At 38.3% G+C, this 72,089-nt stretch overlaps 1 protein-coding gene across 6 annotated transcripts; it reads left to right on the top strand.

Annotated features, from left to right (window-relative positions):
- The first annotated feature begins 27,536 nt into the window (after window positions 1-27,536).
- On the top strand, window positions 27,537-66,998 carry BTLA (B and T lymphocyte associated). Of its 6 annotated transcripts, XM_040484500.1 has the most exons (8): window positions 27,538-28,075; window positions 44,609-44,932; window positions 51,682-51,717; window positions 52,875-53,033; window positions 54,507-54,553; window positions 58,457-58,538; window positions 66,076-66,194; window positions 66,555-66,994. In XM_040484500.1, the coding sequence occupies exons 1-8, from the start codon at window positions 27,988-27,990 to the stop codon at window positions 66,579-66,581; spliced, it is 882 nt and encodes a 293-aa protein (XP_040340434.1). In that variant the 5' UTR covers window positions 27,538-27,987; the 3' UTR covers window positions 66,582-66,994. The 6 variants fall into 6 exon arrangements, with proteins under 6 accessions (XP_040340430.1, XP_040340434.1, XP_040340432.1 ...); XM_040484496.1 differs by having other exon boundaries at window positions 27,537-28,075; window positions 66,076-66,998; XM_040484498.1 differs by lacking the exons at window positions 66,076-66,194; window positions 66,555-66,994 and having other exon boundaries at window positions 27,541-28,075; window positions 54,510-54,553; window positions 58,457-59,557.
- The last annotated feature ends 5,091 nt before the right edge of the window (window positions 66,999-72,089 follow it).

The raw sequence follows: 72,089 nt of genomic DNA, 5'->3' as shown, positions 1-72,089 counted from the left end.
AGACACAGAATCTGAAGCAGGCTCCAGGCTCTGAGCTGTCAGCACAGAGCCTGACGGGCTCAAACTCACAGACCATGAGATCATGACCTGAGCCAAAGTCGGATGTCCAACCGATTGAGCCACCCAGGCACCCCTGGGGAAGTTTTAAATACAAATTCAGTTACTTTGTTTATGATATAACTATTCTTGAGTTTGGTAATTTGTATTTTTTGGAGGGATTTTGTTCTATAGTGGAGATAGAGGGTACAATCTTGGTGGAGTTTCGCCGCCCCCCCCCCCCCCGTGCATAGCTGCTGTTCCCCCACCCTGGGTCAGCACCACAGCAGATACTTCTTAAGGCTCCTTCTGATCTCTTCTGTGAGTGCCACATGGAGTCCATGGAAGAAGAGGGTGTGGACTCCCCCCAGTATGTTTGGCCCCAAAGGTTTCACAGTATTCTGCATTCTGGAGTCTGCCTTCACTGCTTCCCAGCCATACCAGTTTACTCTCTCTGGTGGGCTTGTGCCACCCTTCTTTCTTACTGGAGGGAAGCTTTTGGACCAGGTGTTTTCTCTGCAACCTCAGGTCTCCTTTGGGTTTACATAAATTCTTAAATTTGAAGCTAGTTTTCTTTTTTTGCCGCAAGGACGGAAGAAATACTTTTTTCAGCTCTCTACATCTTGAGGCAGAGGTCTTTATGTTTTTTACAACATCAATTTCTGGGGTGCCTGGGTGGTTCTTTTGGTTAAGCATCTGACTCTTGATTTCAGTTCAGGTCATGATCTAACAGCTCCATGAGATTGAACCCCACATGGGGCTCTGTGCTGAGCATGGCGCCTGCTTGGGATTCCCTCTCTCCCTCTCTCTCTGCCCTTCCTTCACTCATGTGTGCCCTCTATCTCTCTTCTCTGTCAAATAAACTTTAAAACACTAGCTTCAAAATATACTCCTCAGCTAAGCCAAATAGAAGAATGTTTATTCTGACCTCTGCACATGAATGATTTATTCTGGAAATACATGATGATGTGATAATGACTTGAGAGCTCCTAAAGCACTCTGTGAAGCTCACTTACCTAAATAATGCTTGATTTATTTTTTAGGATATAGACTTCTATTTGAAGTAAGGACAGACAACCAAGCAACTCAAGCCTAGATTTTCCTAAAATATTAGGTAAGAATAACAGCTTGTTAGAAGGAACTCTTAAAAGCACGTGAGCTTTATAGGTAAACCTTATTACTTGTTAAGCTACAGAATGGAAAATGCTTTGAATTTATAACTTACACTCTTTCTACTTGCAAAGATTTGAAGGGGCATATTCTTGCAGCAAAAAATTACATATGCCTGAATTGAGGTAAACCTTCCCTGAAGAGAGGATGAAGTAGGCCAGAACAGCCATCACAGGTAAAATTAAAAACTTCCTAGAAGAAAATATAGGAAATACCTTGTGACCTAGTATGTAGAAGTCTCCTTGAAAACCAGTCCTTCCCCCTACCCAGCATGAACCGTAATTCAGCAAATAAATGAATTTTACTATATCAAAATTATGAATTTGTTTTAAAAAGATAATACAGACAAATTTTCTATTAAGCGGTAGTCTGGAAAAGGATATTTATAAAGTCTAAAACTGACAGGAGACTCATCTTTTTAGACTATCCAAGGAAATCCTACAAATCAACAACAGAGAAAAATCAGGGTGTCAGTCCATTGCATAACAAATTGCCCCAAAATGTTAGTGGCTTAAAACAGTAATAATCACTTATTATCTCACAGTCTCTGTAGATCAGGAATTTGGGAGTGGCTTAGCTGTGTTTCTGGGCAAGGTCTTAGTGATGTTGCCGGTCAGCATGTTGGCCATGGTTGCAGGTGCTTGAAGGTTTGATTGGACCTGGAGGATCCACTTCTAAGATGACTGTCTTGGCAGATGACCAGCAGGTTGGTGCTGACTAGTGATTATTTCTCACCATGTGGACCTCTCCATCAGGTTTCTTGAGTATCCTCGCGACATGACAGGGCTTTTCCAAGAACAAGTCATCGAGAGAGTACGGCAGAAACCACAGTATATTTTGTGACCTAGTCTGAGAATTCACACAGCGTGGTTTCCTTAGTATCCAACCCTATCTAGTGTGGTTTCACAGGTCAGCCCCATCCGGTGTGGTTACACAGGTCAGCCCTATCCGGTGTGGTTGCACAGGTCAGCCCTATCCAGTGTGGAAGGCAACTATACAAAGATGTGAATGCTGTGAGGCAAGGATCGTTGTGGGCCACTTTGTAGACTCAAAGTCCACAGCCAGGAATTCTAAATTTTTTTAAAAAGATGAAATATGAATAGGCAGTTTATAGAAGAAAAACTCAAAAAGCTAAGATGTGTAGATACTCAAACTTGGAGTATCTGGGCGATTCCATTGGTTAAGTGTTTAACTCTTGATTGCTGCTCAGGTCTTGATCTCACAGCTTGTGAGTTCGAGCCCCATGTCAGGCTCTGCACTGATGGAGCGGAGCCTGCTTGAGATTCTCCCCACCCCCATCTTTTTCAAAAATAAACAATAAAAAATAGAAAAAAAGATAGTCAAACTTACCAGAAAGATGTTAAAACAAGATGCTTCTTTGTACCTATTCAGTTGGCAAACATTTTGTTGGATAATGGCAGGCATTCAAAGACATGTGAAGATATTGGAACCAACCCTTGTGCACTGCTGGAGTGTAGACTGACACAGCCATTTCAGGGATGAATCTGGTAATACCTGGTCAAATTAAGAATGTCTCACTCTTGAGTGTATAATACAAAGGAATAGATGCAGAAGATCTTATAGGGATATATTTTCACCTGTGTTTCTCCTTTACTACTTGTGTAGAACATTTTACTTCTAGTCACCAAATGTGTGGAGGTTTTTCCCTACGTCAAGCAATTTTCTGTGACACCAGTTAGGCGTCCTGTAATTCAACTCAGTTCTCACTACCTGGAGATGGTATCGGTCCCAAAGTTTAAGAGCTCAGTCCCGTAAGACTTATCCACCCTACTTCAGATCCCAGTTCCAAGTAATAGGTCCCCAGGTTACTCACAACTTAGTCCAATTTGGCTACAAATTATAGGTTCCCACAATGCCCTCCTCGGTCTCAATTTTCTAGAGTGGCTCACAGAACTCAGAGAAGCACTTAATGTTTTACCGGTTTATTAAAAGATATGATAAAGGATACAGATGAAGAGTTCTATATAGCATGAGGTCCGGGAGGGTCCTGAGTGCGGGAGCTTTTGTCCCTGTGGAATTGGGATGCTTCACCCTCCCGGTGTGGCTGTGTTTGGCCAACTGAAAGTAACCCTGTACTATGGAGATTTTATGAAGACTTGCTCACATAGGCATAATCAATCATTAACTATTTCTAGCCCCTCTCTCTCTGGAGGATGATGGGTGGGATTGAAAATTCCAAGCTTCTAATCATGGCTTGGTCTTCCTGGTTACCAGCAGCCAACCAAGAACCTACCCAGAATCACCTCAGTAGAACAAAAGATGCTCTTAGTGTTCGTATCACTTAGGAATTTCTAAGAGGTTTAGGAGCCTTGTGTTAAGAGCTGAGGGCAAGGATCAATATATATTTATTATTATTTTACAGGGAACAGATAGGAGGATGCCATTGCTGTATTGTTTGTGGTAACAGAAGTTGAAAGCAATCTGGCTATTTTCATTGGTAGGGTTACAAGGTACTACATGGCTATTAGAAACAGAATAGATAAACATAACACAACATGGATCGATCTTACACAGTTTTGAATTTAAAAAAGTACGTCTCAGTTATTTCCTTTGTAGTTTCCTCTGTTTTCCATTTTTATTTGGCTGTCTGTTAGACATTACAGACTTAACATGTCAAAATCAAAGCTCCCAGTTTTGTATCCACTGCCAAACACCCACCTATCACAAGTGAACTGCTAAAAACCCATTCTCTTCTTCCAATTTTCCCCATCTCAATTAATGTCATTACTACCAATCCTGTTGCTGAGCCAAAAATCCTAGGAATCATCTTTGATTTTTCTTTCTGTCCATCCCTACACTAGTAACACATGATGCCATAGTAACGTTCTGTCCTCTCTACCTCCAATAGTACATCTGGATGCCTGGGATTCTGTGTACTGAACAAGTAATTCACATGATTCAGACACAGGAGATTCATGGATCACACGTGAGAACCCCTAAGAAACACTCTCCTGCTCTTGATTGAGGAGTAAACTTTTCCTTTTTGAATAATTTGGGGGCTTCCTAAGAGGGAAAACTTAGAAGATATACATTTGGGCTTTTAGAATAAAGGTCATATTCTCAATTCCATTGTTAGTGAATAAACAGGTCTCAAATGAAAATACCTTTCCAGGTTTATTTCCAATACAGTTGATAGTATGAAAGTTTTGTATTTAATGAACAAGAGGTAGCTGAGAGCTGGGTTCTAGAGCCAGTATTTAATTCCCAGTTCCCTTTCTTTAGTTATGTAAACTTAATTTGCTTGCCTTTGAACCTCCAGGTTCCTCACCTACAAAATGAGAATAGCATTTTCTAGCTATAGAGTTATTAAGAGGATTGAATTCAATAGTGCATGTAAAGCACTTAGCACAGTGCTTGACCTTTAATGCTGCTGCTAATATGATAATGGGCACTATAGCCACCACTCTAGACCTAGTTTTGAGTATCACGTCCAGCAGAGGGCAGTAGAATAGCACAAGAATTAAGTATTTAAGCATACTGGAGATGTCAGTTACCAAAAATCACTACCTCTCTCTCCTGGTATTTCTTGTGGTGATGGAGGAAGGAAATTGATGATGTTGGTGAACATCCTTTGCGTTTGAGATTCTCATCTGTCCATTTATTGAATAACAGTGATGCATCCAGTTTATTTTGGTTATTAACCCTTTATCAAATACGTGATTTGCAAATATTTGTGGTTCTGTTTTTGTAATTATTTGCAGTTTCAATCTCATAACACCTTTGCTACCCTTCATATTTATCCTTCTAAAATTAGGGAAATGGACTCAAATTATTTTTGTCTTATCAAAGTATAATTGTGTTTACTGTGTACAAAGTGATTATTTGATATATAAATAAACCGTAAAAGGATTCTTAGACTTAACACATCCATCACACCCATCACCACATATTTCCCTTTTTTTGGGTGAGGGTAGGTGGGTGAGAACACTTAAAATCCATTCAAGTATTGGCAACTGTAGTCACCATACAATTCATTAGATCTTGATACCTTATTCATCTCATAACTAAAAGTTAATGTACCTTTTTACCAACCCCTCCATGTTTCCTCCAGCCCCTGATAACCACCATTCTACTCTCTAGTTCTATGAGTTTGGCTTTTTTTTTTTTTTTAAGACTCTACATATAAGTGATAATGTGTGGTATTTGTTTTCTATCTAGCTGATTTCACTTGGTGAAATGCCCTCCAGAGTCATCCACGTTATTGCAAATGACAAGATTTTCTTCTTTTTAAAGGCTGAATAATATTCTATTGTGTATATGATGTGTGTGTGTGTCACATTTTCTTTATCCATTATCTTTCCAAGGACAATTAGGTTGTTCAATATCTTGTCTATCATATATAATGCTGCAATGACCATGGGAGTGTAGATATCTCCTTGAGATAATGATTTCATTTCCTTGAGATACACATCCAGAATGAGGTATCGGGATCATATGGTAGTTCCGGTTTTAATTTCTTGAGGAAACATCCTTGTTGTTTTTCATACCATCTATACCAGTCTCATACCAGTTTCATACCAGTTTACATTCCCACTGACAGTGTATCAAGTCCTTTTTCTTCACATCCTCACCAGCACTTGTTATCTCTTTTTGACAATAGCCATCCCAACAGATGTGAGGTGATATTTTATTACTGTATTGATTTGCATCTCCCTCATGATTAGTGAGTGATGTTGAACATCTTTTGATGTATCTGTTAGCCATTTGTATGTCTTATTTGGAAAAAAATGTCTATTCAAGTCCTTTGCCCATTTTTTAATGGGGTCATGTGGGGTTTTTTGCTATTGAAGTGTAGGAGTTCCTGTATAATTTGGATATTAACCCTTTTTTGAATATGTGGTTGTAAATATTTTCTCCTACTCCATAGGTTGCCCTTTATTTTGTTGATCGTTTCCTTTGCTGTACAGAAGTTTTTTAGTTTGATGTAGTCCCATTTGTTTATTTTTGCTTTTGTTGCCTTAGATTTTGTTGGCAAATCCAAAAAAAAAAAGTCATTGCCTAACCAATGCCAATGGTCTGCTATGTTCTCCTCTAGGAGCTTAATGGTTTTAGGTCTTATCGGCAAGTCTTTAATACACTTTAGTTGATTTTTGTGTGTGGTATAAGGTAGGGGTCCCAAATTTCATTCCTCTGCATGTGTATATCCAGTTTCCCCAACATTATTTATTGAAGAAACTCTCCTTTCCGCACTGTTTATTCTTGACACCTTTGTTGAAAATTAATTGACCATGTATGTGTGGGTTTCTTTCTGGGCTCTTGATTCTGTTCCATTTGTCTGTATGTTTGATTTTATGTCAATACCATACTGTTTGTATTACTACAGTTTTATAATACAGTTTGAAAGCAGGTAGTGTGATGTCTCTAGTTTGTTCTTCCCCAAGATTGCTTTGGCTGTTCATGGTGTTTTGTGCTTCCATATGAATTTTAGGATTGATTTTTCTATTTCTGTGAAAAATACCATTGGAATTCTGATAGGGATTGCATTGAATCTATGGATTGCTTTGAGTAGTATGGACATTTTCACAATATTCTTTCAATCCATAAACACGGAATATCTTTCCATTTATTTGTATCATCTTCAGTTTCTCTCATCAATATTTTATAGTTTTTCACCCCCTTGGTTAAATTTATTACTGAATATTTTATTGGTTTTGAATCTATTGTAAATAGGGTTGTTTTATTAATTTCTTTTTTGAATAGTGCACTATTAGTATATAGAAGAACAACTAGTTTTTGTGTATTGATTTTGTATCCTGAAATTTTACTAAATTTATTAGCCTAATAGTTTTTTGACAGACACTAGGCTGTTCTATATATAATATTATCTACAGACAAAGAAGATTTAACTTCTTCCTTTACTATTTCCATGCCCCCCCCTTTTTTTTTTGTCTGATTTCTTGGGCTAGGACTTCCACTACAATGTTGAATAGAAGTGATGACAGTGGGGATTCTTGACTTGTTTCTGCTCTTAGGGGAAAACTTTTTAGCTTTTCACCATTGAGTATGATGTTAGCTGTGGGCTTATCATAGATAGCCTTTATTATGTTGAGATGCAGTCCATCTGTACCTAACTTGTTGAGAGTTTTTATCATGAAAGAATGTTGAATTTTGTCCAAAATTTTTTCTTCATACATTGGGATGCTCATATTCTTTTTATCCTTAATTGTATTAATGTGCTGTAACATATTTGTTGACTTGCATATTTTGAAACATTCAGGAATAAATCTCTCTTGATCATGTGTATGATTCCTTTTAAAAATTTTTTTTAATATTTATTTTTTTTAATTTTTTAATGTTTATTTTTGAGAGAGAGAGAGAGAGCATGAGTGGGGGAAGGGCAGAGAGAGAGGAGACAGAGAATCTGAAGCAGGCTCCAAGCTCCGAGCTGTCAGCACAGAGCCCAACGTGGGGCTTGAACTCACGAATTGCAAGATCATGACCTGAGCTGAAGTCAGATGCTTAACTGACTGAACCACCCAGGCACCCCTTAACATTAATTTTTTGAGAGAGAGCATTTGCAGGGGAGGGGCAGAGAGAGAGGGAGACACAGAATCTGAAGTAGGTTCTAGGCTCCAAGCTGTCAGCACAGAGCCCGACAAGAGGCTCGAACTCACAAACTGTGAGATCATGACCTGAGCCAAAGTTGGATACCCAATCGACTGAGACACCCAGGTTCCCCAGATTCCTTTAATGTACTACTAAATTTGGTTTGTTGAGGATTTTTTGCATTTATGTTCATCAGAGATATTGACCTGTAATTTTCTTGTAGGGCCCTTGTCTGTCTTTAATACTAGGATATTGTTGGTCTTGTAAAATGAATTTAGAAGTGTTTCCTCCTTTTTTTTAAATTTTTTGGAAGAATTTGAAAAGGATTGGTATTAATTCTTCTTTAAATGTTTGGTAGAATTCACCAGTGAAACCAGATAGTCCTCGAGTTTTCTTTGTTGAGAGAGATGTTTTGGTTACTGATGCAATTTCATTATTTGTTATCAGTCTGTTCACATTTTCTATTTCTTCCTGCTTCAATCTTGATAAATTATATGCCTCCAGTAATTTATCCATTTCTTCTAGTTTATCTAATTTGTTGGCACATAATTGTTCATAGTAGTTTCCTATGATCCTTAGTATTTCTATGTTATCAACTATAATGTCTCCTTTTATTTGTGATTTTGAGTCTTCCCTGTTTTTTTTCTTAGTGATTTTTCTATTTTGTTTATCCTCTTAGTTTCATTGATCTTTATAATTGTCTTTCTAGTCTCTTTCATTTTTTTTTTTTTCTGCTCTGATACTTGTTTTGCCTTTCTTCTGCCAATGTTGAGCCTAGTTTATTCTTTTTCCAGTTCTTTGAGGTGTAGAGTTACTATTTGTGATCTTCCTTCTTTTTTAATATAGCTATTTATCATCATAAACATCCATATTGCTACTTTTCCTGCATCCCATAGGTTTGGGTATGTTTTGTTTTCATTTGTGTTTGTCTTGAGATGTTTTTTAATTTTCTTCTGATTTCCTTTTTGACTCAATAGTTGTTCAAGAGTTAATTTTCATGTATTTGTGAATAGTCCTGTTTTCTTGCTTTTATGGAACTAGTTTCATTCGATCATCTGATGCATGCATGAGAGAAATCAGGAAAGGGTATTGTATTAGTCTGCTTGGCCCGCCATAACAAAATACCACAGACTGGGTGGCTTAAGCAATGTCTCACAGTTCATGATCAAGATACTGGCAAATTCTGTTTCTGGCAGGGACTTTTTTCTTGGTTTACAGATGGCTGTCTTCTCACTCTCTCTTCATATGGCTTTTCCTCTACAATGTGCAGGGAGAGTGAGAGAGATTTCTTCTTCATATAAGGATGCGAGCCCTAACATATCAAGGCCTCATTGTTATTATTTCTCCTAACCTTTATTACCCTCTTACAGATCCTATCTCCAAATACAGTCACATTGAGAGGTAGGGCTTTAACATATGAATTTGGAGAAAGGGGAGGAACACAGTTCAGTCCAGACAGGCATTTTTCAGAGATGTGAATCACAATTCCTACAGCAAATGACAGGAAACAGGTAATTTCTTCACGGAATAAGTGCTAGGGAAACACTGAATAAAGAGAAACTTAATGTCACCCTGGGTGTGGAAGGCTTTTGTAGGACATGAGGCATTCACCTTCATTCATTTATTTGGGAAAGAGTTGTTGGGCATTTACTGTATGCCCGTTAGCAAGAAGATCAACAGGGTATGATAAATGCCACTGACCATCTCAAATCGACTGGGGCATGTGGAAATGTGTACACCCTCAGCCCGGTGCAGGGTGCTGGTAGACTGGAATCCTGAGTAGGTGAATCATGGATCCTGTTATGTAAACTGGCTCTGTGATTCAGATTAAGGTTTTTGGTTTAGATTTCCTGTGGTTTTGATGTACCATGATTAGAGACAACTAGAGATTAGTTCAGAATAGTTTTGCAGAAAATCTGGCTCCCTGAGGCTCCTAGCCTCAAAATACAACAATACACTTTAAAATATTAGGAGGGGGGACATACTCCAGAAGATGAAAACAGTTCTTTCCCATTTAGGCACGGAAGTGAGAATGGGCAGAATGATAATTTAATCAGGCCATTGTGGTTTCAACTAACATTTAAACACTATACAATCTAGACTTTATAGGACAGATTTAATCCTCTTACTTTACAAACAAGGGACTGTAAGCTCAAAGAAGTTAAAAGGGTTGTCAGTAGTCACAGTGGTAATAACAGAACTAGAAACAGCATCCTGTCTTGGTGTCAGTTCCTCTTACGCTACTTGGATATGTCGGTGTTTATATTTACCATGGTGTAAGTACAGAAATTGAAAGTAAGCTTTCATAAACTTTCACAGCAGTTTATATTGCCAAAACATCGAAGCACTTGACCATTTTCTTTTTTAGTGATTAACTTATATTGATTTTATACAAGTATTGATTCTAACAAATCGAAAAGGAAAAATGGGTCTTTCGTCACAGGTTGTGAAGTGCTACTCTACAGTGTGCCTTCTGTTGGGTAGTGAGTGTCTAGTGGAACGGGTGGGTTGATGTAATCAACCCAGGGTAGGCAGCGCAAGCCCTGGGAGACTATGCCGGAGAATTTGCACTGGGTCTACCCTACTCTCCATTGATTCCTTCTGCCCTCACCAAATACCAGTCTCTCCCAAGAGCCTGTCACTGATTCCCTTCTTTTCTTCCTCTGCACTTCCTTGAGTGCTCATTTACTCTCCCAGAGTTGCATTTTGGGCCTGTCTCATAAAACTGTTTCCTGCCCCAGCTCTTCTCTGATTCCTGCTTCTCCCACTCAACATACTGCAAGTTGAGAAGACACAAAATTCTCTCCTCTCCAATCGTAGCTCTTTCTGATCATATAGTTTCAGTTAACCTCATCTGCTTCAAGTTTCTCAACTCCGTATCTAGTCATTCATCAAAAATCTATTTTGAGATTTCATTCAAAATATTTCTGGCACCCCTTTCTTCCTTTCCATCCCCACTGCCACCATGGCAGCCCGGTTCTTTAATGACTGCCATGGCCTCCTCACTGGTCCCTCTGTTTCTGCATGCTCTTTCTTTGAGCCTATCCTTCATGTACTCTAAAATGCTTTTTAGTTGGTAGGACTTTTATTTCATTTGAAAACTTTCAGTGACTCTCTATTATGGGATAAATTCCAAGCCTTTACACTGATGATGCAGGCCTGTGAAGCTGCCTGTTCCCAAATCATCTTTCCAGCCTTGTCTCTCACTTCTTCATCACATACCTTCTCTCCAGACAGTTGGAATTTCCTATTGCAATTCAAGACAGTCCCTGTACTTTCCTATCCTGCATTTCTGTTCAATCTATTTCCTTAGACTAGCATGATTTCCCTGTCATCTCTGCCTACTAGATGCCACTCATCCTTGAAAGACCAGCTGTGATCCTACTTTTCTCTCTCACCATTGTCAGAAGTGATATTTCTGCCTACTGAACTATAGAATTTTGATTGTGCCTCTATTGTGGCACAAATTTCATACTATTTTGCATTACTGTTATTTGTATGCATGTAAAATCTTTCTAGATTGTCTGCTCCATGGGGACGGAGTTATATTTTATACATGTAACTGATATGTTGAATAAACAAGTCACATGGATTATAATGAAAACATCACTTTTTTTTTTTTTTTTTTTTTTTTTTTATCCTTAACCATTCTTTGAAAATTTTTTCAGTAGGAATAATCCTTCCCTGACTCTGGGTAAAGGCTCCAGCAGGTCCATGGCTGTTCTGATTTTTCTTGAGTAATAGATTGTCCTAGAATCATGTCTGCAAACACAGTCATGATTCAGTATCACTGTGCTCAATCCACCTAGAAGACAAACCCCTCAAACTGACATGAGGTTTTCTGTCTTGATCTTGCTGGGATAAGCACCCTGCTTTATGTTTTCTTCCTGCTCACTTATTTCCTCACACTTGATAGATTTTAATAAATTGCAGTTATCTATTTAAATGCTCTATTGTTCCACCTTTGGCCATTAGGATCCTCTTCAAGTTTTCTTCAAACCCTTTTGATATAACCTAGTAATCTTTCATAACTTCCTTGCTATCTTTCTGACAAGATGTTCTAGGTTTATTTTGTACGTTTCCTGCCCTATGCGCTGAATTAACTTTCTCCAACAGGCCCCGGTGTTTGGTTGTTGTCTTTGTTTGCTTTGTTTTGTTTTCAAGTGGAAAATGTTAAGACCACACAGTTCAGTACTAGAGATGCTTATTGCTACTGGGTTGGTCAGTTTTTAGGCCTCTTGGGTGGATAGATCTTAAAAGATCTCCCTCCTTCTCCTTCTGTCTTCTCTCCCTCCTTCCTTCCCTCCTTTCTTTCCTTTTTTTTTTTCTATCCAACTATCTCCTAGTTCCGTGTTTAAAAATATATTTATACATACTTTAGGGTAACATATTTAATACCACCATCCAAAATTTGAGGATGCTACAGTCTTTGACCTCTATGTTACATCTTTATCTCCTTTCTTTCATTGGGACTCATGGTTCTTAGAGACACAGGAATTGGTAGAATTATACTATTTTATAAATACATACTTACTTTATCCCACATTACACACATAATAGTCTGGATGCCAATATTTTGTTTGTTTTCAGGAAAACTGTTTAATTATATTTTTAAGTATTTTTATTCTCTTGCTTTTTTTCTTCACCAAGGATTTATATTAATCCCATATTGCATCTTCTGTTTTGGTTTGTTTTTTGTTTTTTAATTTTAATTTAATTTAGTTTAATTTAATTCCACTTTAGTTAACATACAGTGATATATTAGTTTCAGATGTAGTGATTCAGCAATTCTATACATTACTCAGTGCTCATCAAGATAAGTATACTCTTACTCTTAATCCCCCTCACCTGTTTCACCCATCCCTCTACCCACCTCCCCTCTGGTAACCATCTGTTTATTCTCTGTAGTTAAGAATTTGTTTTTTGGTTTGCCTCCTTTTTCCTTTTGGTTATTTGTTTTGTTTCTTAAATTCCATATATGAGTGAAACCATATGGTATTTGTCTTTCTCTGACTGAATTATTTCACTCAACATTATACTCTCTAAATGCATCCAGGTTGTTGCAAATGGCAAGATTTCATTCATAGCTGAAATAATATTCCATTGTATATATATTCCACGTCTTCTTTAACCATTCACCTATTGATGGACATTTGGACTGCTTCCATAACTTGGCTATTGTAAATAATACCACAATAAACCTAGAGGTGCATATATTCTTTCTTTTTTAAAAAAAATTTTTTTAATGTTTATTCTTTTTTGAGAGACAGGTAGAGACAGAGTATGAGTGGGGGAGGGGCAGAGAGAGAGGGAGACACAGAATCTGAAGCAGGCTCCAGGCTCCAAGCTGTCAGCACAGAGCCCTACACGGGGCTCAAACTCACAAACCGTGAGATCATGACCTGAGCCGAAGTCAGACGCTTAACTGACTGAGCCCCCCAGGGACCCCACAGAGGTGTATATATTCTTCCAAATTAGTATTCTCATATTCTTTGAGTAAATACCTAGTAGTGCAATTACTAGATCAAATGGTAGTTCTAATTTTATTTTTTAAATTAAATTAAATTTTTAATACTGTCTTCCACAGTGGCCACACCAGTTTGCATTCCCAGCAACAGTGCATGAGGGTTCCTTTTTCTCCACATCCTTACCAACACTTACTGTTTATTATGGTTTTGACTTAGCCATTTTGACAGGTGTGAGGTGATATCTCATTGTGGCTTTGATTTTAATTTCCCTGATAATAAGTGATGTTGAGCATCTTTTCATGTGTCTGTTTGCCATCTGTATGTCATCTTTGCAGAAATGTCTATTCCTGTCTTCTGCCCATTTTTTAATTGGATTATTTGGGGGCTTTTGGTGTTGAGTTGTATAAGTTCTTTATATGTTTTATATACTAATCCTTTATCAAATATGTTATTCTTCCTTTCAGTAGGTTGTCTTTTAGTTTTGCTGATTGTTTCCTTTGATGTGCAGATTTTTATTTTGATATAGTCTCTATAGTTTATTTTTGTTTTTGTTTGCATTGCTTCTGGAGACCTATCTAGAAAAAAGTTGTTATATGGCTGGCTGATGTAAGAGAAATTACTGCCTGTGTTTTCTTCTAGGATTTTTTTCAGTTCAGGTCTCATATTTAGGTTCTTTTCTTAAAATTTTTTTAAATGTTTATTTTTGAGAGAGAGAGAGAGAGATGGAGCGTGAGCAGGGGAGGGGCAGAGAGAGAGGGAGACACAGAACTCAAAACAGGCTCTAGGCTCTGAGCCGTCAGCACAGAGCCCAGTGAGGGGCTCGGACTCACGAACTGCGAAATCATGACCAGAGCTGAAGTTGGATGCTTAACCGACTGAGCCACCCAGGTGCCCCACATATTTAGGTTCTTAATCCATTTTGATTTTATTTCTGTGTCTTATATAAGAACGTGGTCCAGTTTCATTCTTTCACGTATTTCTGACCAGTTTTCCCAAAGCCATTTGTTGAGGACACTGTCTTTTTCCCATTGCATATTCTTGTCTCATTTGTCAAAGATTAATTGACCATAGGGGCACCTGGGTGGCTCAATCGGTTGAGCGTCCAACTTCAGCTCAGGTCATGATCTCACGGTTTGTGAGTTCTAGCCCCGTGTCAGGCTCTGTGCTGACGGCTCAGAGCCTGGAGCCTGCTTTGGATTCTGTGTCTCCCTCTCTCTCTGCCCCTCCCCCACTCATATTCTGTCTCTCTCTCTCAAAAATAAATAAACATTTGAAAAAGTTTAAAAAAAAAGATTAATTGACCATATACTTACAGGTTTATTTCTGGGCTTTCTGGTCTGTTCTGTTGATCTGTGTGTCTATTTTTGTGCTGTTACCATACTGTTTTGATGACTACAGCTTTATAATATAATGTGAAATCTGGAATCATGATACCTACAGCTTTGTTTTTCTTTTTCAAAATTGCTTTTGCTATTCAGGGTCTTTTGTAATTCCATGAAAAATTTAGGATTGTTTCTTCTAATTCTGTGAAAAATGCTATTTGTATTTTGATAGGGATTACATTAAATCTGTAGATTGCTTTGGATAGTATGGACATTTAAAAATATTTGTTCATCCAATCCATGAGCATGGAACATCTTCAGTTTCTTTCCTAAATGTTTTATAGTTTTCAGAATCCAGGTCTTTCACCTCCTTGGTTAAGTTTATTCTTAGGTATGTTATTATTTTTGGTGCAATTAGAAATGAGATTGCTTTCTTAATTTCTTTCTGCTGCTTCATTATTAGTGTATAGAAATGCAAGGATTTCTGTACATTGATTTTGTATCCTGTGACCTTACTAAATTTGTTTATCAGTTCTAGTAGTTTTTTGGTGGAGTCTTTAGGGTTTTCTGTTTACAGTGTCATGTCAAAAAGTGAAAGTTTTATTTTTTCCTTACCGATATGGATGAGTTTTATTTCTTTTTCTCATCTGATTGCTGTGGGTAGGACTTCCAGTACTATGTTGAATAAAACTGATGAGAATGGACATCCTTGTCTTATTCCTGACTTGAGGGGAAAAGCTCTGTTTTTCACTACTGAGTATGATGTTAGCTGTGAGTTTTTCATATATGGCCTTTATTTAGTTGAGGTATGTTCCCTCTAAACCTACTTTGTTGAGGGTTTTTATCATGAATGGATGTTGTACTTTGTGAAATGCTTTTTTCTGTATCTATTGAAATGATCATATAGTTCTTATTATTTCTCTTTTTGATGTAATGTGTCACACTGATTGATTTGCAAATATTGAACTACCCTCACTTCCTGGGAATAAATCCCATTTGATCCTGGTGAGTGATTTTTTTAGATGTATTGTTGGATTCAGTTTGCTAATATTTTGTTGAGGATTTTTGCACCTTTGTTCGTCAGAAGTATTGGCCTCTAGTTCTCTTTTTTGTAGTGTCTTTTCTGGTTTTGGTATCAGAGTAATGCTGGTCTCATAGAATAAATTTGGAAGCTTTCTGTCCTCTTTGAGTTTTTGGAATAGTTTGAGAAGAATAGGTATTAACTCTTCTTTAAATGGTTGGTTGAATTCACCTGTGAAGCTGTCTGGTCCTGGAGTTTTGTTTGTTAGTATTGCTGATTCAATTCAATTACTGCTAGTAATTGGTCTGTTCAAATTTCCTATTTATTTCTGATTGAGTTTTTGGAAGTTATATGTTTCTAGGAATTTATCCATTTCTTCTAGTTGTCCAATCTTTGTGGCATATAATTTTTCACAATATTCTGTTACAATCCTATGTATTTCTGTGGTGTCAGTTGTTATTTCTCCTTTTTCATTCCTGATTTGGTTTATTTGAGTCTTCTCGATGTTTTTGTTTTTGTTTTTTTTTTACAAGTCTGGCCTAAGGTTTATCAATTCTGTTGATCTTTTCAAAGAATCAGCTCCTAGTTTCATTAATCTATTCTATTCTTTTTTTAGTATCTATTTTGTTTATTTCTGCTCTAATCTTTATTATTTTCTTCCTTCTACTGGTTTGGGGTTTTGTTTGTTCTTTTTTTAGCTCCTCAAATGTAAGGTTAAGTCGTTTGAGATTTTTCTTGTTTCTTGGGATAGGATGCATTGCTATAAACTTTCCTCTTAGAAACACTTTTGCTGTATCCCAAAGATTTTGGACCATTGTGTTTTCATTTTCATTTTTCTACATATATTATTTTTTCCTCTTTGATTTATTGGTTAACCCATTCATTGTTTGGCAGTGTATTATTTAACCTCCATATGTATCTGTTCTTTCTAGATTTTTTCTTGTGGTTGATTTCTAGGTTCATAATATGTGGTCAGAAAAGATGCATATTTCAATCTTTTTGAGTTTGTTGAGACATGTTTTGTGGCCTAATATGTGATCTATCCTGGAGAAATTTCCATGTACACTTAAAAGAATATACATTCTATTTTAGGATGAAATATTCTGAATATATCTGTTAAGGCCCATCTGGTCCAATGTGTCATTCAAAGCAACCGTTTCCTTGTTGATTTTCTGCCTGGATTATCTGTCCATTGATGTAAATGGTGTATTATAGCCATCTATTATTATTGTATTACTGTTGATTACTTCCTTTATGTTTGTCTTTGTATTTGGGTTCTTCCATGTTGGGTGCATAAATATTTATTCTTATGTCTTCTTGTTGGATTGTTCCCTTTATGATTATATAATGTCCTTATTTGTCTCTTGTTACAGTCTTTGTTTTAAAGTCTATCTTGTCTGATGTAAGTATTGCCACTTCTGGCTTTCTTTTTACATTTATTTGCATGCTAAATGTTTCTTTATCCCTTCACTTTCAGTCTGCATGTGTCTTTAGGTCTGAATTGAGTCTCTTGTAGGCAACATATAGATGAGTCTTGTGTTTTTATCCATTGCATCATCCTATGTCCTTTGATTGAAGCATTTACTCCATTACATTCAAAGTAATTATTTATAGGTATGTACTTATTGCCATTTTGTTACTTGTTTTGTGGTTGTATTTGTAGTTCTTCTGTGTTGCATATTGGATCTTCTTTGCCTACTTTCAATTCTTGTTTACAAATCCTTTTTACTTACTCATTTCTTTAGAATTTAAAAAAATTGTTTCATGTTCACTTTGTATTTCATTAAGGCATTCTGTTGTGCTAATCCACTCCTGTGTTCCTTCTAATTTAGTCTTTGTTTTGAAATAAGTTTTGTTATTTTATTTCTAATTCTTTTTTGAATTATCACTTCATTTTGAATTTCTCTGATCTAAATTATATTGTTCTTTCATGTGTTGTGTTAATTAATTTCTTTTAGATCTTTTTTGAATCTCTTCTGCAAACATGTCTTTCTTTTATGCAATGCTTTCATTGTTTGTAGAGAAGCTATTCTGTTTTTATTCTCTTTCCTTTAATAATTTTGTATGGGACTTGACATCAATACTTTCCTGTTTTTTAGTTTTTCCAGATTTTTAAAAGTAAGAATGATTCACTATAGCTTTTATAACTTCAGAAAGCTCTATTTTCTTTCTTTCTTTTTTTTTTATATACAGTTCAAAAATATTGTGGCTCACTTTTTGAACTCTGTTTCCCTTCCCCACCTTTATATGAACCTTTTTTTTTTCTCTTCATCTTTATCATCTCTATTCTATTTTGCTCTGATGTCACTCCTAATAGTTACTACTCAGAATAGGGCCCTGTTCTGGGAGGGACCATGAGGCTCCATTTTGAAGGTTCATGGGGACTAGGCTTTTCCAGCCCTCTGATGGTGGGCTTTTGTGATTACCTTCTGATTGAGTGGGCACTGTCATCCCAGTTTCAGCTGCTGTTTTCCATTTGGCCTTCTATATGCTACAGTGATTTAGTCCTCTTAGCTACTTGGTGGTTCTCTTATTCTCATATCTGAGAGATACCTGTTGCATGCCTCTTATTCCTCTAGCACAGAGTTGACATCATGCAGATTTTTTTAAAATTTTTTATTATTATTATTTTTTTAAATGTTTATTTATTTTTGAGAGAGAGAGAGAGAGAGAGAGAGAGAGAGAGAGAGAGAGGCAGAGCACGAGCAGGGGAGGGACAGATTGAGAGCGGGAGACACAGAATCCAGAGCAGGCTCCAGGCTCTGAGCTGTCAGCACAGAGCCCGACGCAGGGCTCAAACCCATGAACTGCAAGATCATGACCTGAGCTGAAGTCAGACGCCCAACTGACTGAGCCACCCAGGTGCCCCTGACATCATGCAGATTTATGCCTATTGGTAGTCCGTCTTCCTCTGTGGTCTGTTGGGCAGTGCATTATCTGGGTTTTGTGTGTGTGTGTGTGTGTGTGTGTGTGTGTGTGTGTGTGTGTTTGGTGAATGTTATTTGTGAGCACTATATAGTTGCTCTATTTGTTTCGATGTGGAGATTTGGAAAGATTCAAAAAGCATGCTGCTCAACTTCCCAAAATGAACGATAAATTCCTGAATCATATTGAACATAAAATTTTCCAAAATTTATTGTTTCTCTTAATAAATCTCTTTCAAAAGGAAGTTTCCTTTGATTTTCCAAGCTATCTTTTTTTTAATGGTGTTTTTTTAAAATATTCTATTTTATTTGGGAGTAGGGACAGCAGGAGAGTGTCACAGAGGGAGAGAGAGAATCTTAAGTGTAGGGCTTAATCCCACAACTCTTGGGTCATAACCCGAACCGAAATCAAGAGTCAGATACTTAACCAACTGAGCCACCCATGTGCCCCTTAACAGTGTTAAAAAAATATGGTGTCTTGCGTTTTGAATTCTGTGTCTCTCCTCCACCTTTATGTAAACATTTTCTTACATATAGACATTATCTTTACATAGATTCTTATGATTTTTAATCATCTCACCCTCCCTCCCTTTTTTTCCCTCTTAAACCAAAATGAAAACTAACAAAATGGTTGTGCTTTCTGATTATTAGCTTGTATCCAAGAGGAATTGCAGCATAGGGTGTCTGGGCCCCAACTATATTCCTTACCCTCAGCCACTTTTGTGGACATTGCCCAACTTCCAATTGCTGGCACCTGTATTTCACTGCTTACAAGCTTTCCCTGGCCACCAGAGTCTGGTTGGTTTCCCTGAGCGGCAGGCTAGAAATGCTAATGCCCCTCTTGGGAGCAGTCTTTAACAACTGATAAGAGCATATGTATATAATTGGACAATGGCCCACTCAATGATGTCCACATCCTAATCCCCTAAATCTACAAATATGTTACCTTACTTGGCAAAAGTTATTCTGTAGAAGTGACTATGTTCATGATCTTTAGAAGGAAGATTATCCTGAATTATCCAGGTGTGGCCAGTTTTACCACATAATCCTTATAACTGAAAGAAGGAAGTCACAGAGAGCAATTTGTAGATCCTATGCTGCTGGCTTTAAAGATGGAGGAAGAGGAAACTAGCCAAGGGATACAGGTCATGTTTAGAAGATGAAAAGGCAAGGAAACAAACTCTCCTCTAGAACCTCCAGGTGCAGCCCAGCTGTCTCCATGATTTTAGCCTAGTATGATCTGTTTTTTACTTTTGACCTTCAGAACTGTAAAATAATAAATTTGTATTATTTTAAGCCACCATGTTTTTTATAGTAGCAATAGGAAACTAATAAAATGGTTAAATGCCCCAACTTCCTCAGTCCTTGAGTGGGATGACTGAGGCATCCGTTCATTGTTGGCTTTCAGCGTTCCTGAGGTGAGGATTAAGTACGTTATTCACAGCAATAACTTGCTAGAAAGCACACTACTTATTAGCCTTCTTCTCCTTCCTGTGTTCTTCACTCCCCTACTGTATTGGGAACATCTCAAAATAAACTGCTTGCACTTGAGTCCTTGAATTGGGGTTTGCTTCAGGGGGAACCCATTTAAAATGGAACTTGAGATGGCTTTGGTAAAAGACTGATATAGGTACTTCTTCAAGTTTGAATTGAAGGAGTAGAGAGTTCTATATTTATCATAAATTTTCATCAGTTCCAAGATGCAGTAATGCAGAGGCCTTGCAAAGTGGGGTGGAAGCCTGAAACTCAAGTGGTCACAAAACATAGTCCCTATATTTGTTACAAAGCTTTTTTTTTTCTTTTCTTTCTTTTTTTTTTTTTTTCCTTTTTGGACATGATCATTGTGTGGTTCTTTAGTACTTAGTGTAAGACTCTGCTTTCTGAGTCTCCAGAAATGACTTCTAGGGCCTCCACTGCCACCAGGGAATGTGAATCTAGAGAAGTTTGAAGCAGATACTGCATATTGGTTCATTCTACACCAGAATTTCTCAATCTTAGCACCATTGACATTTTGAGCTGGATAATTCTTTGTTATGAGTTCTGTCCTGTGCATTGTAAGATGTTGAGCCACATGTCTGGCCTCTACCCACTAGATGCTACTATGTTGGACAATTGAGAATCACAGTTGACCCTTGGACAACATGGGTTTGAATTGAGCAGGTTCACTTACACATCGTTTTTTTTTTTTTTTTTTTTTTTCAATAAATATTTTGGAAAATGTTTTGGAGATTTGCAACAATTTGAAGAACTTCGCAGATGAACCCCATAGCCTGGAAGTATAGAAAAATTAAGAAAAAGGTATGTCATAAATGCATAGATACTAGTCGTTTATTATTTACTACCATAAAATGTACACTAATATACATAAAATACACACAAAATATAGAAAGTTAAAATTTATCAAATCTCACAAACACAAACACTTAATGGAGTATATATGGTGACATGCACAGTTGAAAGAAATGTAAACAAATATAGACCTAGTATTAAATTGTAACTTCATAAAATGTACCATAGTATATACTGTAGTGTTGTAGTAATTTCATAGCCACTTGCTATTGCTACTGCAGTGACCTTGAGTGTCGCCAGTATCCACTTAAAATGCCCTGTGAGATTAATCATCTCTTGTGTGAGCAGTTCCTTTCTCCAGCAAATTGTAGATCACAGTAAAAAGTGATCTCTCCTGGCTCTCACTATTAATACTTAAGTTTTGAGAGCGTCAAAAGTTATGTTCAGATTTTGACTGTGTGGGGGAGTCGGGGCCTCTAACCCTCATGTTGTTCAAGGGTCAGCTGTGTAATTTGGATTTATTAACACTGACTAATCAATATTAAAGGGATAAGCAACTGAAAGGTAGTCAGTTACCATTGGCACAGCTCTACCAGACATTAAAATATGAATGCTGCACTTCCAGACCAGTTGGTGAATGGCAACTAGTTGCTATCCTGAGCCCTCAAGTAGTCCCTGCTTACCTGACTTCCTGGGACCCTTCCTTGGGGTCTCTCAATTTGGATCTCCTAATTATTGACCAAGTAAGATGACTGGCACATTTGGGGCCTTCAGAAAGCTTTTCTAGCTCTGTGGCCAGCATGTGATCTGACTGGTACCACACTGGTTATTAAATGTGTATATATTTCATTTCAGGACAACTTCTTCCAAATTATTTCTTTAACCTTACTCCAAACCAAGCTAAGTCCATTGTGTTTTGTTTCAAATTACAGTTTACTTCATCTGCATTTTTTTTCTCTTCATAAAGCCATATAAATAAGAAGAGGACTCTGCCGTGAAGACAAATGTGAGTGAGCATGAGCAGTGAAGCTCTGAAAAAGCCTTTCACTTTTTTTGGTCAAATTCCCACAGTGGTCTTAGCTACCATCACTGTTATAGTTAAAATACTGTGACTTTTCCATGTCTCTATCTCTTTTCTCTGCCTGTGTTTTCACTATTTTCTCCATGATTTGGCTGATCTTTACAGTTTCTCCCAAATTGACTAATTTAATCCTGGTATTTTTACTAACTAGCTGTCATGCCTTCCTACCTTCTAAAAAAAAATTTCCCCCTATGAAGATTACTACCCACTGAACAAGAGGAAAGGGGAAGCAAGATAAGAAATTGTATATTCTATGTTGTTGTAACTATGAAAAATTAACGTGTTAGACTGGGTTCTCCAAATGCAGGCTCCAAACTGTGCAAGGATTAGATTAGGAGAAAAGCCTGTGAGAAAAAGTGGGGAGGTATGAGAGAAAAATGGGGAGAAGGGAGAAAGGCCAGAAAGCAACCCTGATCCATAGTGATGGGGAGCAGGAAGTAGGTTAGGGGGAAGTATCCTAGACTAATATGAACTCTAAGGAAGGTTTGGCAAGGCTATAAGGGAGTTCTTAAGCCAAAGTCTGTCATTAGAGGAGTCCTGTGTCTCAGAAATGGACCTGCCTTGGTATTTGCATTTTCTTTAGTCACTGGCTAAAAAGCATGGCCTCTTTCACAAAGTGGATGATGGATTTGGGGGCACAGAACCTGGGGCTCCTGGTCCTTTATACTGCTTGTAGCTGGAAACCTATAAGGTATGCCACCCTTCTTTTCCATGTAGCCCCCATAATTCCTCCTGAAAGAACAAGTTCATGGCTTCAGACTCTAACATTTTGCTGAGACCTGAAGCTGCAAATACATCAAAGCATGTACACATCCACAAAAGTAAAAGATAAAAAACAATTTGTAAAGCTATGATGCATCCAAAGCTATGGATGCAACCATAGTTGGTTTCATGAGGAAAGCAATGCGATAAACATACACAATAGCACAAAAGTATAGTACAAGTAAGTACTATAAACACATACAAATTTGGTACACACAGGTGCATAGGATATAAGAGAAGTCAACTTTATGTCCGTATCTAAATGGGAAGAAAGAAAGGAAAATGCATTTGTCAGGATCCTAGTTTTGAGTAAGGCACTGTGGTAGGTGGTTTCATGTATAGTAACTTAAAATATATAGCACTATTTAAGCCCCTTATTGAACACTTATAGCAACCTTTCAGTAGATGTTATTATTCCCGAGGTAACAGATTCAAAGTTAAGTAATTTGTCTAAGGCCACACATCTAGTAATGATAGAACCAGAATACACTTCAAGTCTGCCAGTAGGGAAGTAAGGGGAGAAGGGCATTCTTGGGCATTCTCTGTGTATACATCTGCCTGCCCAAAGCATCTTCAGTCTTCTAAGTTTTGCAGCTGAGGGTATTTTATACCATGTTTTGGGTCAACCTTCTCCACCTCAGAGTGTGGGACCAATCCTTTCACCCAAGGGATACTTTAAGGAGCAAAGGAAAAGGGCTCAATATCAAATTGGCCTCTTTGCCCATCTTGGGGTGTGGATCCTTTTTTTGTATTCCAGTTTTGATGAATGGTCCCTCCCTGCCTTGGTTACCTACCCAGCCCTCTAGTTCTACTGTGATAGCACCCCTGCTTTGACTCCTTCCAGTCTTATGTATGGTTGGAGAGTTTTCTCGATATAGGCCCTTCTTTAGATCTCCTGCCCTCAGGCTTCTAATTCTTTCTGCCCTTTACTTCTGAGGCCTCCTGGCATGACCGATCCATCCTTGTAAATTTGGGGGGGAATTCAGACCATCTTTAATCTGCTACATTTATTTGCTAATCAAAGCTTTGTTACGATGCTTATTCACAGTCTCAATCTCCATGCAACAGTGACTCCCATTAGCAAATAAACATATTCAAATTGTTCTGCCACCATTGTATTTTGACTTATTAACACGGGGTTTCCTGGTATCCATCTTGTCCAAATTAAGCCCATCGTTGACTCAGGAATAATTATAGATACAATTTAATGATCACTTTGCATACATTATCGCAGTTCACCAACATGACAGATTGATGTTATTACCATCTGTGTTCTACAGAACATAAAATCAAGATGTGGAACAAATTTGATTTTCTGGAAGCAGACACTGAGATAAATTAGGGATTAGCACCTGTGAAAATAAGAGGGCAGAAGCAAGACTGGGCAGAGGAAGAAGTTAAACTGATATAGGCCTGCCATAACCTTGGCTGACAACCAGCACCTCTGGATCAAGTATGGCCCATCAACATCGCATGGGAGGCTGAAATGGCCAGCCTTTTATGCATTTTCCCTGCTCCATCACTAGATGTAGGCTGTCCTGGAAAAACATGACCTTGGACAGTGTGAGTCTCAACCGGGCAGTCCCTAAAGAAGTTTATACCTGGAAGCTGTCTACTGACTGCATTCCCCACAGCTAAGAAAAATGTCTTTGAAGGGGTACCCACGTGGTACATCTCTGTGTCTACTATAGACTCTAAGAATCTAGGAAATTTATGAAAGGTTCTATAGCTAATAAGTGGCAAAGATTTGGTACCAAGTCTTTTGTGACTCAAAAGTCCATGTATCCCACAAATTCATACTTGGTTTCCAAGTATCCATTCAGATCAGCTAACAGAATCACTTTGGGAGATTTCTTTAAAATCGGGGTATGTGGCCTCAATCCTGTGAGATTCTCATCCAATGGATGTAGATGGGATCTGGGAATTCCACCCACTATATGAAAAATGCCCAGACTGATTCTAAAGTACAGGCATATTTGGAAACCAATGCTATCAAGAATATTGATGAGGAGAGGACAACAAGCAGAAGAATGGAAAAAGTTTTAAATGCTGTACTACTTTTGTGGTAGTGTTGGAAAAATGAATAAGGTTTTACACGGGACTAAAACATGCTCTGGTCTCTAGCTTAGAGACCCCTCTTCCGGGTTCTCCTTGCCCTGTTTGCCGCACGTGAAAACCCCCCACAGATATGGAAGCTGATAACTACAAATTACCATTCCCACTTGCATTTGGTGCTCAGATCTTTGGAGAAATGATCTCCTCTGAGCCCGCCGGTGTTAAATAAATCTCCAATCCACCAAAATCTCTGAGTGTCACTTGGTTTTTCTGCCAGCGTTCCAGCCTGGTTCTGTAACAGTAGAAGCTATGCAGTGTTTTTCAGGGTGCTAAAATTTTTAAATTTTTTTAATGTTTATTTATTTTTGAGAGAGACAGAATGTGAGCAGGAGAGGGGCAGAGAGAGAGAGGGAGACACAGAATACGATGTCAGTGCTAAGACCTCTCTAGGGTCTGGCGTCTGTTTTGTGATTCCTGTTTTTCTGACCCCACCCCTGGGGTAAAAATCTTGGAGAAAGTACAGCTGCTTCATGATTTAAGAAAGCAACTGAATCTGTAAGTGAACTGAAGAATTTGCCCTCTATGTACCTCCTAAGAAGTTTGCAAAATGAATTTTATTTAGTATTTTATTTTAGAGAGAGAGAGAGCATGGGAGAGGGACAGAAGAAAGAGAGAGAGAATCTTAAGCAGGCTCCATGTTCAGTGCAGAGCCCAATGCGGGATCCAATCCTATGACCCTGGGATCATGACCTGAGCTGAAATCAAGACTCAGATGCTCAACTGACTGAGCCACCCAAGTGCCACTGTTTGCAAAATGAATTTTAAGAAACCAAATTCTACTTTGATTTTTGTCTTTCACAATAAAATTGGAGATAGACGCATATTTTTAAAATTGTTTCTAAAATACAATACAATTCCATTTTAAAATGTACTAAATTCTTTAAATTTTCACATTTAAGTAAAAAGTTTTTTTTTTTATGTATTTATTTATTTGGAGAGAGAGAGTGTGTGTGAGGGAGAGGCAGAGAGAAAGGGAGAGAGAGAATCCCAAGCAGTCTTTGCACTGTCAGTGCAGAGCCCGATGCAGGGCTTGAACTCACGAACCATCAGATCATGACCTGAGCTGAAACCAAGGGTCGAACACTTAACTGACTGAATGACCCAAGCACCTCCAAGTTAGGGCACCTGGGTTGTTTTAAATCAAAAATTACATAGTTATAACGAGGGGAGGGTCAGGATAGAAACGTAAATACTAGATGAGGTAGAGATGTAAAGCAAAATTGACTTGTAGCTGAGCTAACAAACTTTGAAGCTAGGCTTCTTTCCATTCTTCTTCACTAGAAGGAAGACAGGAGTGAGATTTTGAGGGAGAGTTCTGTCTACAGCGGGTAGGACCGCAGCAGTGGAGGAGTAAAGGGCAAGTCATGCTGATGGAAGTAACAAAATAGATATCTTAAAAAATACACTAGATGTTGCCTAACATCTTTTCCAAATTTTATCTAGTCAACTTGGGCTTTTTTAATATGGAAAAACGTTTTTAAAATAGTGGATCATAAAGGATTTATGCTGAGATAAACAAAGCATATATGACTTCTCTCTCATTTGGGACAATATTCTGAGATCTTTGGCTTATGGTTTATGGCTTTTCACTTCGGGGACCATTTCAAAGACATAATGAGCCTTGCCTCAGCTGTCACCGAAAGTTTGCATTCCACCTTGAGCACCGGAAAAAAAGTTTATAAATGCTGCATAAATATTTCACAGGATGTTTACTTAGTAAGTAATGGATGCTCTAAGACGACAGGTACAGTTGCTGTATGTTAAACTGTGGTGGTTGAAATGCATGAATGTTTCAGTTCCCACACTAAAGACAGATATGAGGAGATTACAGTACTCATTCACTGAGCTCTTTAAAATGAGGAACAGTGGCGCCTGGGTGGTGCAGTCGGTTAAGCGTCCGACTTCAGCCAGGTCACGATCTCGCGGTCCGTGAGTTCGAGCCCCGCGTCAGGCTCTGGGCTGATGGCTCAGAGCCTGGAGCCTGTTTCCGATTCTGTGTCTTCTTCTCTCTCTCTGCCCCTCCCCCGTTCATGCTCTGTCTCTCTCTGTCCCAAAAATAAATAAACGTTGAAAAAAAAAAATTAAAAAAAAATAAAAATAAATAAAATAAAATGAGGAACAATGGCTCATTCATCTTGGTTTCTCCAACCATCACACAATATCTATTTAAATTAATATAACTATTTTTTTAACTTGTTTAAAACCATTGAAGTTTGGTCTTGTTAGAAAATCACCAGCCTCTGGGAGAAAGACTTACAAGGTCAATTTCTGCCAATGACCAGAGATGCCACAAGTCTCAGTTTCTCATTTGGAATATCAAATGGGTGAATTTAATTAGCTTCTATAATTAGAAGCACAGCTAACTTGGAGAAAACAGTCCTACCTCCACCCTGAGCTATCTGATCTTAAACTTTTCCATTTCTTCCTCTTATTTCTATTCTGTTTAATCCAGACAATAACCACATGAAGAATGTTGAAAATGGAAGTTTCCTTTAATTGATATTCAAGATGTCATTTAGCTCGGAACTTTATTATTTAGAGAGAACATGTAGCTAATATTAACGATGGTCTTGTTCCATTGATATCTAACTACAGATTAAAGACACTTGCCCTTCCCTCATCTGTTGAGGAAGTGCTTCCTGTCACTCATATTCTCCATAACCTCAGATAAATCACTGGTGTAATGACAATAAGCATTCTCATCTTGCCATGACATGATGTTTGGGAAGAAAAATCTAAGACCTTTTACATAAAAGAAGTTTCATAATCTAAAGCTATGAAATGGGAAAAGGCATACTTACCATAGGTACTTTTTACCATGAATTCCCTGAACTTAATGTGATTGAAATCTCAACCTAAAGATTGCAACACTATAGACTTCTTTAAAGTTTGATTTTTCATGTCACTGAACATGAGAAAACCTCAGTGTGGAGCAAAAAGGGTGGTAAGCGGAAGGAGAAGTTAAGGACTGAGCTGCTTTGCAGATCATAGCGTTTGAAAGTGAGAAGCCGATTTGACAAGAAGCAAAAACCACACAATAGAGTACCACGTAATCTTTCTGCTCACTTTGTTTTACAAATTTATTCAAGCTCTTCCTACTATCTTCTGCTGCCTCCTTGCTCTTCTGTATCTCACAGATGTCACTGAGGTAGGTAACGTGGTCCAAGCCTGAGGAATTCAAGGAAAGAAGAGAAGTCTACTGGACTTTTTCCATCCCTGATATGCACAGGAAATGAAGAGATCACCTGGCATGCTTGGAATTGAGAAAATGTCCTGGGTGCTCTTCCTAATCCCACATCTGGGCATCTGGAGTATCAACGGTAAGGCACTTACTTAAATAATGTCTTGTTTTATTTCCCAGAGGGTGTTGGAGGGAATAATTTTGCTTGCCGATGTTAGCAGGATGTATTATTTATGTCAAGTGGATAATGGTAGATGAAACCGTAGAGTGAGGTTTGCTCAGTGAGCACATTTTAGAACATAAACTAAGTAACATCGTTTTCAAGTCATGGCATGGCTGATTTTCTTAAAAACATGTTCTGATGGGGGGCACTTGGGCAGGTCAGTTGGTTGAGTGTCCGACTCTTAATTTCGGCTCAGGTCATGATCTCACAGTTCATGGGATTGAATCCCGCATTGGGATCTGTGCTGACAGTGTGGAGCCTGCTTGGGATTCTCTCTCTCTCCCTCTCTCTGCCCCTCCCCCACTCACACACCCTCTCTCTCTCTCTCTCTCTCTCTCTCTCTCTCTCAAATAAAACTAAAAAAAAAAAAAACATGTTCTGATAGTAAGGACAGAGAATTGGACGGATGTTTAAATAAAGTACAAATTTATCACTATTTCTGGCAAAAATGCTCTGGATAACTGAGGTTATATCTGACTCTGGTTACTCTTGAATAGTGTCACTAAATAAAGTTGTATTATTTGCTTCAGTGGGGTGTGCACCTGGAGAATACTGAAAGAGAAAATGCTCAGAAATCTAGGATTGGAGCATTCTGTCATTGCTTCTATTAGGCTGAAAGAGGATGGTTCCTACTTGGGTGTCATATGATATAGAAAACAGCTTGGGTTCTGCATAGATGGTGTTCTTCTGCAAAGATTTTATGCAGGCAAAAAAGCAATTTCTTCCTCTGGTGAGTTCCTTTGCTCCCTTACACGGATATAGGAGCCCATATATTGGAAAGGCTATAAATAGCTAGCAGGTGTTTCTGATGTTCGCAGGTCTGATTGCAAATATCCTGCCTTGTTATCTCTGCAAATACACATACTCATATTAGTTTGTGTGCTGTGGTTTTAAATCAGAAAATATGGTCGCTGAAATCCTATAGAACGTCATCTTAAATTTTGGAACAGTGTGGTTTGGAATTTGTCTTCATGATGCAAGGATGGCTCACAACCAGGTGCAAAGTAAGAATTCCCATTCACCTAAACATTTTCATGTGTGCAAATATTTGGTATTACGTTGATGGGGTGCTTAGATGGCTGGCTGGGTTTTTCACTTTCCATCAGATGCCTAAAATCCCAGTTACAACTGGAGTCAAATATTAAACAGAATTCTGGGGTGCCTGTATGGCTCAGTCAGTTAAGCATCTGACTTTGGCTCAGGTCATCATCTCACATTTCGTGGGTTCGAGCCCTGCATCGGGCTCTGTGCTGACAGCTCAGAGCCTGGAGCCTGCCTTGGATTCTGTCTCCCTCTCTCTCTGACCTTCCCCTACTCATGCTCTGTCTCTCTCTCTCTGTCTCTCTCTGTCTCTCTCTCTCTCTCTCTCTCTCTCTCTCTCAAAAATAAACATTAAAAAACAGAATTCATACCAATTTGAAGAACACATAAACTATCTTGTGTGAAATGGAGTAAAAGAATTTTCAGTGCTATTTCACCCTGGAGGTGGGGTACAACTTTTATTCCTTTCCCAATATGCTTATAAAACCATACATGGGTGTTAAGCCCGAGTTTGTTTACTGGCTCTGCCCATTGCTGTGTGACCTTGGTTAAGTTTCTTCTTCTCTCTTATTCTTCATTTCCTCATTTGTAAGATAGAGATAACAATTGTACCTAAATTATGGGCCTATTGTGAAGACTATAAATGCAATAATATGGGTGAAGTGCCAGGTATAAAAAGTGCACATAATAAAAGCTGACAAATGTTAACGGTGTTTTTGCTAAGCAAAACCAAGCAAACCTCCCAAAAATTCAGTTAAATGGGAAATAAGCATTAACATTATCATTTAAAATAGTTGAGCTTTTAAAGCTAAACAAAATGAAAAAATGAAATATGTTGCACAATATGTTTAGTCCCAACTATAGTGGATCGAGTTATTTGGAAAATTAAACAGAAAGCATCAGATAAAGTGCCAGCCAGGTATGTTATAAAGCAGTTGATAGATTGCAACATGACTTGCATTACATTTAAGATACAGGTTGAGATAAATGTTTGGTGAAATTTGTTCCTCCAGACAGAGCTGAAGGCTCTGTTCCTTAAAACCACATTCATGTTAACCTACATATCTTGGGGGTTTCCTATGTTATACTTAACTACTGAATTCTTTACACTGGCAGAGTTTCAAAAGGCTTAAAAATAATTTTTATAGATTTCTTTCCATCCACTTAAAAGCAATGTGAGATCTGTGTGCCTCTTCCTAGGAATTAATCTGTGTCTGTAATAAGGTTGGAAAAATGTTATGTTCTCTACAAACTTCTTGTTTAAAATTGTTCCTTAAAATTATGCTTGCTTGCTTTTTGTATTTCTCAAAAAAGTCAGAGGGAACTCTGCCTCTTGGTATCTGGGTATGACTTCTGTCCTGATGAAAGTAATAAAGGTGTCAGCACCTTCCCTTCATGCACAGATGGGCAGATTATACCAAAAAGAACTAGGCTGCAGGTGAAGACGCATCACCATGGAGCAGGTCCAGCTACAAGGCTTTGGACCAAGGATTCTGTCTTCAAGCAGGCAGGAGTACTGCAATTAATATGTGGGTATTTCTTAGCACTATATATGGTCTGAAATGAAGACAGTAGTAAATCTTTGCTGCTTACTGTGATTTAAAAAAAAATTTCTAGTCTAGTACCAGTGGACACTTATAGTTCCACTGGGAACGCAGTAGTTAGGGCCACTCTCCACTTGGCTCCTGCCTGTGTCCTTTCTCCTTCGTTGTGATAGTTCAGTACGGCCCATGGATCCGTACCCCACATCCCACACAGGGTATGCCGCTCCACCACAAACTGGCCATGTCCTGTGTCTGGGCAGAAACAGGGAAGAAGGTGTCCCGTGCCTGTCTATCATTTTTTAAGTTTCTGTTTTGTAACACGGCGTCTTTTTCAGACTTACTTCTATGGATCTAGCTATCTGTTCCTATTGAAATGTGTACATGGTATGCTAGAGATAGAACTCCATCTTCTGCCAAGTGCCTGTGCTTTGTTATTATCAAAATGTCTGCCACAAAATATGATTACTTTTTACGTAAATGTCTAGGAATATATTCTGCAGCTAAAGGACTTTGTGGATTAAGGCGTGAAAAGATGAACTCCTGTGCTGATAAGAGCCTTGAGTAGACTTTCCTAACACTGATAATTCTTTAATTAATAGTTCCTTTATCTGTTCCACTATCAAAATTTTCTCTATTGTCGTACTGAAGACAAATGCTGGTTATCTTGCTTCACTGGGGCTTTCCTACTTAATTTTCCTTATTTGTAAGTTTTATCTTAAGAGTTCAGAATTGTTGGGGCTCCTGGGTGGATCAGTTGGTTGAGAATCCAACTTCAGCTGAGGTCATGAGCTCGATGTTCATGAGTTAGAGCCCTGCATAAGCCTTGCTGCTGTGAGTTCAGAGTCCACTTGGGATCCTCTGTCCCCCTCTCTCTCTGTGCCCCCGTCCCCCACCCACTGCCATTCACACACTCTCTCTCAAAAGTAAATTAAAAAAAAAAAAAAGAGTTCAAAATTATTGAACGCAAAATGTTCACAGACATTCATAATCAGGCCCAAAACTTAAGTCAGTCTTTCCCTATGTTTCTTGGAAAGGTAGTGGCAGAATGGTTAGGATCAGGGACTTTAGAGCCAGACCATCTGGATTACTGTCCCATCTCTGCCATTTCCTGGTCCTGTAACTATAATCTTTCTGGTTCTGTTTCCCCATCTAAGTGATGGGACAATATTGACACTGATCCAATATAGGGATTTTGTGAGTATTAAGTGAATTAATTCTGTAAAACACTTAGAACATATTAATTTTAACCTTTATATCTTGAGGATTTCCCATGACTTACTTGATGCATCACTAAGTGTTGTGTAAATTCAGCTAATAATGTTGTTTGTTTTTTTCCTTTAGTTCAAAATTTAATTAGCTTGATAATTCCCTTAAAGTAGTATTGGGAGACCATCTCTCATTTGGGGTTGAGAAAAGTTGCCTATAAATTCCATATCATCGTCTAAGATCATCCACAGTTACCAATAAATAACAATAAGAGTTTGGTAGTCATGTGACTTGAGTTACATTGTGTCAGCAACCTGTTCTGTCATATGTAATTTGCATCACTTTTGTAATATTCCTCACTCCCTTACTTCCAAATAAGCTCAATATTATCCACCTATCCTCTCATGGTTATAGGCTCTGATTTACATGCTTATCTCTGTGGAAGAAATTATTGTGTGCGTGTGTCTTTTTGTACACCTGCAGGGCTATCATTTTCATATGCTCAGAATCTAAACATGTATAATTTGAGGTTCACTTTGAACAGAGTCCATGAGAATGTTGGAGGGGTCATCTGGGTCAGTCATAGGGAAACCTCAGGTTTAGCTGGTGTAGCTAACTTCTCCTTTTCTCCTTCCTGTTAGCCATATTTATGTTGTGAGATCAACCTGGAACTCACATATGTTACAAATAGCTCATTGTCCAGAAGTGGCTATAAGGCAGGCTGGGGTATTTAGGTTCTAGCTGAGTGGTCATGGCCCTATTTCATTTTCTTCAACCATATTAAAGGAAGATAATTAATGTTGGGGGACAATTGGCAGTTTCTGCTCACATGGATATTGTTAAGTATCTTCTTCGGTTTTGAAAAAGCCAGTGAATCTCATTGTGATCTCTGTGGTAGGGTGCATTAGGAAGGTGAGGAAGTACCTGGCAAAGAAGTCAAGATGGACGTTCCCTGGGTCTTTGGAGTAACACATAACCCACACTTACTCTGAGCTCACAAGTAACTACATTATCACTGAAGGCAATATATAGAAATACTTTTGCTGGTTTCTGATACAATGACGAAGCTCTCTTTGATACTACTGGACATGGCTTCTAAGGTATGCTCTAGGCTTTTTCTGCACTGATTTTCTTCCAGAAGGCACTGTGATCAAGGTGGAGGGCCTAGCATTTCTGAAGGAAAGGGCCCATCTATATAGCAGGCAGTCAAAGTCTTCCAGAACTATTCTTTAAATTGTCAGTATGAGTCATTGTTCTTTACAGCCCATTAAACTGGCTAAAAACATTTGCTACTCCATTGAGAAGATTGCAGAATTGGCCAACGAACTGCACTAGATACTCATTCTTGTCAAATAGAGTGGGCAGGACTCTGCAGAAATGGAACACACACGAATCCTTTGGCTGGAGAGACAGTCCGTGACAAAGAGACATTTATCACTTGGTAGAGACATAATGGAGAAGTACTGAGAGAAATCTTAGAAAAATATCCAAAGTCAAAGGTAGTTTTACTTCCCACTTTTGGCCAAGGCTGGCTTTGCTGGTTAGTATAATCCAGTAGGAGTTCATCTCTCACACAAAAGGACATTTTCCTATGGGATACACTGCCTTTTCTATGTCTATTATATCTGTTTGCCCAATGTATATACCAGTCATTATGCATCGCTGCTGATCCTTGAACACAGTTGGGAATAACTGCTCAGAGCAGAGGCGCTTAGGGCAGGCCTTCTGGTTTCTATCTTGTCTCTGCCACCCGTAGGCTTTGCTCAACTGCTGTGTCCCTTCCCTAAACAAATAATAATACCTGGTACTTATTGTTGTTTATTACAAACCAAGCACAGTGCTAAGAACTCTTCCTGTGTGTTCTCATTTCCTTCCACAACTATCCTGGCAGGTAAGGGCTCATGCTGTGGAGTTAGCCAGGCCTAGACTCAATCCTGGTCCTGGCTCTGCCTCCCACCAGCTGGTTGTCTTAAGAAAGTGGCTTAGCTTCTCTAATACTTGGTTTCTCCCACTTAAATATAAAGATACTAATTTTAAGGATCAAATGAAACGATATATGCATGGTACCTAAAAGTGAATAGCACATAATAAGAATTCAAAAATATTAGCTATATCCCTATCTTCCTCCCATCTGGAGGATGAGTCTGCAGCACCTTGATAACGCAAGGTGCCATGTGCTTGTGCGCAAGCAGCAATGAATGTGAAGCAGTGATTCTGGAGGTGGCTTCCACTATCCGGGTGCTGTCTGACCTGATGATCACTAAAGCTCTCTGTGGGTCCTGTCCTCTCAGGGAGAGGGAATGACACAGGTGCTTTGTAAGTTTTGCTAACTTACAAAGCTATGGCAAATACTAAAATGACTATTTTAAGACAAAACAATTTTAGAATTATCCCAGACTGGATAAAACCAAGAGATATATGGCATAAAGTCTCAAATTGCTCAATAAAACTAGGTTGAAGAGACAGACTTCAAATTTTCCTTCAAATAGTCATATCGCACAATGAGAAATTCTAGGCCTAGAAGAAATTGCCTCAAAGTGTGCTGAATAAATACCACATGAAAGCAAACTTAAAGAATGTTTTCACATACCAGTATAACAAAAATTTTCAAGAGGAAATAGTAGGGGCATCTGGGTGGCTCAATTGGGTAAGCGTCCAACTTCAGCTCAGGTCATGATCTCGCAGTCTGTGAGTTCAAGGCCCGCTTTGGGCTCTGTGCTAATAGCTCAGAGCATGGAGCCTGTTTCAGATTCTGTGTCTCCCTCTCTCTTGGCCCCTCCCCCACTCATGCTCTGTCTCTCTCTGTCTCTCAAAAATGAATAAATGTTAAAAAATGAAAAAAGAATAAAAATAAAGAGGAAACAATAATGGAGATGATTGTGAAAATTCAATTTTCTCATTTCTTTTGTTTTTTTAAGCAAAGGGAATAAATATGGATTTGTACTATGCATACTCTTGTTGTGAAGTTAATTCCTTAATTCTTTCCAGTTCCCTTTTTGCTATAGAAACTTTATATTATATGAGTTTCTTCCTCTCTCTCTCTCTCTCTCTCTCTCTCTCTCTGTATGTGTGCATGTTTGCATGTGTGTGTTTGGACAGGGAACAGATGCCTATCCCCATCTGAAGATCAGTATCACACAATAATCACAGAGAAGAAGAAAAATCTGAACTACTATTTCATACTACTTCTATGTCTTTGATCTCTATTACATTGTTGTTTGTCAGGTAGATATATGTGAGTGAGTAGCTTTCATCTTGTGGTAGGGACTGAGGCTCGGTCAGTTTTCATTGTACCCCTGAGATCATGTCACAAGGTTTTGCTTAGATTACCGATGTTCTCTTTACAATAGGAGCTCTGTTTTAACATTGCACGCATACAATACATTTCCCAGGTATTCCTAGAACTTCTGGGGATACCTGACATATGTAGTGGGTGTGTTTACCAGAGAGTTAAAGTAATAAGTATAATCAACACTACGTGATACAACATTAAAACAGTGGCATCTGTATGAGGTGGAACTTCATCTCATGTCACCACATTTGTGATTTTCCGAGGCTATGCCAGCCAGCTAGCTTATGATGAGAACTATGCCACGTGGGCTTTCTGATGCTGTTCATGGGATTCCTTAAGGTGTCCAGGTGGATGTCCTTCAGAATCTTTGATGTGTGATCACATGGCTGCTGTTGCTGTGCATGAATTGGCCTTGACTTTGTTCATTCCGCTGCCTCAGGGGGCCCCTAAGCCCATACCAATTTATAAGGGAAGAAGCCCTTGTTTCCCTTCCCTGGTGGTCATCAGACCTCCCCTGCCATCCATCACACAGGCCCTCGAAAGTAAGGCAAGTTGTACCACCATGACCCTCTGAAGGCTTGTTTTCCTCTTAAGTCTGAAGACTTTTCTCCTTTTGTAGCTCCCACCCCCGCCCTGTGTCCGAAGTTTTTGTTTTTTCGTGTTTGTCTATCACAATATCTTCTGACAGAAACGAAAATCCTGCTTCGTGACACAGAAAATTATTGATGTATTATACCTTTCATAACCATTGTAGTTTTCAAAAATTATTTGCGCTTTTATGTTTAACTCTGTCTTATCTCAAATTAAGGCAGCCTGCATTTGTTACAGTCATTCATTTCTTTCAGTACATGTAACCATTTTGAACCTTCCATATGTAAGAATTTTTCTATGGAGAAAGAGTGAATCGTAGTTGGGATTTTCCTCATGGTGATACTTATAATCAAGGTACATGGTCTTTAAAAAAAGAAATAATTACTTCACATAAAATTCATAATCACAAAACTCTGTTGTTTTTTTTTTTTTTAAGAGCTAACATATTTATCTACCCTCCCTGGCTCCTGATGGTATTCATACCTGCAAATACACTTGCTCAGCTGGAAGGTACTGGCCCGTGTAGTTGTTTGTGGCTGGCACACCTTTCTGATTGGCTGGATCCAGGTATCTAAATGACCACAGAGTATCACTTGCTAAGTACTTTGAATATCACCCCTGAGTGGACATAAATCAGGCCTTCCCACACTGTATACTTGTAAGGTCTAATTTTTCTTTAGTGGTTATAACTTAACCACTGTAGGGTATATTGAGATGCATATATTCTTCACCTCAGTGCCTTGTAGGCCACCTTTGTAAGAACTCAGAGGTGTCTACTCTGCACCCTTAGTGCATAGAAAGCATTAGTCAGAGTTGTGAACAGGAAATTTTTCTCTTCCTGAGCTCTCTTTGTTCAGTCTCGGGCTACATCATGCCTTCTTCCTTTCATACGTTTTCTAAGGCCACCTCCTCCTGCAGAGACAGGTAGTAGCTCATCAAGAAAGTTGTGGCCCTGATAGAAAGACAGATGCACACACACATTTAATTATAAAAGAATGCTGCCTGTCACACAGAACAGCCTGAGACGTTCGTGGAGTAGGGGGATGTCAAGTGGGCTTGGGTGACTGGAGGATGGGGGTGCAGTGAGTTCGCATAAGGAAGCAGGGGCCAAATTTCATTTGATGAAGTCTGGACATTTCTTACAGGTGTTGAAGAGTCTCTGGAGGGTTTTAGACACAAATCTTACAACTGGATTTTACTTTCAAGAATACAAACTGTGGGGCACCTGGGTGGTTCAGTCAGTTAAGCGACCGATTCTTGGTTTCATGATCACAGTTTGTGGGTTTGAACCCAACATCAGGCTCTGTGCTCACACTGCAGACCTGCTTGGACTTCTCTCTCACTCCCTCTCTCTGCTCTCCCCCACCCATCTTAAGTAAATAAATAAACTTAAAAAAAAAAAAAAGAATGCAAACTGTGACAATGATGTGGAAAATAAATGGGGTGGGGGAGGGGAACAAGGCCAAGTTTGGACTGTAGGAGACTAGTTGGTGGGCTATGACAATCAATCCACATGAAACAAAATAAAACCCAAATTAAGACAGTGTCATGGAAACAAATTTGAAAGATATTTCGGATGCTGAATCAACTTAACCTTATGACTGATGGAATGGGGCAGGAAGGAGGAAAGAACCAAGAGGGCTCCCAGGTTCAGACCATGTCATAGGTAGGTGAAGGTATCATGCTGTGATAATAGAAGGTGGGCTAGCTTTGCCCCAGGGTGGGTTTGAGGCTGGAGGGGATTCAACCTCCTCCTTGAAGCCTTTCATGACTGACCTGGCCAGAAGTCTCCCTCCTTGGAAATTTGAAAGCTCTGAGGGATTGTATCTTGTGTAGGATAACAAAAAAAAAAAAAAAAAAAAAAAAAAAAAAGATCTGAAGGGAAAATTGAAGAGCAATGGAAGTCTCTTTGCATTACTTTTGCACTAGAAACTGTCAGGTTACTAAGTAGTCATAGACAGGGGTTTGCCCACACCCCTGGGTGTGGGCATTAAGGGGACATTATCTGTACAGAATTTAAAAACAAATAAAGGTACTTCTAATTATCACCATATACCAGTAATTCTGAACAATATGAGTGATAAAATATTCTTCCCCCTCATAATATCTTTGGTCTAAATTCTGAATAATTACTCTAAATAATATGTATGTAAATTTCAAATTAGCACATTTTTAGGACTTCCCTTTTGATAAACATTGCATTCTACATGAAAGCTAACTCAAAGAACTTCCTCATGATGGAGTTGGCTCTGGACGCCTACAAATTCGTGTGTTCGTTTCATGAGTAAATTTATAACATTCAAAATCGCTGGAGCTTGCTCTAAGCAGCTTGTGTCTCTGATCCCTGTGACACTACATATTCCTTCATTTCCAGAGTAGATTTTAAATAAACAACAATACCACTGTGATTATGAAACCAAAGAAACAGAATGTGAGCCATTTCATTGCTTTCATCCTACCCAACCACTTTGAATATTTATTTATTTAAAATCTAGAACAGTGAGGGGAGCCTGGATGGCTCAGTCGGTTGAATGTCTCACTCTTGATTTTGGCTCAGGTCATGATCCCAGTTTGGGATCTGATTTTGGCTCAGGTCATGGGATTGGGCCCCGGGTTGGGCTTCTCTTTTTCCTTCTTTCTCTTCCCCTGCCCCACTCATGTTCTCTTTCTTTCTTAAAATTAATTAATTAATTAATTAAATCTAAAACAATGAGTTCCAACTGTGCAGTGTAATTTGTTTCCAAGTATGAACTTTAGTTTCAAAGTTTAAGACTTCATGTTTTATTATTATCTATACAACTTCAATGTATTCTTCTCCTCCAAGTGTTGTTATACTTATTTTAAAAAAGTTTTGAGTGTTTATTTTTGAGACACGTAGAGAAACAGAGCACCAGTGGGGAAAAGGCAAAGAGGGAGACACAGAATCCAAAGCAGGCTCCAGGCTCCAGGCTCCAGGCTCCAAGCTGTCAGCACAGAGCCTGACACGGGGCTCAAACCCATGAACCAGGAGACCATGACCTGAACCAAAGTTGGTTGCTTAACTGACTGAGCCCCCCAGACGCCCCCTTCAAGTGTTGTTTTAAACTTAAAGAATGAATCAAAATAAAACTTCACATTCAGGGTACAATTGAGTAATTGCCTAAATTGTATCTTTTGTAGAATTTTAGTTTTAATAAAATTCATTTGTTAGTCACTGGAAAATTACTTATATAAACTATATCAGACTGTATCAAAGTTCACACTGTTTATTAAATAAATTTAATTATTTTAAATTTAATTTAATAAAATTATTAAATAAATAGCTGTGCATTTTTTCTTTTTTGTATTCTAATATTTTAAAAGTATTTTTTAATTTGCATGATTTTATATATGAAGTGGAATGAATATTTATTTTTTGGCCATTTTATGGTTTGTTTCATTTCATGATTTCCGAATACATTTTTCCATATAGAGGAAGAGATAATGCACTCTCAGGGGCACCTGGGTGGCTCAGTCAGTTAAGTGTCCGACTTCGGCTCAGGTCATGATCTCACAGTTTGTGAGTCTGAGCCCCTCATCGGACTCTGTGCTGGCAGCTCAGAACCTGGAGCCTGCTCAGATTCTGTGTTCTCCCCCCCCACCCCCCGGCCCTCCCCTGCTCATGCTCTCTCTCTCTCTCTCTCTCTCTCTCCTTCAAAAATAAATTAAAACATTAAAAAAATTTTTTTAAATGATGCACTCTGGGCATCAAATATGCTAGGTATACCCTGGTCATGGAATATGCATGCTGTGCTAAACAGTCATGGTTTTCATAAGGATTTTTTAAATGTAAGTCTTCCTAAACCTACAGTTACTTAAAAAGAGATACTTCATCACAGGAAACACTGAGGATGGTAGAAATTTCATTCTTTTACTGCATATGTTTATTTGAATTATTTTTAGCGTTGAAAATTCCCTATGCATTAGTATGAATGTTTGAGAATAACAGCAGGAACAATTAATGTTAGCTGATACATCCCAAACAAAAACAACTGCAATCTTCACCTCTCTTTAGAAAATAATTGTTTCACAAGACAAACCCCTTGGGTACAGCTTTTGATTTCCTAAATGCCATGAAATAGCTATTCATAATTCAGGACAAGCAGCAAAGTGTCCACGTGCCTGTCCGATGGAGACTTGCAATGGTGCCATTTAGCTCTGTGCAGTATTGCTGTGCTACAAACATCCGCTTGAGTCTCAGGGAAGTGTTAATACTTTCTTTGTACGAAAAGTGAATATTCTTGATGACTTTTAGTGCCTGTTGGCAAGGCTTCATTTGTCTATTCATTCCTCCATTCAAGAAAAATCCCTGTGCCAGTCAATGTGACAGTCACTGATCCTTGCCCTGCTGATAAGAGTATGCAGGAACCACCGTGATGTTTCTGTAATCCCATTAGGAGAGTCAGTGACGTGGTTGGGACCATCAGCTGGCTCTCCTTGCCTACCCTGCTCTGTGCACTCCCCTCAACCACATAACCACACAGGTTGGGACTAGAAGGGATATTCACTTGTGCTACTAGCATTGGGTGAGAGCTGATGGCTAAATGGAAAGGTAACGTACTGTAGTAAAAAGAGAGACTTAGAGCTGGTTTTATCACATCGGTCACACACTGAGGGAGATGAAGTTGTGTATGTGTTTGTGTAGGAGAGGATGGTGGGTAAGAATTTTCCTATTTTCATCCTGTTTTACAGAGATTGAGGACCAGAGAGACTGGGTGGCTATCTCACCATCACACAATGTGTTAGTATTTGAACAACCATGTTTGAATAAATATTCCAATTTTTAGCTATTTACATGACTTTTATAAATATCCCAAAAGAATCAGGCTCTGTATTTTCTCATGGTGAATAAGCAAACTTTTAGTGTGTTCTTCCTAACGCTATTGCATTTATTCTGAAACAACCAGTGGTTTCCATGTCACTATTTGAGAAAAGCATGATCGAAATGAGTTTCGATTCCTTGAATTTGCCATGAGATTTCTGGCTTCTCTGCCTTTGCCCTTCCGTGTGCTCAGTCTTAAAATACCTCCCCTGTCCCATTCACTGCTGATTATCAAAGGGCTATTCATTCACTAAGGTTCAGCTCAAAGTATGTAACCTTTCCGTCAAGCCTTATCCCAATAGTCCCAGCTGAAGTTAAGCCTCTGTACACACAAGCGAAGTTACACCTCTTTATAGTGTTATTTCATTCTCTCGTTTGTCAAACATCTTTATTTCCCATTAGAAGGCAAGCCCCTTGAAGGAAGACACCTTGCCTTATTTATTTCTCTACCCCCTAACAACTAACGTAAAAGGACACACAAGCTCTCTCTGAGCCCTTCTTTCAACTCAGATCAATTTGAAGATTAAAAAAATGGAAGATAGTAAATTTATTCTGGGAAAGTGGCATTGTTAGTTAACCTTGTCTCATCAATTAAATGCTAAGCTTCTTGAGGGCAGGAGGAGTCTTTGTCTAAAACTACCTTATTGTTTTCCACAATGTTGGCACCAAGTCCTAGGCTCCATACACTATGACTGATTTATCCAAGTGCATGAAAAGGGAAGTGAGGAGGTTGAGATAATCTATTAACTTTAGGGGGGATGGAGTTCTGGAAATGTGAGTTTCACTTGGCTTTTCAGATTCTGGCCTCTTTGCTTTTTTTGTCGTAAGTCTAACCACATCCAGGTGTTATATTGTTAGGCACTTCCTTTTGGTAGATTATCTTACCCTTTCTCTTCAAGTTTTTGAAAACTTCATGCTCATAACTTGGCTTTTAGTTTGCTTTCATTTTGATCTTGAATTTTTGGAAGCAACTGAATTAGTAAGCCTTAAAGTGAACTTGTTTGAGGTGTCAGTACATTTATAAATATATAATAAATACTACAAGTTTCTAAATGTTCTCTGCAGGGCCCTTCTCTCAATCTGGTTCCTGGAAACTCAACCAAGTGTCTGAACAGAGGTTGACAAGATGTGAGCAGAAATTACAGTGAGAGGTTTTTTTGGAGGTTAGGAAATAACTAAAAATGAGAATATTTATGCTGGCAAAGGTGTCGAAATAAAGTGGAGCAGTAAGATAAGTAAAGCAGCATGTGCAATGCAGGGCCAAAAGCTGTCTCCCACTTCAACATTGGAGTAGCCCTTAGCCTGCTTTGTCTTTAAAAGAGAATTTAGGTTGGGGCCCCTGGGTGGCTCAGTCAGTGAAGCGTTAGACTTCGGCTCAGGTCACAACCTCATGGTTTGTGAGTTCAAGCCCCGCGTTGGGCTCTGTGCTGACAGTTCTGAGCCTGGAGCCTGCTTCAGATTCTGTGTCTCATTCTCTCTCTGCCCCTCCCCCACTTGTGCTCTGTCTCTCTCTGTCTCTCAAAAATAAATAAATGTAAAAAAAATTTTTTTTAAGAGAGTTTAGGCTATCATCTTGGTTATGCTTATGTCATTTTAACTTGTGAGACAGTACATCTATTCAGAATGGTGCTTGAAGATGAGTGAAATAAATTAGGCAGATGTATTGTATGTATTGCTGAGAGAATAGTTCAAAACAGGGAAAGACGCTCAAGATAAAAACTACCAGGATGTAGGAAAAGGAACTTAAAGAAAAAACACTCTCAAGACCTTAGCTCTAATGGAAAAATAGAAAGGTATGGACCTCTACAGAGTTCTTAACTAAAAGGAGTCTGGCCTATTTTAGTTATTTTGATTTGCCAACACAGAGAGTCAGTTCAGTAGTGGAATATTCTATGATTTATATACACTCATCATGTAACTGATGCTAAAAATATTAAGTGGTTGTCATAAACTGGTGCCATTTCTCTTGCTCACGTGCATGAGTCTTCAGAGGGACAATATAATCCAACAATTATCAGAGAATGAATATATATGTTCTAAGTAACTGACATTTGTCCCTTTGGAGGCCAAAACATTTTTTGAAGTGACTATTTCTGATGAAATTCTTTTGAATAAAATGGGTTGAATTCTTTGCTTCAAAAAAATGGATATATTAAACCTAATTGAAAGTTTTGCTGTGGATTCAATCTTCTCATTATGAGCATAGTTATTACTCTGTTATACAACACAATCATTCCCTCTGGCTAATTAGGAAATGATCATGAAGTTATGAGGATTATGCATCAAGTGGGAGGAGTTTGGGATCTTGCCATATTTATTTTGCTTGCTTAGAGAACATTTCTTCATCATGTATCTTGGTTCTAAGTTGCGTCCTAGATATTGAGGTTACAAGGTAAATGCTTTCATGACAGGTTAAAGGTAGTAGAACTTGCTCAATAATGTTGATAATTTAAGAAATTATTTTTCTTGGGGCGCCTGGGTGGCTCAGTGGGTTAAACATTCGTTCAACTCTTGTTTTTTGCTCAGGTCATGACTCATGGTTTGGGAATTCAAGCCCTCTATTCAAGTCCTGCTTGGGATTCTCTGTCTCCTTCTCTCCCTCTGCCCCTCCCCTCTCACTCTCTATCTCTCTCAAAAAATAAACTTTAAAAAATAATAAAAATAAATTATTTCTCTTGGCTTTATATTTTATGTACAATTGACGATTACTAACAGAAGGTTTGTAGAAGATAACAGAAAACCTGTTTCCAAGAAAAAACTCTCCCACCAAAACAAAGGGTGGCAATTTCCTGTATGCAGACCAAAAGAGGTACATTGTGTTCCTCCTCCCACTTTGGAAGACAAAACATTCAGGTTATGTCAGAACATCCTATCTTTCAACAATTATCTTGAGCTGCATGTGTCCTACATAGAAAAAGGCATGGAAAAAATTACAAGGCAGTACTAAAGCCTTTGAGAAACAAGTAAAGAAAATTTCTAATGCCAGGTACTATAGGGAAATAGTTGTTATCAAAAGTTCCTCTCTCCCACTTATTAGAATATATCAGAGCTAGTAATAGAAAATGTGGTTACTCCTCAAGACACAATAACAGAGTAATGGTTAATGAATTATAGAATAATGGACTCTAGTATGAGTTTGAGTCGTGATTCCCCTAATTATTAGCGTATAACACTAGGCAAATTTCACCACATCAATTTCCTTATCTGTAAAATAGGTTTCATAATAATATATATTTTATTGTGAAGATGAAATGAGTTAAGATATTTGATGTGTTTTGAACAGCCCTTGGAATATAATAAAATAATTGAACAGAAATTGTTATTATTTGCTACTATTGAAGTAGCTACCAGATAATAAAATAAAATATTTTATAATAATAGCCAACTTGACAATAAATTATATTTAATAAAATAAAAAAATAAAAAAGAATATGGTAAGTGCAAAATATAATAATAAAAATATCAGTAATAGTTAAAATTTTTTTTAATGTTTATTTATTTTTGAGAGAGAGAGACAGATTGCGAGCAGGGGAAGGGCAGAGAGGGAGGGAGACACAGAATCCGAAGCAGGCTCCAGGCTGTGAGCTGTCAGCATAGAACCCAACGCGGGGCTCGAACTCACGGACCGTGAGATCATGACCTGAGCCAAAGTCGGACACTTAACCAACTGAGCCACCCAGGCACCCCTAAAAATATCAGTAATAGTTAAGAAATTGAGGAAGTTATTGAACAATTGAGGAAAGTTTTTTTCGACAAATACTTATTATGTGTCTACCATGTACCAGACACTTTGTTACTAGGAGTTAATATACTGAGAATGTTATCTGGGAAAATTGTAAGATCATATTTGAGAAATCTTTGGCAGAAACTGTTGAGTCGCAAATATCTGGTCCTTCCGGAGCATATTTGATTTTAATTTTGTTTTCATCTTTCAGGGCAAAGATCATGTAATGAACAACTGTATGTAAAGAGATATTCCACATACACTGTGTCAGCAGGGCATCCATTTAATCTGGAGTGCCCTGTGAAATACTGTACTAAGAGGCCTATTGTGACCTGGTGCAAGCTCAAAGGAAAAAACTGTTTACCTCTTGCATATAAACTTCTGGGATACACAACTTGGAAAGAAGGGGAGAATATTTCAGTTTTTAGTCTTCATTTTAATCACGCGCTGGCTAGTGATTCTGGTTCATACCGCTGTTCTGCGAATTTTACATCTGGAGTTATTGAAAGCCATTCAGTAACCATTAATGTGACAGGTGAGTTCTGCACTCCAGGGCTATCTGATATTTTTTCAACATGTTTCAAGGAAAAGGAGGACCCAGATTCTCAAGGATTATGTTAGACACTGAACTCCTGTAAATGAGAAGGTTGCCACACTCCTCAGATGGTGATCTGTGTGAGCACGTGTGTATGTAATTTTGAGGTGAGTGAGATAAAAAAGAATAGAGAAAAAAATACAATAAAAGTTCTTGTTCTTGCCTTTAGGGGGTATAGCATTTATTTGATAAATCCAAAAGTAGATCACTGAAATATGGAAAAAATTACAAAGTGAATACCAATAGTAGTAGATAGCTGTCTATTCTTTGTCCTCTTTTCCTTCTATTTTTTTGTCCACTTACCAGTCCTTGACTTTTGTTGATAACAAATCCTTGAAGTTACATTTGTGGTGCTCAGACAATTATAAGCTTGTTAATAATTCACAGTTTGCACAGAGAGCAAACAGCACACAAATAAACCTGACTCCCTGATGTGCTTTGAGGACGTTCATAGTTTTAACTGCCTCCCCAGTCCCTCCCAGAGGTCCTCAAATAGGCTCAAATATCAGGAGAACAGGTTGAAGTTAAAAACCTAGAATAAAAAAATGGAAAGCAAAGAGAGAAGTAGAGGAAAAATTTTTTTTAAAAGTTTGATTTACGAAAATCTCACATCATACTCAATGGTAAAAGATTGAAAGCTTTTCCTCTAAGAACAGGAAGAAGACAAGAATGTCTGCTTTTGTCACTTCTATTCAACACTGAACTGGAAGTTCCAGCCAGAGCACTTAGACAAGAAAAAAGAAATAAAAGGCATCCAAATTGAACAAGAAGAAGTGAAACTATCTCTATTCACAGATGATATGATTATATATAGAGAAAATCATTAAAAATCCACAAAAGCTACTAGAGTGAATAGATGAATTCAACAAGGTTGTATGATCAACTAAAAAAGTCAGTGGTATTTCTATACGTTACCAATGAACAATGTGAGAAGGAAATTAATAACAAAAACAATTCTATTTATAATAGCATCAAAAAAGAATAAAATACTTACAAATTAATCTAACCTGGGAGACTTAACACTTGTACACTGAACAAAATATGACTAAAGACTTAAAATTGTTAATGTGGCAATATTTCCCAAAGTGATCTATGGATTCAATCCAATTCCCATCAAAATCCCAACAAACGTTTTTTTTTTCTTTTTTTGCATAGATGAAAAAGCTGATCCTAAAATTCACATAAAGTTGCAACAAATACAAAATAGCTGAAAAAAATCTTGAAAAAGAAGAGCAAAGTTAGAGGACTCACACTCCTTTATTTTAAAATGTACTACAAAACTACAATAATCAAAACAGTGTGGTGCTGACATAGTATAGATATAAAGATCAATAGAATAGAATTGAGAGTCCGTAATAAATCCACACATCCTTGGTCAATTGACTTTTTTTGTTTTTGATAATTTATCATCAAGTTAGCTAACATAGAGTGTATACAGTGTACTCTTGGCTTCGGGAGTAGATTCCTGTGATTCATCACTTATATAAAACACCCAGTGCTCATCCCAAGTGCCCTCCTCAATGCCCATCACCCATTTTCCCTGCCCCCCACCCCTTTCTACCCTCATTTTGTTCTCTGTATTTAAAAGTCTCTTATGGTTTGCCTTCCTCTTTGTTTGTAACTATATATTTTTGTTTCTTTCCCTTCCCATATGGTCTTCTGTTAAGTTTCTCAACTTCCACATATGAATGAAACCATGATATCTGTCTTTCTCTGACTGACTTATTTTACTTAGCATAATACCCTCCAGTTCCATCCAAGTTGTTGCAAATGGCAAGATTTCATTCTTTTTCATTGCCAAGTAGTATTCCATTGTGTATATAAAACACATCTTCTTTATCCATTCATCAGTCAATGGACACTTAGGCTCTTTCCATAATTTGGCTATTGTTGAAAGTGCTGCTATAAACATTGGGGTATATGTGCCCCTATGAATCAGCACTCCTGTATCCTTTGGATAAACTCCTAGTAGTGCCATTTCTGGGTCATAGGGTAATCAATCTTTAATTTTTTGAGGAACCTCCACACTGTTTTCCAGAGTGGCTGCACCAGTTTGCATTACCCAACAGTGCAAGAGGGTTGCCCTTTCTCCACATCTTCACCAACATCTGTTGTTCCCTGAGTTTTTAATTTTAGCCACTCTGACCAATCTGAGGTGGTATCTCATTGTAATTTTTATTTGTATTTCCCTGATTATGAATGATAGTGAGCATCTTTTCATGGGTCTCTTAGCCATTTGGATGTCTTCTTTTGGCCAATTGACTTTTAACAAGACTTCCAAACCCATTCAATGGAAAAATGATAGTTTCTTCAGTAAATAGTGCTGAGGCAATTGGATATACATACACAGAAAAATGAATTTGGACCTCTACCTCATACAACATGTAAAAATAAGTAAAAATGGATCAGATACTTAATATAAGAGCTAAAACAATAGAATCTATGTTTGTATAAAATTTTAATACTATTTTTCCTTAGAGGAAAACATAGGAGTAGATCTTCATGATCTTGAATTTGTCAATATTATTTTGCTACAGCATCAAAAGCATATATACATAAATACATAAATAAATAAATTATACTTCATAAAAATTAAAAACTTTTGTACATCAAAGGACACTATAAAGAGAATGAAAAGACAACATATGGAATGTGAGAAAATATTTGCAAATCATATATCTGATAAGGGACTAGTAACCAGAATATATAAAGAAGTCTTACAACTCAACAACAGATAAGCAACTCAATTAAAATGGGCAAAAGACTGAATAGACATTCCTTCAAAGAAAATATATAAATGGCCAATAAGCACATGAAGAAATGCTCAATGTCATTAGTTATTAGAGGAACGCAAATCAAAATCACAATGAGACACCACTCACACACACTAGGATTACTAGAATTTTTTTTTAATGGAAAATAACAAGTGATAGCAAAGATGTGGACGAATTGAACTCCTTGTACTGTGCTGGTGGGAATGTAAAATGTTGCAGTTGCTTTGGAAAAGGTCTGGCAACCTTTCTTCAAAAGGTTAAACATAGTTTCCACAAGACCCAGCAATATCCAAGTGAAATGAAAGTATATGTCCACATTAAAACTTGTACATGAATTCTTATAGCCATACTATTCACAAAAGTCAAAAAGTCGAAACAATCCAAATGTTTGTCAAACTGACAAAGGAAATGTGTTATATTCATACAGTGGAATATTATTCAGGAAAAAAAGGAATGAAGTACTGATATGTTACAAAACAGTTGAACTTCAAAAACATTGTACTAAGTAAAAGAAGCCAGATATAAAAGATTACATATTATAATCTTGATTCTGTTTGCATGAAATACGAAGAACAGAAAAATCTGTGGAGATAGAAAGTGACTAATGGCTGCCAGAGGCTGGCAGAAAGGGTTAATGGGAGTAACTACTTAATGTATATGGAATTTCCTTTGGGGATGATGAGAATGTTCTGAAACTAGATAGTGCACAATACTAGAGAGTTGTACAACATTACACTAAGTTGTATGTTTTAAAATATTAAAATAATAATATTTATGTTAAATTGACCATGAAGATTACTGCAAAGAGAAATCTCAAAGAGTTCTGGTGCAATAGTAATGTCTGAAATCTAAATGCAGACGTATGCAGTCACTTCCTCTATGGACACCATTCATTTGAATGCATACACTTTGTGTTTGTAAAAATTAATTTATTACTATATATGCACACTTTGGAGTCCATCTTTTAACTCCCTTAAAGTAACCCAATGAAGGAATCCACTTAAATTCCTTAAAAATCTTTTAAGTTATTTTAAGACCTCTGAAAGCAGCCTGGTAAAGGAATGCACAACAATCTAGCGCTGGTTACAACCTCTATCATCAAGCACAGAAGTGTAGAAGGGATTTAAGGCAGAGTTGGAGACCCTGCTTTTGCAAATTTGTTATCAAACTCAATGCTAATTGCCTGTGACTATCCGTGCATTGGCTTATAAACCTCTTTGGAATGGAAGCTGTGTCTTAAACATCTTTGCTTCTCTACAAATAGATGGCACAGTGTGTAGCACATAGTAGGTGTTCAATAAATATTTCTTTATAATTCTTAAATGAATTAAATAACATCATCTATGCAAAGTGAAACAATTGCCTTTAACAACCTGGAGAAGCTTATACTATAGATTATGGAATGAATCCTTTCTGGAGAAAATTGCACATTCACATAATGAGGTAAAATATTGAATTTTTTAAGAAGCAGTACTTTTTTAACTGGCAAAATAAAATGAGAAAAATAAGCAAAACTTGCAAAACATTACTTCCAGGATATTAATGATACTATGAAATAGTAATTCAGTGCTATTAGATTATTTATATAATGTATATTAATATAATGTATAATAAAAGTAAATGCAGTGGCATTGAGTCCACTCTCCTTGGAAGAGGGACTGTCTTGTGTAATTCTGTCTTCTTTTGTGGGAATTAACCCCCTTCTGTGCAAGAGGGAGGAATTCAGCCAAGGTCAGAGGCAACCCAAAAATGACTTATGACATGGCAGTGTCCCAGGGGTATTACTGTGTCTCCTCTGTCCCATTTTGGGGTCATTCCACAGCCACTACAGATGGTTGCACAGTTTGTAAAGTGCATAAAGGTTCCTGTTCTAGGAAAAAGTCGGAGCTGAAATTAGGATCAACAATCTGTCTCCCTTGGGGAGGAAGGGGCCAAAGGGAAGAGAGGCAGCTTCTCTCTTGAACCCTGTGCCTGTGGGGCGGGGGTGGGGGGGCGTGGGTGGGGGTGGCGGGGGGTGATGTGCTTATTAGGATCACGCTGGGGATGAGCAAGAAAGATGGAGATGTGAGAAGGAAAAGCTACCTAGAAGACAGGAAGGGCTTTTTAAATTTCCCTTTGGAGATTCCTATTCTAATTTGTACTCTCCTGACTTTCTTATCACTTTTGAATCAGTGCTCCTGCCCTAAGGGGAGGTCCCCAGGACTTTGCTTTGGCCGTCTACTCTTGTCTGGCAGCAACCTTCACTCTGGAATTGCTTCCTTCCTGTAGCTTCATGAGCATCTCAAACTTTCATTATCTTCCTTCCAAATCTTCCAATCAGGCGTATGGACTTTTTGTCTTTAGTGTTTCCTGTTTTAGTCCATTTCAGCCAAACATCTGCCTAATACACTTCACTTGCCTAATAAATGTCTTCCATAATGCCGCTCCTTTCCTGAGTCCCCGCAGAGCATCTGTGGTGCTTCCCATGTTGAGCTCCCATTTAACCAACATTCAAGGCCTTCCACAGTCCACCCACACCTACCTTCCTTGATTGCTTCTGGACTCCACCATGAACCTCTACTCCAGCCCCACAGCCTTACCTGCCATCGCATGTCTTCACCCTATGCTGCTCTCTCCACTCATAGGGCAACCACTCATCTGCCTCCACTTACCACAATTCTGGCCTTCCTGCCAAGCCCAGCCCATTTCCCACATTCTTAAGGAAGCTTTCCATGTTCACCCTAGGGGAAGTGATTTCTCTTTTCTAGCAAATTTTATGCCATTTAAGGACTGTGCCTCTCATTTATCAGACATTTCCTTGCACTGTAGTAATGTATGGAAATGTTCTTTATCCCATGAAGAATTATAATGTCTGGAAAGCAGGAACTGTGTCATATTTTTCTGGGTCATCCTTGCTTCCTTCACAAAAGTCAGATGAATTATTTCAGAATTGGCTTTGAAATGGGTGTGAATTTGCCTTTTATGAAGTGATGAAAGCAAACATAATAGGGAAAGAGTTCAAGAAAAATTCCTTTTCCTTCTGTATGTGGGAGTACTCAGTGAGCTGAGTACCGAAGGAGAAAAATATACTATAAAATTATATTTAAAAACAATGCTTTGCATAAAAATGATGTGGAGGTGTGACACAAAAAATATTTCTCCCCTTCAAATATCTTTCTTTGGCGCTCTTGGGAATTTTCCTGTTTTGCATCTGACTCTCTTTCTTTGTCCAAGTTAAGAATTGGTCCATGTAAGAACAGGGCTGTGGCAGAGTCAGGGCTTGGACGCTGCTGGGAAAGCAGTATTCTCCCAGAATGAGGAAAAGTGCTTTGCAAAGCCCCAGAAGAAAAGGTGACAGATCTGGGGAACAATCCCTGGAATGCACATGGGCCTGTACATCCTCCCCAACCTCCTTTGGTCAGTCTGTGATTAGGAACTTCACAAAGTCAAGTGGTCATTCTCTTAGCAGAAAAGTGAGAGTGGTATGAGTAGGCAGGAAGTGAAAGGCACAATCTCTGTTTCAGAGTGAGTAGTCAGCATGGCCTCCAAAGCATCCTTTCCTTGTGGCCCTCCACACTCACTTGGAGCACCTGCTGAATGAGCATCCTGTTTTTCCAAGTGCCGGAAGGTGTCATACAGGCTGTATTCTGTCCTTATACTTAAGTAATAGGGAAAAGGGAATCAACGCAGACAGATGACGTTTGTGTTGTATTTAGGGTAATTTTTCAAGCCTCAAAATAAATCTAGGGACTTAACTTTGTGTCCGTGATCTTTGAGGTGGTGATTTGCACATCATGCAAACTCCTTTGAGCTGGGTTACTGGGTTCGGTTAGTGTGCAAATGCAGGAGTCCTCTCAGACTAACTCTGACTCTAGACACACATAAGTATTGTTTTTGCAACCAGTTTCAATTCTTTATCTTGCTTTTCTATTTCAGAACAGACTCAAAATAATTCAGAATACCCTCTAATAAGTAAGTATCAAACTAGTCAAATAAAAATAAGGAAATAAGATTGTTTCATGGTTGAAGAAAGGATAAAAGTTGGATTTTCCTAATGGAGTGAATTTTTTTTTGTATTAGGTTTTCTATGTGGGAACCCTTGTCCCTATTTCTATTCACACCCTCCCCCCAGACAGCTGTGTCTGTTGTTGGTAATGACTTGGCTGCTGTCCTAACCTAAGCAGCAGCTGCAGCATGGATAATGAAGACTTTGTTACCACTCTGTTGTTATCTAAGCACTATTTGCCCAGCTTCAGTAGCTCCTGACCACCTTTACCTTGAACCAAGCATATGAGGAAGAAGGTAGATAACTATGTTAATATATTTAGAAATAAAAATTTGCTGCATAAAATACTTAACATATATACAAAATTAATGCTGTGTGATGCATTCTGATTTTTTTCTATCCTGTTGTGATTCTTATTTTTAATGTTTTTTGTGATCTATTAAATTGTTTCACGATCGGTCGATTAGTTGCAACCTATCATGGACAAACAGAACATTAACGCATGTTAACATTGATCATAGCAATGAGTATAAGCTGTATGCCCAGCAGAGCATATTTGGAGATAACAAGGCTATCTGTAGATAACAAAATTATATAGTATATGGAGATACCAAAGAGTTACGAGACAACAAAAAGACCTTTGTGTTAAAGAAGCTGGAATTTAGTATCAAAAACATGTTGGCTTGGGTCCCAACTACAACTCACTAGCTATCTGACCTTGGGTAAGAGTCTTGGAACAATAACCCTTTTATCAAGGCACAGAACTAGATAAAAATAACAGTTTCCTTACTTTTCTTTAGTGGTGAATATGAGAGTTAAGTAAGACAATGTCAATGAAAGGGCTTGGTGAAGTGCTTTCTGAGAGCTGTTATGGGTATTCTTTTAGAGGGGATCAATCCTAGCAGAATTAAAAATTCTTACAAAAGATGAATTTTAACCCAGAGCCACCCACATATGCTCATCAATAAAGCAAGAGGTGAGAATACTGAGGCCAGGGGTTCTGTGGGAATGCATCCCGGAAGGGAAATAGAGGCATCAGCTGGAAATCTCCTTCATTCAAGTTCTGATGATGCAGGAGGTATTACCGATCCTATTATATCTGAAATTTCCTAACTGTCTTCAGCATTGACTCACATTTCAGATACAACTGGTGCCTCAGGACCACCCTCTCAGGAAGTGACGGCGGACAAACGATGGATGCTTTATAGTTTGCTTCCTTTGGGGGCATTGCCTCTGCTCATTACCTGTTTGTGCCTGTTCTTCTGCCTTAGAAGGCACCAAGGTGGGTTCTACCTTCCATCTGCTGCTTATATGCTACACATTTGGGGGTCAGTTACTAGGGCTGTTTGATTTTTAGTTGGTTCTTGTTTTCTTTCCCATATTCTGCAAGGAGCCATGGATAATGATTTCCTCAGGGACAACATCCTTCCACCAAAAAGACAAATGGATTAATTCAGGTCCCCTCCAGTCATAGAGAGGCATGTTCTCCACAGCACAGTGCTCCAGGCAGGGCCTGTGCTAAAGAGGGCATGTGGCTGGGACTGACCCATTCCACTTGTGTCTGTCTTAAGTTTATGTGACAAGCAGCTCTTCTAAACTTTAAGGGTAGTGAAAGGTAGGTTGACACAATCTCTCAGGCCAACAAGTCTGCTTTGAGTTAGTTTGTCTCATCCTCTTTTTCAGAGCCACACCACATCATACCACTCATACACGCCCTTGCCTAAATGAAGACTGTATTTCCCAGAAGGAAATTCCTGTCTGTACTTTCTTTTGCCACCACAAACACAGGCCTGAACTGAACTCTCACCCAAAAGTAATGCATTTGAAAAAATGTGGGTTTGGCTAGGACAAGAGAGGTGTGAAATCTTGGAAACAATCCCCTTCTGCTTGTTTAAGAATTCCTTTGGTGTCGGGAGCAAACACTTAAACATAGTAAGAAAGAGGTGTGTAGAAAATTCTGATGCAGCTCTCTTCCAAAACATCCCTGTTCTCTCTCTCTTTACTTTTCCCACTCTGCCATCTCCTCCCATCTCAGCTCCCACATGGGCAGCCTCAGGGTAGCTACAGAAACAGAGCTAGACAGAGCAACCCTTTTCTCTGCCACAAGAGAAAGCTTTGTCTGGGCAAAAGTACTTTCGGTGTTTTGTGGTAAGGACTTCCGGAGCCCAGAACATTCTCAGAATACTGAAGGAATCCTCTGTAACCCCCACTTCACATGTGCAACTCCAAGTCTCTTTCGATAGTCCCTCCCTAGCTTTCACCATCTTTCTTGAGGCTGCTTTAGAAAACTTTAGAAAAAGAGGCAGGAATAAATGCTTTGATCTACTATATCTGAAGTGAACTGGGCCATAGGAGATCCTGGCCTTTGTGGGTGAGGGGACAGCAGTGTGTCTGGCATCAGGTATAGAATGTCCCCAGAACAGGATTTCCAGCCTGTTTAAAGTGATACAGTACATCCTGCCCCTTCCTCTTGGATATGCCATAGGACTCTCCGGAGTCAGAAGGGAAGAGCCAGTGAATGTACACAAACCGAAGTGTATGTGCCTTGTTGGTTCCAGCAAATAAACACATCAAAACAAATAGCAACGCTGCCACTGGCCTGGGAGGCATCCCACCTCTGCCCCAGAATTTCAACCTAGCAATCTGATTCCAAAACACATATTCTTACCACAACCTTAACTTACAGGGAATTGGGAAAGAATTTGGTGTCGTTCTTTACTCTTCTTGGTTTCTTATTTGTCTTTTTGAATTCCAGCAGAAAAAAAGGAGCCTTCTGACACAGCAGGAAGGGAAATTAACCTGGTATGTTCCATGCATCTGTTAAAACAAATGCAATCTATGTTATACCATCTTAATCTTGATATAATATTTTAAATTTAATAAGTCTATGTAACATTTACCCTGTCCCAGGAACTGTTCTAAATGCTATATATAGACTTACTTCTAAAAATGTGTTTATTTTTTTAATGTTTATTTATTGGAGAGAGAGAGAGCAGAGGAGGGGCAGAGAGAGAGGGAGACACAGAATCCGAAGCAGGTTCCAGGCTCTGAGCTGTCAGCACAGAGCCCTACACGGGGCTCGAACTCAACAAACTGTGAGATCATGACTTGCGCCGAAGTCGGACACTTAACCGACTGAGCCACCCAGGATGTGTTTATTTTACATTAATCTCCATCTGCAGCAAAGATTCTTCAGAATTCACAAGTCTCACAATAAGTGGCCTTTTGGAAGGGCATTAGTGGCAGGGTAGACCTGAAGCAGAAAAGTCAGAGAGTAGCTTGTACAGCCTTGGCTTGCTGTTGGCCTGTTATGTGACTTCAGGCTATTTAAATATTCTCACAAAAACACCTTAAAGTCTTTTGGTAGAGAATTGAGAGTTAATGAAAGAATGAACCATAAATAATCTCGTAAATGACATGTGATTTCTTTTTTTAAATTTTTTTTTCCAACGTTTTTATTTATTTTTGGGACAGAGAGAGACAGAGCATGAACGGGGGAGGGGCAGAGAGAGAGGGAGACACAGAATCGGAAACAGGCTCCAGGCTCTGAGCCATCAGCCCAGAGCCTGACGCGGGGCTCGAACTCACGGACCGCGAGATCGTGACCTGGCTGAAGTCGGACGCTCAACCGACTGCGCCACCCAGGCGCCCCGACATGTGATTTCTTCACAGACTCCCAGCAGCTAAAGAAACATGACCCTAAGTCTAGTTATTATGCAAAAACTCTCATAATGGGTGTGGGCTCATCAAGGAAGAGACCTCTCAGACAAAGCCAAGGGCATTTTGGAAGCAGTGTCGTTTCCCTACAAGTTCTTGGAATCTAAACATAGGCTTTTTATTTGGGGCTCAATGTTGTGTAAATATTGGAACTCAAAAAAAATGGAAGATGAGGCAATACATTTCTGAAAAATTTTTTATGAGGGTCTTCAGTTAAAAACAAATAATCGTAAATGAGGTACTGCAAAGGAACGTGTCTGTGTGTGTGTGTGTAGTGTGTGTGTGTGTGTGTGTGTGTGTGTGTGTGTGTGTGCATGTTTCACTGTGGAAGGGTAGAGATAAAGTTGTAGTAACCTTCTCAAAAGTTCCAGAAATACCAAAGGCAGATACAGCCAATAATTTTATGTATAATATTAAATGACACTCAGCATTCCTCACCAGGTTGCCCAATTTTAAATCAAACCAAATACATTCAACTTTGTAAACTCGTATTAAGTTTTTAGTAAGCAGCAGTAGGCATCATTGTGTTGTGTGCTGAAGTTTTGTTTTTTCAAGTAGGAAAATTTTCTTAAATGTTATTTTCTTTCTTCCTATAGTGAACAACAACGAACTACATTCTGTTACAATCAGGACTGAGATCTATGAAACTATCTAAAACAATAATCTAAATAGTTTCTTGTTTAGATAAAGCCCAGCTTGGTTAAAATGTAGTCATATGTCTTCCTGTGTAGGCTGAACAAATTATTTATGATCTGAAGTTGAATTGAACGGGCTTCTCTATGTGTGCAATTATTTAGGAATTTTGTTTTAAGATGCCTGTGTCTTTTGCAGGAACTCACAGCTTTGGCCCATTTGAGTTGGCCAACATTTCAGAAAATATAGTAATGCCATATTAGATCTTTGAGATTAAAGATTTCTTAGGAAGGGACTTGTATTGAAATCAGTGGAATAGAAATCCAACGGAGAGAAAGGAACTGGTAAAATTATGGCAGGTACATATAAAAGCCGAAATTCTCATCTTATTCCACAATGGTCCCTGGAGTATATAAAAATAGTTAAAATACTGAAAACCCGGAACTGTGTATTTTTTTCAAGTGCTTTGTAAACTGTAAAATGGCATTACAAATATAGAGTAGGATAGTGGCTTTGGCGTTTGTCATCTCTATCCACAGATAGGGCCTTATGGCCTCCACCCACTTTCCTGAGGTCCTACAGGGTAGGCTCAGCCACAGGACACCGTGTTTTCTTTTACATCATTCATTCTAACCAAGTTTTCCACAGAAACCAGCCATCTTTTGGGAAGGGAGCCAGGTAACTGAGTTGACAGACTTTTATACAATTGTAAAAGTACAACAGGGATCTTGTTGCTATATTGAGGACTTATGGCTATTTATTAGGTCACATGACAGTTTTCTTCTTCAAAGCTTCTTTGGAGAAATTACCCAGGTTCCTTCGAATGGGGGTTGGGACACTTTTCAGCTGAGCTAAGAGACTGAGGGGGGTAAAGCTATTCCTGCCTCATTCAATCAACCTGCCTTAGAGCTATTTCCTGGGCAGCCACCTCATTGAAGGGTAGCGGTGTACTCAGCATCTAATGCTTAGTTTCTCGGGATAGGGCCAGATGTGCACGTGTGGTAGAATTCTGCCAGGAAGGGGTAGGATATGGGTTACTTCACATACAAAATAAGGACGATAAAGGACCAGACAGGCATGTAGACTGTCAAAGACTGTGGATCTGATACCTTCACGGAGTTAGACCAAACTTCATGTATGTAAATTGACTGGCAAAATTGTGATTAAAAATTGAATTAACAACTCTTAGAGTTAAAATAATATCTTCATTTTTACCTGGTAATGTCCTTGAATAGTTAGGAGTGGGTAACAAATAACTGAAAAGAGTGAGAAGCATCAGGACACATTTTATTTTAGTTTTTGTAAGTTCACCTCTTTTCCCCTTTTTTTTTCTTAATTTTTAAAAATATTTATTTATTTTTGAGAGAGAGAAAGCACGAGTAGGGGAGGGGCAGAGAGACGGGGAACAGAGGATCCGAAGCAGGCTCTATGCTGACAGCAGAAAGCCTGATGTGGGGCTCGAACTCACAAACAGTGAGATCATGAGCCCAAGTTGGATGCTTAACCGATTGAGCCACCCAGGTGTCCCTCTCTTTTTTTTTTTTTTAAGTTCACCTCTTTCTCAGAAGCTTTAAGATATTTGAATTATTTGGAAGTATAATAATTTTCTTGTGATAATCCAAATATTGTAAAATTTTTCCTGCAGTTAGGCCCTCCTTTTCCAAAATTGAAAGCAATTTCTAATTCCAGGTTTTAAATCATAATAATGTATCTTGGATAACTCATCATATTTATTCTTTCTGACCCCTTAGAGGGCATCTGTTCTATTTTATTTTTAATCATTTACTTCTAAGCTGTGTTAATGCTATCCATTATCTTATAAGCTGTCTGAAGTTTCTTGTGGTATATTTATGCTTTTCTTATTAATTTGGGCTGAGAGATTGAAAAGTATTCTGTTGGGGCACTTGGGTGGCTCATTTGGTTAAACATGTAGCTCTTGATTTTGGCTCAGGTCATGATCTCATGGTTCGTGGGATGGAGCACCATTTTGGGCTCTGTGCTGACAGTGCTAAGCCTGCTTGGGGTTCTCTCTCCCTCTCTCTACCCGTCCCCAGCTCATGCTCTGTCTCTCTCTAAATAAATAAATAAAACTTAAAGAAAAGTGTTCTGTGACCTCAAAAGTGAACAATAACAAAGCACAAAATAAGTACTTGGGAGGAACATAGTGTTCCTAAGACTTTCATCTTTTAACAAATAAGAATATGCTAAAAATGTGGATGTCAGCAGCAAATGTGAGGAAGAATAAATTATTTCTGGTGATGTGTTGACTCCATTTAGCATATACTAATAGTTTTCTAATTGTATGCACTACCACATCCTTAAATGGTAGTTAAAACAATCTTTTTTCTCTTATAGGTTGATATTCCCCAGCCCTTTCGGAGTGAGGAAACTGAAGTGGGAACCGGGCAAAATCCCCAAACACTGCTATCAGAAACTGGTACTTATGATAATGACCCCTGGTTCAGGGTCCAGGAAGAGTCTGAAATTTATTCTAACCCATGTCTGGAGGAAAACAAGCAGGGCATTGTTTACGCTTCTTTGAACCATTCTGTCATTGGAATAAACCCAAGACAATCAAGGAATGTGAAAGAAACACCTACAGAATATGCGGCCATATGTGTGAGGAGTTAAATTCGATCTTGATCTCCAACTGGTGATCACTGAAAGATATGCATGTCAACACCATTACCAAGCCCAACAAAAGGTTAAATAACATTCCTTGACCTGAGAAGCTTCACTTTAAGGAGGTTCATGTTGGTGCTCGGGTCTTAAGGGTTCATAGGACAAATGACTAAAATTTCTCCCCCCAAATTCTGAGGGAACTTTTTATATGACCCCCTTGAACAACAACACAAAAACCTTTCCCTCCAAGACTAAGTGATAGTATGAGTAGCAGAGTGGCAGAATATTTAAACGTAGCTACATTTTACCCAATGTACAAAGCTAATATATTTTTTGGAGGATAAGAGACACATGTAAGTAAGAGAGGTTTGTGTTATCTGGATCAGTTCACTACACTCTCTTGACAAAGAAAGGATGTCCCAATTTGACTAACTAACCATCAACACAGTCATGATAATATGTTTATTTCTGGTCATTCTTCTATGATGAGAAATATTCCTCTGTCCCTCTAATACTGTTTTTTTTTTAATGTAAAGAAGTAACTTTAGACTTGATATAAGAAAAGAATGGAAAGCATAAATGGTTCAGTAAAGATGTGGGCTACACCGACTACCGTAGAGCAGATGCTCCCCATACCTGACACGCAAATGGTTTTACACTGTTGAGCAAATATAGGTAGTAATGGAGCAATTAATGTGTGGTGCATTTATAAACAAAGTTGTGACTCCGTGGTTAGGTCACATGGACTAATGTATATGAATGTGATATAATGCTGCTGAATTAATATACTCGTGGTTGTTTAAATAAACATAAAAATAAGCATCATTGAGCAAATGCAGATTAATGACTTAAACTGCTTCATAGTTGATCTGATAGCAAATGAAAAGAACTATTAATGGAATGGAGAGGGGTGCCTGGGTGGCTCAGTCAGTTGAGCGCCCAACTGCAGCTCAGGTCATGATCTTGCGGTTCATGAGTTCAGGCCCCACGTCAGGCTCTGTGCTAACAAACAGCTCAGAGCCTGGAGCCTCCTTCGGATTCTGTGTGTGTGTCTCTCTCCCCCTCCCCCGCTCATGCTCTGCCTCTCTCTGTCTCTCAAAAATAAATAAATGTTAAAAAAAAAAATGGAATGGAGAAAAGTCTTGAATATTTAGTTGGCCAGCCCAGGTCACCATACTTTCACTAACCACATCTGTATCTTGCTGTTCTTCTTATTCCTTTCTAGGGAAGTCAGGGCAAATCATCCAGAGTGAAGTGGTATAGCTTCATAACAATTCATTAAAAATTTTGTAGTTGCAGCCACTTGAGTAGAGCAAAAAGAGATGGGTTCAAACTTTCTGAATTTCCAGAGTACTCGAGTCTAATTATGTCAAAAATAGCCTACAACTTCATTCAACAGCATGAGTCTATTAGGCTTCTCAGGTGCTGCCACTGAAGAATGCAGTAGACCTCTTACAAAGTGGACAGCAAAGGTTGGGATCCATTTGCACAAATATGTGAGCTGCTGAACAAATGAATGCGGGATGTGTGTGTGTGTGTGTGTGTGTGTGTGTGTGTGTAAGGGAGGATAGATGACTTACAGAAGTGGTAAAAAAGACAAACTGACAAAACTGACATTCCATTTCAGTTTCCTAAAAAGTTTAAAATACTACAGCAAATGGATCATTAAAGAAAATGTATGAAAGTAATGTATGAAGTTGCGGGGACAGGAGTATGACACCCCATACAATTTTTTATGCCATGAAGATAAAACTGGGACTTTGTGGTGGAGCTTTCCTCATGTAACACTGGCATTAAGATTTTGCCCATTAGATTGAGATTGTGAGTCACTGTTATCTAGCCAGTGTGATATGGCTATACCCGAAATTTTGAGCAATCAGTTCCAGGTAGGCTCTTTCAGCCAAGCTGCATTTATGGGCAATTACGTACAAAAGATATATTAGAATAACTGTTTGTGGTATTCTTAAATATAGAAACAGGAAGTATGGGGAGGATACATTTAGCTGTCCTTATCAGATAAACACACAATGCTGAACAGTTCCTTCATAATTTTTTAAAAATTTAAACAAAATATGTCTGTGTATTATTGAGGATATTCTTAGCATGTCTAATAGTAAAAATAATGTTGGTAAAGATTTCACTTCTATAAATGATTTATTCTTACATTTGTACCATGCTGCCAAAATTCCAAATCATTGATGTTTTTATTCCTTCTTAATAAAAGCTATCAGAGTTATACATGTATTTCCCCCAACAAATCTACTCAGTATTATTTACATGGTGTATTTAATTAAGGAAATATGAGAAAAAGAATATGTATATAATTTAATGATTTTTCATGAATTTTTTTGACAATTCAGGAGTATTTATTATTAATAGATACAAACATCTTATTTCTTTTTTTTAAATTTCTTATGCAGATTTTCTTTTCTTTTTATTTTTTTTCAATATATGAAATTTATTGTCAAATTGGTTTCCATACAACACCCAGTGCTCATCCCAAAAGGTGCTCTCTTCAATACCCATCACCCACCCTCCCCTCCCTTCCACCCCCCATCAACCCTCAGTTTGTTCTGTTTTTAAGAGTCTCTTATGCTTTGGCTCTCTCCCACTCTAACCTCTTTTTTTTTTTTTTTTCCCCTTCCCCTCCCCCATGGGTTTCTGTTAAGTTTCTCAGGATCCACATAAGAGTGAAAACAGATTTTTCATGAATTTTAAGCTTCTTGATCGTTACCTATACGAAAGTAAAGTTATTAAAATTTATTTAGAATCAATTTGGTATTGGCTTTTGTACTAAAAACATCTGTGGACATGAAGTAGAAAGTGATTCTCAAACTTTATGGTACAAAAAACAGCCTGAAAAGCTTGATAAACTGTAAACTACCAACTGCTAGCACTAAGAAGTTCTAGTTCAGGAGATCCAGAATACGGTTCTACAATTTTCACAATGAAAGGCATCCCAGATAATTTAATGCAGGTTTCCCAGTGTAGAGGCTAGTTTGGTATATGTGGTTTATTTGATCAGTTTTGCCTACCAATGAAGACTTTCTAGGCCCCAGAATTGATTCTCTGGCCAGATTATCTCCCCTCCTCTCCCCTCCTTGCCCCTCCTCTCCCCTCCCCTCCTCTTCTCTTCTTTCCCTCCTCTTCTCTCTGTCTCTCAATTTACTTTAGGTTCAGTAAAGTTGAGTGGAAAGTACAGGGAATTCCCATGTATTCCCTGCCCCTGTGCATGCACAGCCTCCTTCATCATCAACATCTTGCACCAGAGTGGTACATGGTACACCTGTTACAATCAGTGAACAAACATTGACACATCATTATCAACCAAAGTCCATTGTTTACATTAGGATTCATTCTTGGTGTTTTAACTCTATTGGTTTTTACAAATGTATGGTGACATGTATCCTTTATTATAGTAATGTACATAATAGTCTCACTTCCCTAAAAATCTTCTGTGCCCTATCTATTTATCCTTCCCTCCCCCAATCTCCTGACAACCACTGATCCTTTTACTATCTCCACAGTTTTGCTCTTTCCAGAATGTCATACAGTTGGAACCATATGTAATCATTGACTTCTTTCACTTAATAATATGCACTTAAGATTCTTCCATGTCTATTTGTGTATTGATACCACATTTATTTCTATTTTTTATTTTTTAATGTTTATTTATTTTGAGAGAGAGAGAGATCGCACAAGTGGGAGAGGGGCAGAGAGAGAGGGAGAGAGAGAATCCCAAGTGGGCTCTACACTGACAGTAGAGCCAGATGCTGGGCTCAGTCTGAGGAATGATGAGATCATGACCTGAGCTGAAATCAGTTGCTTAACCGACTGAGCCACCCGGGCGCCCCATTGATAGCTCATTTGTTTTTTTTAGCACTGAATAATATTCTGTTGTTTGGAGGTAGCACAGTTTATTTATCCAATCACTTACATTTTGGTTGTTTCCAAAAGTTGACAATTATGAATAAAGCTGCTACAGTCATTCCTATGCAGGTTTTTGCATAGATAGACATCAGTTTTTAACTCATTTGAGCAAATACCGTATGATTTCAGGATGGTAAGAGTGTGTTTAGTTTTGTAAGAAACTGTCAAAATGCCTTCCAAAGTGGCTGTACCATTCTGCATTCCCACTAGCAATGAAGGAGAGTTCCTGTTGCTCGACATCGTCACTGGCATCTGGTGTTATCACTGTTCTGGATTTTATCCATTTTAATAGGTGTGTCATAATATCTCTTTGTCCTAATTTGCAATTTCCTATTAACAACATATGATGTTGATCATCTTTTTATAGTCTTATTTGCTATCCGTGTATCTTCTTGGCAAGGTATCTATTCAAATCTTTTACACATGTTTTAAATTGGGTTGCTTGTCTGCTTATTGTTGAGTTTTAAGAGTTATTTGCATAGTTTGGAGAACAATGTTTTAAGAAATACAGCTTTTGCAACTGTTTTCTCCCAGGTTGTGGATTGTCTTCTCATTCTATTAATGGTCATATCATTTATTTGCTTTTTTAAAATATGTTTTAACTTAAAGAGACATAGCAAGTAAGGGAGAGGGACAGGGGGTAAGAGAGAGAATCTTAAACAGGCTCTATACTCAACACACAGCCCAACTTGGGGGTGGATCCCCTGACCTGAGTCATGACCAGATCATGACCTGAGCTGAAATAAAGGGTCCAACACTCAACAACTGAGCCACCCAGGCACCCCAGAACATTTATTTGTTAAATTTGTTGCCATATTAGACTCTGGGCTTCTTATGGGTGAGATTAGGTTACATTTCTTTTTAGTTTCTTATCCCAGTGTTTGGCACACAGTAGAATTAAATAGTGTTTAAGGAATGGATGATATTGTTTGTGAAGTGAGTCGTCTAATTCCTTGCTACTCAAAGGATGGTCTTCAAGTTGGTAGCATGGACATCCTCTGGGAACTGTTAAAAATGTAGAATTTCAGTCTTCACCTACTAAATAAGAATCTGCATTTTTCACAAGATCACTCAGATGGTTTGTGAAGCGTAGCCTTTATGAACCCACATGTCCCCTGCCAGGACTTGGCAGGAAGCCAAGTCACATTCATGATAGACTCATTTGGAAAGTTCTATTTTAGGCAGGAACAGGAAGGGCCTCACCACCCAGCCCAGAAAGTAAAAATGGCAAGTGAGAAAGAAAACATTACTACTTTATAGAATGTTTGTGCTAAACTTGAGAAGACAGGAACTGAAAATCCTATGTTAGAAATCAAATTACAAGTTCAAAAGCAAGTTCTGGGGATTGATCTTTAAAATCAAACTCTATTCTGAAGTTAGTCAGGGTAAACGTTCCATGGGAATCGCTTTATCTGCAAACAATCTATGATCACAGACTAGGCACCTAGTTTGTTAGGTTCTGAGGTGACTTGGTTGAGAAAGATTCCATTACTGCTCATCACTGTTTATAGCATAGATGAAGAGATAGAAACCAAACAAAAAATATATTCTAATAGTTGAATTGTTCTCAGCCCTCTGTGTCTACAGGTCCTTGACTGCCTGAAACATAAAGAAGTCAGACTGGGGGAAAAGACTAATATTAATAGGAATGGTAAATTGGTGAGCATGGCTTGGGTCCAAAGACAACATAAGTTTCCTACCAATTCTACCCCTAAATCCTGCTTGACTTTGGGACTTATTTATAGGAAAAGTTAGATCTAAAGAGAGATACCCAACCAGCCAAGTGGGAGATGTCAGTCTGCCTCAAACCTCCCTAAATGCAAATGAATGAGAGTCAGGGATGTGATAACAGCCTCCTTTGTCTTTAATGCAAGGGCTTCTTCCCAAGGTTAATGTGGTTAACAGAGCCAGGGGCTCTGCCCATCTCTCCAGTCAGTGAAATCAATCGTCTTTCCGTGCAAGAAGTCTGCAAGAAGGTAGATCGGTGAAACACCGATTTCAGAAGTTGAAGTAAGAGTGTGAGGAAAGCAAAAGAATGATTTTTTTTTTTAAATTTTGGTAAGTACTTAGTGGGTGTTAAATTACTAGAGGAAGTGACAAGATACGAGCCAAATTTTGGTTGTAATTGTCATCTAAATAGCATATAGGTAGTTACAAAGTGCTTTCTTGTATATTATACCAAACAGTTTATACCAAACAGAGAGCTCTATTGCAACTATTTTCTCTTTATGCTTCTTTACACTTCTTGGTATGTAACTAAAATCCTGATATAGCCATACATTTTATTTTGAGTTTAAACAATATCATTATAAACTTATCCAAGTCTTAAAGCTTAACAATTGATAAATAATTTTTATTTGGGGTTTTTTAAAATAAAAGGAGGGTCAGGACTGGCTAGAATTTCATCAGGTTAGAAACTTTCAACTCTCTCCAGCTACCTTACAATGGCTAAAAACGATAATAACTCCACACCGGATAACGACAGATTGAATTGTTTTTCAGACTTCTGGGAATTTGTGTTTTCTTTGAGTGATACTCTATGTAGAGATTGAATGATATAAGATCTCAATCTCAACTTTTATTTGAGTGATATTAATATTTAGTATGTCTCTCAAGTTAAGAAGTGCAAATTAAATAATATAATGAATCTCTTCCAAGGAAGTAATCCAAATAGAATTGGATCCATAGTGGAGCTATAGCCCATAGGTTGACTGCTATATTAAATTGAGTCTTGTGCCCTAGGGCTTTCTATGGTCCATAACCAAGCATAATAATCACTAGACAATATTTTACCTGTTATGATTTTTTTAAAAAAAAGTTTAATGTTTATTTATTTTTGAGGGGGGCGGCAGGGAGAGAGGGAGATACAGAATCCAAAGCAGGCTCCAGGTTCTGAGCAGTGAGCACAGAGCCCAATGCAGGGCTGAAAGTCAGGAACCTTGAGATCATGACCTGAGCTGAAGTTGGACGCTTAACTGACTGAGCCACGCAGGCGCCCCACCTCTTATTGTTCATCATAACAGATATATACTATTCATTGAGTGCTTGTCTATGTGTAAAGCATTGTTCTAAGCCTTTTAAGTGTATGACTTGCTCAATTCATACAATCACCTTATGAAGTAGGTAGCTGTCATGTTCATTCTACTGATCAGGAAACTGAGGCACATAATGGTCAACTAACATGTCCAATTTTACAGAGCTAATAAATGGTAGAATCTGAATTATAACCTAGTTATCTGATTCCAGAACCCATGTTCTTACTGCAACATCAGCTTAAGGAGCAATGGAGAAGGATTTGAGCTGTTCTGGACTCATTCTATAATGCCTTAGACCTATCTGCTGAAGCTGACCCAAAAATGTTGGACTAATCCCTGCAATCCATGTATAACACTATGTAACCCAGTGATGCTTTTGGTTCCCAGTTCCCAGTTCTGGGCCATTGAGAGAAGAAAGGAATTGTACCAGGCAAGGACCTGAAATTACACTGGAGAGAATAATACATATGCTGATGTCAAGGACAGATCATAAAATGGCCATCAGGGTAAGTACGTATAGGAGGATACAAAAATGGGCAGGGTATAATGAGGATACTGTAATGAGATTAAGCATGGGGTAGGAGACTAGCACAGGGATCAGCAGCATGAATGCAACTGGATCTGAGCCAATTGCACTTGAATGCAGGAGTCTCTAACATTGCTCTTACTCAAGCCTGATGTCACAGTGTGATGCACTTAAAACTGAAGATAAAGACAAGTATGCAGACCGGTGTGAAACTGAGGGGTTAGTGAATCTTAAGGATGCTAGCATCAGTGATGGGAGATATGGGGCTTGGGCAGACTTGACATTTCTGGGCAGACTTGACATTTCTCAACACTGCTCCATCTCTCCTCCCCGTGAGAAGTATCAATGTGTTGGAAAAACCAATTAGACAAACAGTGATGAAGCCAAGAGAAAAATAAGGCCCAGAGTCTCAGGAGTAAAATCATTGGACCAAAATTTCGGTGAAGGTAAGTCTCACTGCTCCCGAGTTATAAAAGCACCCTAGTGGTCTTGGGGAAAATCAAGTGTCCCATTTGCTAAAACCCACATATCACAAAATGTCCTAGTTTTAACCTCTTTTAACTGGCAACTCTTTTCAAATTATGCTGACCTCGTGGTATATGATTCTCCAAGCGGCCAAAACAATGTTAAGATGCTTTTGTCTGTAAAATGCACTGCCCTATTCTGCATTACAAGTATCCCCAGTACCTTACCACATCCCAGAAACATCAGAAAAATGGTATGGGTAGTGGATGTAACATATCTACACATATCCTCACACACACATATGCATATACCTATACACAGACATATAAATATATATGCATATGTAATTTTACTTAAAAAATTAAAACAAAAATTAATTTTATCATTTATTAATTTAATTTGTATGGCTACCCCTTGGTGGAAGAAAAGAGCAGTGTGGAATAGTCAAGGATGGAAATGAGACTTTCAGTACATGTATCTTGGTATAGAGTTTTAACTTTGGAATCATGAAAATTAGTTGCATAGTTAAATAATAACAATACATAAAGAAAAAAGTAATCCTCCCAAACTGAAAACAAACTCAACTGGGGCACCTGAATGGCTCAGTTGGTTAAGCATCCAACTCTTGATTTCTGCCCAGGTCATGATCTCATGGTCATGGGATTGATCCCTGCTGTCAGCACAGAGCCTGCTTGGGATTCTCCCTCTCCCTCTCTCTCTCTCTGCCCCTCCTCCACTCATGTGCGCACATGCTCCCTTTTTCAAAAATAAATGAACTTAAAAAAAATCCCGGAAAATTACTTTTAAAAATAAATAAATAAACCAAACTGAATCAAGCTTAACTGTATCTCAGGTCAATAACCATGTATACAGAATAATTATGTTAAATGACTTTAATCAGTGTTTTAACTCTACATCCTGTAGAGATTATATTATAGGAACAAAAAAACATATATTTTAATCTGCATTTGGCATTTTTCACAGTTACCCTGATGTTATAATTTTAAAAATAAACATGTAGATAACATAGGATAAAGCAAATACATAACTATGTTAATATATTTAGAAATAAAGCTTTCCTGTACAACAAAATATAACAAAATAGCAAACTTAAAGATGTTCAGAATCCTGAAATCCAAGTTTCCAGTTGAAAGTCTAAGCATACGTTCATGATTTTTTTTTTTGTCTTAAAAACTGTCTTTAGGGGCGCCTGGGTGGCGCAGTCGGTTAAGCGTCCGACTTCAGCCAGGTCACGATCTCGCGGTCCGTGAGTTCGAGCCCCGCGTCAGGCTCTGGGCTGATGGCTCAGAGCCTGGAGCCTGTTTCCGATTCTGTGTCTCCCTCTCTCTCTGCCCCTTCCCCGTTCATGCTCTGTCTCTCTCTGTCCCAAAAATAAATAAACGTTGAAAAAAAAATTAAAAAATAAAACAAAAAAACTGTCTCTAAATTTGACTATTGAAACGACATAAGAAATAAGTAGTAAATGTCAAACACATTTGAAATCCTATTTTTAATTTCTTTAAAAGATAATTGTTTAAAGAAAAATAATAATGTAATGTAAATTGTATAGAATATGTAGGAGTAAAATATGGGGTAGTAGCAGCCCAAAGAATGGGAAAGTGGTAAATGGAAGTATAATAATACATCATGATAGAGTGTGATAAGTTAAGGATGCAAATTGAAATCCATAGAGCAATCACTAAATTTTTTAAAAAAAATTCTAGCTAAAGAACCAATTAAGGAGATACAAATATAGTATAAATACTCAATAGAAATCAGGAAAGAAGGGAAATGGACAGAAAACATATGGGGCAAATAAAAACAAATACTAAGGTTACACACTTAAACCTAACTGTATAAATAATTTTATTAAATATAAATGAACTATGGATTCCAATTAATAGAAACTTTCAAATTGAAAAACAAGACTACTGTATGCTGTTATATCAGATATACTTTAAGTAAAAATACATAAGCTAAAAGTAAAAGGGTAGAAGAAGATATCACACAAACATCAATCATAATAAAGCTGAAAAGGCTGTATGATTGTTGAATGTACAACTGAAGACAAAGAGTTTGTCAGAGATAAAGGACACTTCACAGTGTCAACCTCTCAAGGAAAAGGACAATACTAAATGTGTTTGAACTTATTAGTTAGTAGAGCTTCAAAACACATGAAACAAAACCTGACAGATTTAGGGCAGTAGTTGAAAAATCTGCAACCTTAAATATCAGTTGAGAACCCCTGGAAGAGCCCACAGATCAATGGAATAGAAGAGAAAGCACATAGGTAGAAAATAAATGAAGTCCTTATGCATGAAAATAAAGACTAAGATATCATTGGCCTTTGTGTATCCCTAGCACTAGGAAAGGCATTGTGGGTCTGCTAGGTTGTCAGATTTGGAATATATTTAATAGACATCGGGAGAGCCATTGAATGGTTTGTGAACATGACATTTACTTCAATCTTCTGAGAATTACTATGGTCTGAATATTTCTGTCCCTCCAAAATCGTAAGTTAAAACCCTCACTGCAAAGGTAATATTAATAGGTGGGGCTTTGGGAAAGTGATTAGATCATGAGGGTGGAGCCTTCATGAATGAGAGTAATGACTTACAAGAGAGACCTCAGAGAAATCTACAGACTTTCCCACCATATGAGGATACAATGGGTAGTGTGCACCCTGAAAAAAGTCCTCACCTGACTATGCTGGCACCCTGATCTTTCTTCCAGCTTCCAGAACTGTGAGAAATAAATGTTCATTGCTTATAAACCACCCAGTTTATGGGATTTTGTTATAGCAGCTTGACTACACCAAAACAAGGACATTTCATATAAGATAAAACTCCTAGCCCCATTAAAATGTACATATTCAAAAACAGGAAGTGACAGATGACCCTCTGTCTCAGTAAACCATTTAAACAGGGAAGTGAAAATGATCAGTTAAAAGAGTTGTGTTTTGTAAGCCTGAATAGGAAATAAACTCACTCTGATTGATGTATTTGATTTAGGCTGCTCTAGGAGCCTCGCCAGAGCCGTCTACTGGGCTTTCACATTAATATCTATCCGAATATTCAGCTGTGCGATGGTAGAAGAAGGTGGCTTCGTGGATATAAACTGGCATCCATCTGTACCTTTAGTGTTCCTGCTGGGCACATGAGGGAAGGGAATGGTTGGTTTCATCTGAATCTGATAGCTAAATATGTCAGAGTGATGTTTAAGTGAAGGATTGGACTTCAGACAAAACTTAATGTCTGAACTTAAAGGAGGAGTCTCAGAAATTGGTCTTTGTTCCGCCTGATGGAAATGTCTTGGGGTTGCTTTATATCCCAAATTGTTTATATATGGTGAGTGGGTAGGGGGATAAGCTGGAGACCTCAGAGAAGTCAGGCAGGAGAGGGTACCAGGAGGGTCTATGGCCTACTCCTGGCTTACAGCTCCAACAACAGCAAAGATTCCTTCTCCATCTTTGTAGATTTCTCACCCAGAATGGGCATAATCTCTACAGCTGTATGCCACCGTAGGGCTATTTGGGGGCCTGAGAGGCAGGAAGACTATTACATTGTCCCATGGGTAATGTAACCATCTCTGGGTAATTTATAAGCCTATTAAAAGCATTCAATGCTCTTTTGGGGCGCCTGGGTGGCGCAGTCGGTTAAGCGTCCGACTTCAGCCAGGTCACGATCTCACGGTCCGTGAGTTCAAGCCCCGCGTCGGGCTCTGGGCTGATGGCTCAGAGCCTGGAGCCTGTTTCCGATTCTGTGTCTCCCTCTCTCTCTGCCCCTCCCCCGTTCATGCTCTGTCTCTCTCTGTCCCAAAAATAAATAAATGTTGAAAAAAAAAATTAAAAGCATTCAATGCTCTTTTAGTGGTAGTTTTCTCTTCTGCACTATGTCTTCCTGGTTTTTGGATGTCGATTTAGATTTGTTTCTCCGGCAGCTGAAATATTTCTTCCAATATTTTTTTCCAGTAAGGTAAATAAATGGTGTAGTTTTTTATTCCATCTACATCTGAGAGTATATTTCTCTTGCCACATATATAGATGGTAATGTGGCATTCTTGGATAACTTCCCCACCCCCCCCCAACCCCAAAATGATGCAGGTACTGTTTTATTTGGTTCTGACATTGAATATTATGGAAACAAAGTCTGTTGTAAATATAATTTTTTTCCATGTTAGGTAACTTGCTTCTCTTTCTTTTTTCTGACTAGACAGTTACAGAGATTATTTTTCTATCCTTGAAATTCTGAATATCAAATAGCATATATCCAAATGTGTGTCTTCCTTGATTCGTCTCTACTTCTAAAATCTCAACTAAAGTGTATTTTTCTTCTTGGATCTCTCCTCCATTTTCTTTACCTTTTAGCTAATAATGTTCAGTACTTTTTCTCTTTTTTTGAGTTATGGATAATTAGTTCCACCTTTTTTTTTTTTTTAAGAGAAAGGAGAGAGAGAAAGAGAAAGGGAGAGAGAGAATGAGTAGGCGAAGGGCAGTGGGAGAGGGAGAGAATCTTAAACAGGCTCCACAGCCGGTGCTGAGCTCAATTCGGGACTTGATAGTGAGATCAAGAGTTGGATGCTTAACCAACTGAGCCACCCAGGTACCCCAGTTCCACTTTTTTTTTTTTTTTACTTCATTGATGTGGCTATCGTGGTCATTGTCTTTGCTTTTTATTTTTTTTATTTTTCTTAAATTTTAAGTTGAACTTTTATAGAAGTAAAACATTCATAAAGGGGAGGAAAGCAAAAATGATAAGTACAAAGATTGTTGAATTTGAATTGAATAAGTTTATACAATCAGCACATTTTCAGAGCAAGAGACAGAACATGGCCAGCACAGCAGAAGCTCCACTAATGCTTTCTCCAAGCCATGCCTCTGTTCTCCAATGAAACTATCCTGACTTCTAACACCATATATTAGCTTTAATGCTTTTGAACTTGACATAAATAGAATCACACAGTATATAAATTTAAGTTTAATGGCAAGAACTGTAAAAGGTCTGAGATTTTACCTTACTTGCAAGCTGACAAGTTAACCTGCCACAATTTCATGGGTTCTGGGAGAAGACATGAGATCCTTGGACCAGAGAAAAGGATGTTTTCATTCATGGCACAGCAAACAACATGAGCATCAACCTATTTGTGTCCATTGTCCTTGCCCCTCAAGTCCCACAAGGATGATGCAGATATGCCCAGATGGATGCCTGCACAAACAGTGGGTTGCAGGACAGGAACTCCAAACTTAAGTAACCTGATCTTTTAACCGGTTAGTAAGCATGCCTGCCATTTGCTCTGGAGGCAGACATTATCTCTTTCTTCCAAGGCTGTTTGCTATACAAATATCCTGGAATAAAGGACCTTGAGAAAGAATTAGAAAAATCTACTCCTTTTTATCAAAGCTAGATTATCT

The sequence above is a fragment of the Herpailurus yagouaroundi genome, unplaced genomic scaffold (assembly GCF_014898765.1).
Source record: "Herpailurus yagouaroundi ecotype Mexico unplaced genomic scaffold, PumYag 162, whole genome shotgun sequence".
NCBI classification, from domain to species: domain Eukaryota; kingdom Metazoa; phylum Chordata; class Mammalia; order Carnivora; family Felidae; genus Herpailurus; species Herpailurus yagouaroundi.
This window is presented reverse-complemented; position numbering and strand designations above follow the sequence as displayed.

Excerpts from the sequence above, each read along its gene's own strand:
- BTLA (XM_040484496.1), top strand. The coding sequence starts at position 27,988 with ATGAAGAGATCACCTGGCATGCTTGGAATTGAGAAAATGTCCTGGGTG. Across the intron at positions 44,933-51,681 it reads AGTAACCATTAATGTGACAG|AACAGACTCAAAATAATTCA; the intron begins GTGAGTTCTGCA and ends TTTCTATTTCAG. Across the intron at positions 51,718-52,874 it reads TTCAGAATACCCTCTAATAA|CATTGACTCACATTTCAGAT; the intron begins GTAAGTATCAAA and ends AACTGTCTTCAG.